The 68,855-nt window shown below is 41.1% G+C and overlaps 1 protein-coding gene across 1 annotated transcript; it reads left to right on the forward strand.

The window, feature by feature from the left end:
- The first annotated feature begins 31,116 nt into the window (after nucleotides 1-31,116).
- Nucleotides 31,117-57,817, forward strand: LOC142662299 (phospholemman-like). The gene is made up of 8 exons (XM_075840445.1): nucleotides 31,117-31,253; nucleotides 41,794-41,855; nucleotides 48,816-48,857; nucleotides 53,746-53,820; nucleotides 55,333-55,369; nucleotides 55,719-55,768; nucleotides 55,924-55,957; nucleotides 57,047-57,817. The coding sequence occupies exons 2-7, from the start codon at nucleotides 41,801-41,803 to the stop codon at nucleotides 55,944-55,946; spliced, it is 282 nt and encodes a 93-aa protein (XP_075696560.1). The 5' UTR covers nucleotides 31,117-31,253; nucleotides 41,794-41,800; the 3' UTR covers nucleotides 55,947-55,957; nucleotides 57,047-57,817.
- The last annotated feature ends 11,038 nt before the right edge of the window (nucleotides 57,818-68,855 follow it).

Below are 68,855 nucleotides of genomic sequence, written 5' to 3' on the forward strand. Positions count from 1 at the left end.
GATAATCTTGACAAATTCCTGGTAACAGCCGCCTGGACTCGGAGGGGTAACAGGAGGTCCCTGTTCATCGTAGAATTTACACAGAATTTATCACTTTTTAACCCTCATCCGATTATTATAAAAGGATTAGAATTTAAGCCTCTAAAAAATGTGGATACGACACGTTCCAAGGAACCGGATAAAAAGACTCCAGTGTGAGGCGATCAACTGACTCGAGCAAAGGATTAAAAGGCAAAAAAAAAAAAGTTATTATAAGAAATAACCAAATAGTTGATAAAGCTGCAGATTCTAATAGAGAGGGGGAGCCTGGCCCTTTAAATTCAGAATCACACTGGATAATGAATGGACATTATAGGTTTGGGACTGCAGTACAAATATCTGATAATACTTATAAATGCACCCCTACTAATCCATTGGGTAGTCATTTCAGCTACACCTGTTCATTAGGCGCTTCATGGACCATGGTGTCTGTAGATAAGCTTCAGACTGCACAATGCCAAGTGTTGGCTAGATTGGTGTAAAGCCGATGGAAATATGTTCTCGCTCTGGAGTCAAAACTTTTGCTTATCACAATCTCCTAGTCTGATGTAGGAATCCAGACGCTTCCTCTCAGAGTCGCCTGTAAAATGGAGAAAAAATAAAGGCAGGAGGTTATTCTTTACGGCTTGGACCCATCCACTTCTAGTAAAGAGATATCTTAATGGTCCAACATAAAATTACATTACAAACAATAAGGCAAAAGTTTAGGCAAGGCATATTGAAGTTTCCAAATTGTTCCCCTTTCTTTGATAACTTTATAAATATATTAGGCGTTCTAGTAGTCTAGAGTATTTTAGGGGTTAATGCCCAAAACATCTGAAGGTTTCGAGGAGCAATAATAGGGGTGGTCTACCGTAGATATTGGTCACTTGTTAAGAGCCGCATTTCTAAAGTCGTAAAGGAGTCAATGACATTATCTATGGATGTCTAGGACGGTGAAGGGGGAGTAATTATAATGCCATCGTAGTCATGAAAGGGTTAATGTTTATACCCCTGGTGGTCTAGAGTGGTAAAGGGGGTTTCTGGATACATCTCTGGTGGTCTATTAATATCAGCATTGGGTTAGTGATATGACCCTCATAGTCTGGTGTGATGAAGAGTTTATTGGTCATGTCCCTGGTGAGATCGGGGGGTGAAGGGTTTATTGGTCATGTCCCTGGTGAGATCGGGGGGTGAAGGGTTTAATGGTCATGTCCCTGGTGAGATCGGGGGGTGAAGGGTTTATTGGTCATGTCCCCGGTGAGATCGGGGGGGGTGAAAGGTTTATTGTCATGTCCCCGGTGAGATCAGGGGGTGAAGGCTTTATTCGTCATGTTCCCGTTGAGATCGGGGGGTGAAGGGTTTAATGGTCATGTTACTGGTAAGATCTGGTGGTGAATAGTTTAATGGTCATGACCCTGGTGAGATGGGGGGGTGACGGGTTTATTGGTCATGTCGCCAGTGAGATCGGGGGGTGAAGGGATTAATGGTCATGTCGCTGATGAGATCAGGAGGTGAAGGATTTTATTTGTCATGTCCCTGGTGAGATCGGGGGGTGAAGGGTTTAATGGTCATGTCCCTGGTGAGATCAGGAGGTGAAGGGTTTAATGGTCATATCCCCTGTGAGATCAGGAGGTGAAGGATTTTTTTTGTCATGTCCCTGGTGAGATCGGGGGGTGAAGGGTTTAATGGTCATGTCCCTGGTGAGATCAGGAGGTGAAGGGTTTAATGGTCATGTCCCCGATGAGATCGGGGGATAAAGGGTTTAATGGGCACAACCCTAATGGTCTATGGTAATAATGAGATTACTGATAGAACCTCTGAATGTCTAGGGTGGGGAAGGGACTGCCAGACACATCCCTGGTGGTCTAGGGTAGTAAGGTGGTCAATTAATGGTAACCAGTGAAGACCGCAATCCCTTCCAATATTTTTGGGTTGGTTGAAACCCCAACTATGAGCTAGACATCACCCAATATCCGTACCTGACCTCACCAATGCTCTTGTATCTGAATGGGTACCAATCCTCACCGCCATATTCCGAAATCTAGAGCTGAACTTTCCCAGAAGAACGGAGGAATTTAGCAGCATGTAATATATTACAGGCATTTCCATGTCACCTTCCATAGAACCTGCTTATAAAAGGGAATGAAAAAAAATCTCAGAAACTCCTAAAAAAAAATATTTCACTGCAAAGAGAAAATCTATGGGGTTTCTAATGTCAAAACCCACTCCCAAGAATCTTCCTATTGTCAAGTTGCCATAGAAACACAGAAAAGATGGAGTGAAGATTGTGTTACAGTTTAATGCACATTTTATTTTCACTCAGCAAAACATTATAAACTGAAGTTCAAAATGAGGTAAAAAAAAAGTATATTTACTAGGGCCAGAAAACTGTAGAATTAAGATGTAATGTAGACTGAACCAAATCATACAATTCATGTAATAATCAGGGAAAATAATATTTGGATCACAAGAAGCTGAACCTGGTAACAAGCAACTCCGGACCACAGACATGACAGAGAAGTAACATAACCGAACATAAAGAACATTCATAGTCACGTCTTATTTAGCCAATAGACATATCTAGTACAATTACTATACTGCCCCCTATGTACAAGAATATAACTACTATAATACTGCCCCTATATACAAGAATATAACTACTATAATACTGCTCCCTATATACAAGAATATAACTACTATAATACTGCCCCCTATATTCAAGAATATAACTACTATAATACTGCTCCCTATATACAAGAATATAACTACTATAATACTGCCCCCTATATACAAGAATATAACTACTATAATACTGCTCCTATATACAAGAAAATAACTACTATAATACTGCCCCTATATACAAGAATATAACTACTATAATACTGCCCCCTATATACAAGAATATAACTACTATAATACTGCTCCTATATACAAGAATATAACTACTATAATACTGCTCCTATATACAAGAATATAACTACTATAATACTGCCCCCTATGTACAAGAATATAACTACTATAATACTGCCCCTATATACAAGAATATAACTACTATAATACTGCTCCTATATACAAGAATATAACTACTATAATACGGCCCCTATATACAAGAATATAACTACTATAATACTGCCCCCATATACAAGAATATAACTACTATAATACTGCCCCTATATACAAGAATATAACTACTATAATACTGCTCCTATATACAAGAATATAACTACTATAATACGGCCCCTATATACAAGAATATAACTACTATAATACTGCCCCTATATACAAGAATATAACTACTATAATACTGCCCCTATATACAAGAATATAACTACTATAATACTGCCCCCTATATACAAGAATATAACTACTATAATACTGCCTCCTATATACAAGAATATAACTACTATAATACTGCCTCCTATATACAATAACATAACTACTATAATACTGCCCCTATATACAAGAATATAACTACTATAATACTGCCCCCAATATACAAGAATATAACTACTATAATACTGCCCCCTGTATACAAGAATATAACTACTATAATACTGCTCCCTATATACAAGAATATAACTACTATAATACTGCTCCTATATACAAGAATATAACTACTATAATACTGCCCCTATATACAAGAATATAACTACTATAATACTGCCTCGCATATACAAGAAAATAACTACTATAATACTGCTCCTATATACAAGAATATAACTACTATAATACTGCCCCCTATATACAAGAATATAACTACTATAATACTGCTCCTATATACAAGAATATAACTACTATAATACTGCCCCTATATACAAGAATATAACTACTATAATACTGCCCCCTATATACAAGAATATAACTACTATAATACTGCCCCCTATATACAAGAATATAACTACTATAATACTGCCTCGTATATACAAGAAAATAACTACTATAATACTGCCCCCTATATACAAGAATATAACTACTATAATACTGCCTGGTATATACAAGAAAATAACTACTATAATACTGCCCCTATATACAAGAATATAACTACTATAATACTGCCCCCTATATACAAGAATATAACTACTATAATACTGCCCCCTATATACAAGAATATAACTACTATAATGCTGCTCCTATATACAAGAATATAACTACTATAATACTGCCCCTATATACAAGAATATAACTACTATAATACTGCCCCTATATACAAGAATATAACTACTATAACACTGCTCCTATATACAAGAATATAACTACTATAATACTGCCCCTATATACAAGAATATAACTACTATAATACTGCTCCTATATACAGGAATATAACTACTATAATACTGCCCCCTTTATACAAGAATATAACTACTATAATACTGCCCCCTATATACAAGAATATAACTACTATAATACTGCTCCTATATACAAGAATATAACTACTATAATACTGCCCCCTATATACAAGAATATAACTACTACAATACTGCCCCCTATATACAAGAATATTACTACTATAATACTGCCACCTATATATAAGAATATAAATACTATAATACTGCTCCTATATACAAGAATATAACTACTATAATACTGCTCCTATATACAAGAATATAACTACTATAATACTGCTCCCTATATACAAGAATATAACTACTATAATACTGCCCCTATATACAAGAATATAACTACTATAATACTACCCCTATATACAAGAATATAACTACTATAATACTGCTCCTATATACAAGAATATAACTACTATAATACTGCTCCATATACAAGAATATAACTACTATAATACTGCCCCCTATATACAAGAATATAACTACTATAATACTGCCCCCTATACACAAGAATATAACATACACGGAGGGGGGGGGGGTTAAAGTCTACTGACTGCTGGATAGTAGGGACAGGGTTAATAAGCAGTATATGCAAAAACCATTAAACACAAGCACTCAGCTTTCCCGTATAAAGCTCCCAGAGACCAGAATGAAGATGCATTTTATTTGTCTCTTGCTGTAGATAGGAGACAAAGACCTTCTTGCTCCAGGTCCTCTATACAGAGAGTGTTCTCTGTCCCTAAGGCCTCATTTACACGAGCGTGTGTGTTTTGCGCGCGCAAAAAACGCAGCGTTTTGCGTGCGCAAAAGGCACTTGACAGCTTCGTGTGTCATCAGTGTATGATGCGCGGCTGCGTGATTTTCGCGCAGCCGCCATCATAGAGATGCGGCTAGTCGACGTCAGTCACTGTCCATGGTGCTGAAAGAGTTAACTGATCGGCAGTAACTCTTTCAGCACCCTCAACAGTGCATTCCGATCACCATATCGAGTAACCTGTTTAAAAAAAAAAGAGGTTCGTACTTACCGAGAACTTCCCGGCCGTTGCCTTGGTGACGCGTCCTTGGTGACGCGTCCTTGGTGACGCGCCTCTCTTGACATCTGGCCCCACCTCCCTGGATGACGCGGCAGTCCATGTGACCGCTGCAGCCTGTGCTTGGCTTGTGATTGGCTGCAGCTGTCACTTGGACTGAATTGTCATCCCGGGAGGTCAGACTGGAGGAAGAAGCCGGGAGTTATCGGTAAGTCAGAACTTTTTTTTTTTTACACGTTCACGTATATTGGAATCGGAAGTCACTGTCCAGGGTGCTGAACCAGTTTAACTCTTTCAGCACCCTGCACAGTGACTGTCTCCTGCCGGGTTCGGTCAAAACGAGTTCGGCCGAACCCGGTAAAGTTCGGTTCGCTCATGTCTAAGACACTCCGTTCGGATGTTTGTAAACAGAAAAGCACGTGGTGCTTTTCTGTTTACATTCAGTTTGACAGCTCTTGCGCGAATCACGCAGTTTGCGTGATGCGCGAAAAACGCAGAATTATAGAACATGTCGTGAGTTTTTTTCAGCGCAATCACGCTGAGCAAAACTCACGGACCGTCTGCACTGCCCCCATAGACTTGTATAGGTCCGTGCGACCCGTGTGAAAAGCACGCGAGTCTCACGGACGTATATCACGTTCGTGTAAATGAGGCCTAAGGCCTAGGATATGGGGTTGAATGTACCATACTCCCCTGATGCTATATACAGGTGATAGCTGTCCCTCAGCGCCGGACCTCAGCCATCCTGAACTCCAGTACACCGTGTTCCAAATTATTATGCACATTGGATTTGTGTCATAAACATTTAATTATTAGTTTTCCAGTTAAACTGATGGATGGTCTTGTGTCTAAGGGTATGTGCACACGTAGTGACCAAAAATGTCTGAAAATACGGAGCAGCCCCTGATTTTCAGACGTTTTTTGAGCAACTCGCGTTTTTCGCAGCGTTTTTGCGGCGTTTTTTACGTCCGTTTTTGGAGCTGTTTTCATTGGAGTCTATGAGAAAACGGCTCCAAAAACGTCCAAAGAAGTGTCCTGCACTTCCTTTGACGAGGCTGTATTTTTACGTGTCATAGTTTGACAGCTGTCAAACAACGACGCGCAAATGACAGGTTGTCTGCACAGTACGTCGGCAAACCCATTCAAATGAATGGGCAGATGTTTGCCGACGTATTGTAGCCCTATTTTCAGACGTAAAACGAGGCATAATACGCCTCGTTTACGTCTGAAAATAGGTTGTGTGAACCCAGCCTTAGGGCTCTTTGGATCATTGTAATCAATCTCAGACACCTGTGATAATTAGTTTACCAGGTGTGCCCAATCAAAGGAAAACTACTTAAGAAGGACGTTCCACATTATTAAGCAGGCCACAGGTTTCAGGCAATATGGGAAAGAAAAAGGATCTCTCTGCTGCCAAAAAGCGTGAAATAGTGCAATACCTTGGACAAGGTATGAAAACATTGGATATTTCAAGAAAACTTAAGCGTGATCATCGTACTGTGAAAAGATTTGTGGCTGATTCAGAGAACAGACGGGTTCGTTCAGATAAAGGCATAATGAGGAAGGTTTCTGCCAGACAAATTAATAGGATTAGGAGAGCAGCTGCTAAAATGCCATTGCAAAGCAGCAAACAGGTATTTGAAGCCGCTGGTGCCTCTGGAGTCCCACGAACCTTAAGGTGTAGGATCCTGCAGAGGTTTGCAAGTGTGCATGAAGCTATTATTCGGCCACCCCTAAACAATGCTCACAAGCAGAAACGGTTGCAGTGGGCTCAGAAATACATCAAGACTCATTTTCAAACTGTGTTGTTTACTGATGCGTGCCGTGCAACCCTGGATGGTCCAGATGGATGGAGTAGTGTTAGGTTGGTGAATGGCCACCATGTCCCAACAAGGCTGCGAAGTCAGCAAGGAGGTGGCGGAGTCATGTTTTGGGCTGGAATCATGGGGAGGGAGCTGGTAGGCCCCTTTAGGGTCCCTGACGGTGTGAAAATGACCTCTGCAAAGTACGTAGAGTTTATGACTGACCACTTTCTTCCGTGGTACAAAAAGAAGAACCGTGCCTTCCGTAGCAAAATTATCTTCATGCATGACAATGCACCATCTCATGCTGCAAAGAATACCTTTGCGTCATTGGCTGCTATGGGCATAAAAGGAGAGAAACTCATGGTGTGGCCCCCATGTTCCCCTGACCTCAATCCTAATGAGAACCTTTGGAGCATCCTCAAGCAAAATATTTATGAGGGTGGGAGGCCGTTCACATCAAAACAGAAGCTCTGGGAGGCGATTCTGACATCCTGCAAAGATATTCAAGCAGAAACTGTCCAAATACTCACAATGGATGCAAGAATTGTGCAGGTGATATCAGAGAAGGGGTCCTATGTTAACATGTAACTTGGCCTGTTAAGTTTTTTTTTATTGAAAGAGCTTTTGATTTCTGTAAATATGACCTCCTGATGCTGCAAATTCAACAAATTACCATTTTAGTTCTCTTTACAACCTGTAAAATGTTTTGATCTCTGTTGTGCATAATAATGTGAAGCATTTTGAATTTTTTACTTCTAAAAAAAAATCTGTTATCATTAGGAGATTTGTTCAATATTTTTGAATATTTGCATCGACTATTTAGGAAAATCAGCGAAAAATAACATTTGCATAATAATTTGGAATGCGGTGTATATGGCTCCTGGACGCCTTTGAGATGTAGGTATCACAATTATCTACCCTCTGATACCTGGGGACCCAAGTTACCTGCGCCTCTTGTCTGACATCAGGTGCACCAATCTGGCCGCCGCTCAAGTTTCCTGGTAAGGTATTTCAGTTTGGCCAATGCAATGGCGCCGGTAGTTTGGCGTATGTGCCTCCCTTTTCAAAAATGTCTAGTGCGCTGTTTATGGCACATGCGCCCGGATCCAGCGCCGGTGCAGTTGTTTCTCAGTGCGCGGCGTCATGTGCGCATGACTGGGATCTCGTTTCTCGCGAGATCTCTGCAGATGTGTTCCCGTGCAGTTCCTGGGCAGCGGGATCCCCTTCAGTTTTCTCCTGCCTCCTCCTCTGTGCAATGCCCTGCTTTATTAAATATGTGCCTGCTTTTTGACAGATCTCGAAATGTTTAGAGATCTTTACATTCATGTTATTTTTTTGTTGGAAAACTCAAATAAAAATCTATTGAAATTAAATATGTGCCTCCTTATCTTTCAGATGGACTCCCCCTCTTATAGCAGGAAGAAGTGCAGGAAGTCCAACATATGCTGCAATGTCAGCAGCCTATTCCTGATGACGGGGACCATGGTGTTTGCTCTTTGTGTGTATCTGATGCTCCCAGCTGCTGAAGGGTTCGTTACTGTGTTTGAAAACCAGCTGTGTGAAACCTTCCAGGGTATGAGGTCTGTATTAGCTCCAGGATAAGAGCAAGAGCAAGAGCGCCCCCCTCCTATCCCAACTGATATATATATATATATATATAATGATGATGATGCCAGATCTGAGAGTCAATTATTGTCTTCAGATTCTGATAAGTCAGAGGATGACTCCCCTGATATCATGCACTTAGTAAAAAAGGAGAAAATTCCTAACTTTATTAAGGCTGTAAAAAAAAAAGAATAATTTCTGCTCGCATCTTTTTTACCCATCATCCCTCTTGGGTATTTTACTGGACGGCATGCTGAAATATTAAATGAAGACAAAGACGTGTTTTTCTCTTCTTCCCCTAGGGAAAGATCATGGCACAATGTCCAACAACAGATAGAAGCCTTCCAGATACAACAGAGATAAAAACTTCAAGACCAAGAAGTCCTCTGACTAGAAAAGCCATGGCCAACAAGGCAGGCTACTGGATCCACCTGTAGGGGGCAGGCTCCAGATCTTTGCAGCTCAGTTTTCCATAACCTTAATCAGAAGCCTGGGTCTCCTCGACTATCCAGCGGGGGGGGGGGGGGGGGGGGGTACGCACTGGAGTTAAAAACTCATCCACCGGATCGGTTCCTGTTTAACAAAGACTCCATGGTCCTTCAACTACTACAGGAATTTATACAGAAAACAGTTTTTTTTTGGAAGTAGTTCCACCATTAGAAAGAGGCCAGAGAGTGTACTCTCCTATATTCACTGTTCCCAAAGCAGGAGGAAGATGGTGGTTGGTCATAGGTTTGACATATTTGAGCAAGTTATTTGTCAAACAGAAATTCAGGATGGTGAACATCCAATCGGTGATCAGCATCCTTCATCCCAACAATATGATGGCTACTATCGACCTCATGGATACGTTCCTATGTATTCCAGTCATCGAGGCTCACAGGAAGTTCCTTCACATTACAGTTCTTATAAAGGGTTAAATTCTTAATATCCAATTTTCCTGCCTACCCTTTGGGATTGCCTCTGCCCCCAGGGTATTAACCAAGGTGGCTGAGATATTGTTAGCAGCCCTCAGAACGAAAGGTATTTAGGTGAACCAATACCGAGAGGAATGGCTCATCAGTACCTCTTCTCAGTAAGTTCTTCAGGGCCAACTTCATATCACGCAGCAGATGCTGTATAGGTTCTTGATCAATTACAAAAAATTCCACCTTCTTCCATCATCTCAGGTGAAATATTCTTCCAAAGATGACATGTTCTTATTCCTGCTGGAAGTGACGTCTACATTTTGTCTCATGGGGACAATAAGAAAGTTTGGAAATCAGCCTGAGCTGGTGGGCTGGAGCTTAAGCAGTGTCTAAATGGTGGGAGTCTTCGGTGCAGACCTTGGTTCAAATCCTGTTGTGTGGACTTGTCCATAAGGATACTATGCTGGGTGGTGTTTATAGTGGTGTGGAGGCAACGCAGCAAGTATTTTGCCTCAATGTGATCTGAAGTTTCTCTTGTTGAAAGTCCGACTACCCTTTTTTTTTTTTAAGAGGTAACAAAATGTGCCCTGGTGGAGCTGTGGTGGAGTTGGCTCACAGCTTGCGTGATCTGAGTTGAGTGTAGGACTCAATTTTGTACAATGTGGGTTCTTGGCCTTCTGGTTGGGCAACTTTCCCTTTTTCCCAAAGTACTACATATAGAGCGACAGATTATGGTACCTGTTTGAGTGATGAGTATATTGCTGAAATCTGCAATAATCTACTGTATAATTACGACTGTATTATAAAAGAAGACAGCTGCATAAGTAACTTTCAAACACATTCTCACTGCGCTGCCTCCACACAGCAAGATGTCCTTCTGGACAAGGTCACACATCAGGATTTGAAACAGGGTCTGCACAGAAGACACTCACTGTTTAGACAATGTGTAAGCTTCATACCACCAGCTCAGGTTGGGTTCTTGGTTTGCTTATTGTTCCCATAAGAAAAAATGTAGACGTCACTTCTAGCATGAAGAAGAACAGGTCATCTTTCGAAGAATTTGTGGCCAGCGCGCAACACCAGAGGTAGCGCACTGGTAAAGTTCTCTGCTGATAAATTAGAGGAGTCAGGAACATGTTGGTTCTATCCCCAGGATCTCCTTCTTGTAAGACTTTAACCAGTGCAGGTTTACAAGGTGAGGGATTGTTTTAAAAGAGAAATGCCTGTCCTGTTGAGCGTCAACCGCTTGACAAAAATGTTGGAAAAACATTGTCACCTTTAATCACAGGCAGCAAGCTTGTATAAGAGAGGAAAATCTAATCTACCAGACAAGCAGCATGCAGCAAACTTCGAACCCAGGCACATGGGATAACTCCATAGCAAACCTGGACTAAATCCCCCAAGCCACCGCAATGTCATGCCCCAATATGAACTGAAGATTCCCTTGTAGAAAGTCTGATTACCCCATTGCTTTAAAGAGGGGATAAACGTTTTGTTATGTAGCTGCGGTGCAGCTGGCTCACAGCTTGCGTGATCTGAGTTGAGCGCAGGGATCACTTCTGTACGATGTGGGTTCTAATCCCCACATTGGCCTCCTGGTGACTTTGGGCAGCTCCCCCCTTTCCCAAATTGCCACCCATGGAGTGATGGATTATGATACCTGTTTGAGTGATGAGTATATTGCTGAAATCTGCAATATAAATACAGCTGTCTCAAGGAGACAGCTGCAAAACTAACTTTCTTATGCAGCAACATACTAATTGCACTGCCTCCACACCACTATAAACATAGCAACCTATCATTTTGGAGATCACACATCAGGATTTGAACCATGGGTAGCACAGAACACACTGGCTCTTATAGACACTGCTTAAGCCCCACACCACCAACATCAGGTTTAACTTAAACCTTTTTTTAATTGTCCTCATAAGACCAAATGTAGATGTCACTTTCAGCAGGAATGAGAACATATCATCATTGGAAGAATTGACACCAGAGGTAGCGCACTGGTAAAGTTTTCTGCTGCTAAATTAGAGGAGTCAGGAATGTGTGGGTTCTATCCCCAGGATCTCCCCCTTGTGTCTTCTTCTCTGTGTCTACTTCCTTGTAAGCTTTTCACCAGTGCAGGTTCACAAGGCGAGGCTTTCTTTTAAAGGAGAAATGCATTCATTCCACCGAGCGCCTCGCGCTTGACAAAATTGTTGGGAATAATATTGTCACCTTTAAGCACAGGCAGCAAGCAGCTATAAGTAAGGAGAATGCCATCTACCATACAAGCGGCATGCAGCAAGCTTCGAACCCAGGCACACAGGAGAACTCCACAGCAAACCTGGACTAAGGATTTAAGCATCAAGCTACCTCACTTCCATGCACCATTGTGATCTAAAGTTTCTTATGTTGAAAGTCCAATTACCCTGTTTTCTTTAAAGGGTTGAAAAACGTGTTAGTGCATAGCTGCATTGCAGCTGGCTCACAGCTTGTGTGATCTGAGTTGAGCACAAGGATCACTTCTGTACAATGTGGGTTCTAATCCCCATGTTGTCCTCCTGGTGACCTTGGGCAGCTCCCCCCTTTCCCAAAGTGCTGCCAATGGAGTGATGGATTATGATACCTGTTTGAGTGATGAGAATATTGCTGATATCTGAAAGAAGCAGCTGCAAAAGTAACTTTCTACATGTAAATCTCTTTCTTATGCAGCAACATACTCATTGCACTGCCTCCACACCACTATAAACCCCACATTGCAAGGTGTCATTTTGGACAAGTCCACACAGCAGGATTTGAACCAGGGTGTGCACAGAAGACACCTACTATTTAGACACTACTTAAGCTCCATACCACCAGCTCAGGTTGATTGCTGGGTTTTCTTATTGTCCCCATAAGACCAAATGTAGACGTAATTTCCACCAGGAATAAGAACATGTCATCAGTGGAAGTATTTGGGGCCCATGGTTAACACCAGAGGTAGTGCACTGGTAAAATTCTCTATGATAAATTAGAGATAGGAATGTGTGGGTTCTATCCCCAGGATCTCGTCCTTGTGAGGCTTTCACTAGTACAAGGTGAGGTTTTCCTTTTAAAGTAGAAATGCATTGATTGAGCGTTAGGTGCGTTATAAAATTGTTGGGAAAAGCATCGTCACCGTTAAGCATGGGCAGCAAACTTGTATACGTAAAGAGAACACCTTCTACCACACACAGCATGCAACAAGATCTGAACTCAGGCACATGGGATAATTTCATAACAAACCTGGACTAAGCACTTATGCCTCAAGCCACCACACTGTCATGCCACAATGTGAGCTAAAGTTTCTCTTGTAGAAAGTCAGATTACCCCATGTCTTTAAAGAGGTGATAAACATGCCCTTGTGTAGCTGTGGTGCAGCTGGCTCACAGCTTGCATGAACTGAGTTGAGCACAGGGATCACTTCTGTATAATGTAGGTTCTAACCCTCCTGATGACCCTGGGCAGCTCCCCCCTTCCCAAAGTGCCACCTATGGAGCGTTGGATTATGAAGCCTGTTTGGGTGATGAATTGCTGTCATCTGCTATATAATTGTGTGGCATTCTCCTCATTTATACAAGTTTGCTGCCTGTGCTTAACAGTGACAATGTTTTCCAACAATTTGGTCAAGCAGCTGACTCTCAACATGACAATCCATTTCTATTTTAAAATAATCCCTCACCTTGTGAACCTGCACTGATGAAATAATTACAAGGAGGAGACACAGGGAGGAGATCCTGAGGCTAGAACCTGCATGTTCCTGACTTCTCTAATTTATCAGCAGAGAACTATACCAGTGCGCTACCTTTGGTGTCAAGTGCCAGCTGCAAATTCTCCCACTGATGACATGTTCTTATTTTGTCTGGATGTGAGATCTACATTTGGTTTTATGGGGACAATTAGAAAACCCAAAGCTCATCCTGAGCTGGTGGTGTGGAGCTTAAGCAGGGACTAAATAGTGTGTGTCTTCTGTGCACGCCCTGGTTCAAATCCAGATGTGTGATATTGTGCTCATAGTGGTGTGGAGGCAGTGCAGTGAGTATGTTGCTGCATAAGAAAGTTACTTTTACAGCTGTCTCTTTTGAGACAGCTGTATTTATATTGCAGATTGCAGATTTCAGCAATATACTCATCACTCAAACAGGTATCATAATCCATCACTCCATGGGTGGCACTTTGGGAAAGGGGGGAGCTGCCCAAAGTCACCAGGAGGACAACATGGGGATTAGAACCCACATTGTACAGAAGTGATCCCTGCACTCAACTCAGATCACACAAGCTGTGAGCCAGCTGCACCGCAGCTACTCAAGGACACATTTATCACCTCTTTAAAGAAATGGGGTAATCAGACTTTCTACAAGAGAAACTTTAGATTGCTTTGAGGCATGACAGTGCGGTGGCTTGGGGGTTTAGTCCAGGTTTGCTATGAAGTTATCCCATGTGCCTGGGTTCGAGGCTTGCTGCATGCTGCTGGGGAGGTAGATAGCGTTCTCCTCATTTATACAAGTTTGTTGCCCATGCTTAATTGTGATGATGATCCAACAATTTTGTTAAGCAGCTGATGCTCAACAGGGCAATCAATGTATTTCTCCTTTAAAAAAAACCCTCACCTTGTGAACCTGCACTAGTGAAAAGATGAAACACGAGAAGATTCTGGGCATAGAACCCGCATGTTCCTGACTCTAATTTATCATAGAGAACTTTACCAATGCGCTACCTCTGATGTTGAGAGCCGTCCGCAAATTCTTCCACTGATGAAGTTCTTATTCCTGGTGGAAATGACGTCTACATTTGGTGTTATGGGAACAATAAGAAAACCTAGAGTTTAACTAGAGCTCATGGTGTGGAGCTAAAGCAGTGCCTAACCAGTGAGTGTCATCTGTGCAGACCCTGGTTCAAATCCTGATGTGTGGTGTGTGGTGTGTGGTGTGTGGTGGTGTGTGGTGGTGTGTGGTGGTGTGTGGTGGTGTGTGGTGGTGTGTGGTGGTGTGTGGTGGTAGTGCAATGTGTATGTTGCTGCATAAGAAAGTTACTTATGGGAAGAAAGTTAGTTTTGCAGCTGTCTCTTTCGAGACAGCTGTATTTATATTGCAGATTTCAGCAATATACTCATCACTCAAACAGGTATCATAATCCAGCACTCCATGGGTGGCACTTTGGGAAAGGGGGAGCTGCCCAAAGTCACCGGGAGGCCAATGTGGGGATTAGAACCCACATTGTACAGAAGTGATCCCTGCGCTCAACTCAGATCACGCAAGCTGTGAGCCAGCTGCACCGCAGCTACTCAAGGACACATTTATCACCCCCTTTAAAGAGATGGAGTAATCTGACTTTGTACAAGAGAAACTTTAGATTGTGTTGGGGAATGATCGTGCTTTGCCTTGGACTAGGTTTGCTATGGAGTTATCCCATGTGCCTGTGTTTGAAGTTTGCGGCATGCTCGTGTGGTAGATGGTGTGGTAGATGGTGTGGTAGATGGTGTTCTCTTATATGACAATATTTTTCCAACAATTTTGTCAAGCGGCTGACGCTCAATAGGGTAATGCATTTCTCGTTTAAAATAATCCCTCACCTTGTGAACCTGCACTGGGGAAAGTTATAAAAGGAGGAGACCCTGGGGATAGAACCTGCATGTTCCTGACTAATACATCCACAGAGAACTTTACCAGTGCGCTACCTCTGGTGTTGAGAACCAGTACCAACTTCTTCCAAAGATGACATGTTATAATTCCTGCCAGAAGTAACGATCACAGAACATTATTGCAGCAATATACTTATCACTTACCCAAGTTTCACATTTTGTCAGTCGACCGATACATTTATTTCCGGAAAAAGCCAAAGGGACACGAAGCAGCTGAGCGCTCACACGAGAGATTAAGCTGCGATTGGTGGGGGTCTCAGTGCTCGGACCCCCACCAACCTAAACTTCTGACATGTCACTATGACATGTCAGAAGTTTGTTGAACGTTTAGCTGCACTTTAAAGTTTTTTATAACAGATAAAAAGACAAACAATCGAGCACAAAGCCAATTGCTGACCACGCGGGGCCGCTTAACACAAGATATCCAAAAACCGGCGTAGGTAAGAAATATTATGCACCAATAACAGTAGATGAATAAAAGCAAAAAGAAAAATACAAAAAAAAACAAAATTGTGGAGACATAAAACAGCAAAAAAAAACAGGACAACAGGTTCCATGATGACCTCCTAGGAGTAATGTCTTCCCCTATGACATCAACGTTACAGTGGCATAACTATAGGGGTCGCAGCGGTCGCAATACTTGTCCAAGAGATAAGTATTTACAATGTTACTTCTTATCAGTAAAAGTTTACTCTTAAAGGGGCGGTCCACTTTAAGTTACTTCTTTCTTGTGTTCATATTCTACAAAGTCAAGTAAGTAGCATGGATTTGCTCTTCTGAGACCTTCAAACATCAGTCATTAGGTCAGGGACTGTATTACAGAGCAATCACAGATATCATGTTTTTGGAGGCTATTCGTTCCGGCTAATAGGGGAACAGGCTTAAAAAAAAAAAAGTCGCCCAAGGTGGACAATCCCTTTAAGGAAAGTCTCCTATTAAAGCATCAAAATACACAGCTCGTGCATCTTCCTAAAATGTGATTCAAGGGACAGTATAAGGCCTGATTTACACGAGCGTGTGTGTTTTGCGCACGCAAAAAAACGCAGCGTTTTGCATGCACAAAAGGCACTTGACAGCTCCGTGTGTCATCAGTGTATGAGATGAGGCTAGTCGACGTCAGTCACTGTCCAGGGTGCTGAAAGAGTTAACTGATCGGCAGTAACTCTTTCAGCACCCTCGACAGTGAATTCCGATCACCATATTGAGTAACCTGTTAAAAAAAAAAAGAGGTTCGTACTTACCGAGAACTTCCCGGCCGTTGCCTTGGTAACGCGTCCTTGGTGACTCGCCTCTCTTGACATCTGGCCCCACCTCCCTGGATGACGCGGCAGTCCATGTGACCGCTGCAGCCTGTGCTTGGCCTGTGATTGGCTGGAGCTGTCACTTGGACTGAATTGTCATCCCGGGAGGTCAGACTGGAGGAAGAAGCCGGGAGTTATCGGTAAGTCAGAACTTTTTTTTTTTTTACACGTTCACGTATATTGGGATCGGAAGTCACTGTCCAGGGTGCTGAACCAGTTTAACTCTTTCAGCACCCTGGACAGTGACTGTCTCCTGACGTCGCGTACCGGAACATTTTTTGCCGGGTTCGGTCAAAACGAGTTCAGCCGAACCCGGCGAAGTTCGGTTCGTTTCGGACGGTTCGCTCATCTCTAAGACACTCCGTTTGGATGTTAGTAAACAGAAAAGCACGTGGTGCTTTTCTGTTTACATTCAGAGTTTGACAGCTCTTGCGCGAATCACGCAGTTCGCACGGAAGTGCTTCCGTGCGACCTGCGTGGTTTTCACGCACCCATTGACTTCAATGGGTGTGTGATGCGCGAAAAACGCAGAATTTTAGAACATGTCGTGAGTTTTTTTCGGCGCACTCACGCGGAGCAAAACTCACGGACTGTCTGCATGCCCCCATAGACTTGTATAGGTCCGTGCGACCCGCGTGAAAAGCACGCGAGTCGCACGGACGTATATCACGTTCGTGTAAATGAGGCCTAATGGGGACACTATGATAAAGTTGCAGTATCTGAAAGGCCCCCCAAAGCCTTCATGTTTGGCAATACTGGTCTAGTGCTGGACTTGCCCATGACCATGTCCTCAGACCCCCCTCATTTTCTCATAGTAATTAGCCCCCTGCTCCTTTTCACAGAGGACCTTACCATTCACAAATTAGGATGTTTTTGGTGGAGAATGGAGCAGCTGTCAAATGACAGTGAGTCTATCACCTACAGGTTACAGGGATATTACCGTCATAAGAATTATTTAATGAACTGGGGTAATAAAACTCTGCACTTGGGCACACAACTAATGAACATTAGGGATTAGGGTACAGCAGAGGTTCTCTTGCACCGGGGACAAAGATTCAGTTTGGCGCGCTCTCCCCCTACTTCTTTTCCGACATCTCCTTACCCCTCCCCATGTTTGTTTTCTCTGCCAATTAATGAGGTGTATTTTTTTTCCCCACATTTTTATATAATGTAACTCGTGCATTAAACAATTTGTACATTTTACAAGCAGTTTAGTTCTATAAGGGAGTTACCATAACTATAAATTAAAAGAAAATAAATTACAGAGGTCAGTGCTGGACTAAAACATATATAATTATATAACTGAGGCTAATGAGACTATATGGTGAAATAATGAACAGCCTCCTCTTGTAGATAGTGCCACACCTCACCCCCCTTTGTAGTGCCACACACCCTCGTTGTAGATAATGCTACACAGACAACCCTGTAGAGAGTGCAACACCCCTTCCCCTGTAGATAGCGCCACACAGCCCCCCTGTAGATATTGCCACACAGCCCCCCTGTAGATAGTGCTAAACACACCCCCTTGCAGATAGCGCCACACAGCCCCCCTGTAGATAGTGCCACACAACCCCCTGTAGATAGTGCCAAATACACCCCCTTGCAGATAGTGCCACACAGCCCCCCTTGTAGATGATGCCACACACAGCCCCCCTGTAGATAGTGCCACGCACCCCATGTAGATAGTGCCACACAGCACCCCCTGTAGATAGTGCCTCACAGCCCCCCTGTAACTAGTGCCTCACAGCCCCCTGTAGATAGTGTAACACAGCCCCCCTTGTAGATACTGCCACACAGCTCCCCTGGAGATAGTACCAAACTGACCCCCTTGTAGATACTGCCACACAGCTCCCCTGGAGATAGTACCAAACTGACCCCCTTGTAGATACTGCCACACAGCTCCCCTCTTGTAGACAGTGCCACACTCACCCCCAGTAAATAGTATAACACACCCCCATTGTAGATAATGCCAGACACCCCTGTAGAAAGTGCCACATTCTCCCACTGGTACATAGTGCCACACTCTCCCGCTACTACATAGTGCCACACTCTCCCCCTAGTACATAGTGCCACACTCTCCCCCTAGTACATAGTGCCACACTCTCTCCCCTAGTACATAGTGCCAGACACCACCTGTAGATAGCGCTTCAGCCCGCTACCTGTAGATAGTGCCATTAGGGCTCCCTCTAGGTCAGTGCCGGACTAACACAGATTATATAACTGAGGCTAATGAGACTATGTGGTGAAATAATGAACAGGCTCCACTTGTAGATAGTGGCACACATCCTCCTTGTAGATAGCACTACCCCCACCCCCCTTAGTAGTGCCACACCCCCCTGTAGATAATGCCCCACAGCCAACACTGTAGAGAGTGCAACACCCCTTCCCCTGTAGCGAGTGCCACACAGTCCCCTGTAGATAGTGCCACACAGCCTCCCTGTAGATAGTGCCATACAACCCCCCTGTAGATAGTGCCACATAGCCCCCCTGTAGCTAGTGGGACCGAGCCCCCCTGTAGATAGTGCCACACAGCCCCCTGTAGATAGTGCAAAACACACCCCTTGCAGATAGTGCCACACAGCCCCCCTTGTAGATGTTGCCACACACAGCCCCCCTTGTAGATAGTGCCTCACAGCCCCCCCGTAGATAGTGCCACACACCCGCTGTAGCTAGTGCCACACAGCCCCCCTTTTAGATACTGCCACACACAGCCCCCCTGTATATAGTGCCTCACAGCCCCCCTGTAACTAGTGCCTCACAGCCCCTGTAACTAGTGCCTCACAGCCCCCTGTAGATAGTGCCAAACACACCCCTTGCAGATTGTGCCACACAGCCCCCCTTGTAGATGCTGCCACACACAGCCCTCCCTTGTAGATAGTGCCTCACAGTGCCTGTAAATAGTGCCACACACCCCCTGTAGATAGTGTCACACAGTCCCCCTTGTAGATACTGCAACACACAGCCCCCCTGTAGATAGTGCCTCACAGCCCCCCTGTAACTAGTGCCTCACAGCCCAATGTAGATAGTGCCACACAGCCCCCCTTGTAGATACTGCCACACACAGCCCCCCTGGAGATAGTACCACACAGACCCCCTTGTAGATACTGCCACATAGCTCCCCTCTTGTAGGCAGTGCCACACTCACCCCCCCCAGTAAATAGTACAACCCACCCCCATTGTAGATATTGCCATTATCCCCCCAGTATATAGTGCCAGACACCCACCTGTAGAAAGTGCCACAACCTCCCGCTAGTACATAGTGCCACACTCTCCCCCTAGTACATAGTGCCACACTCTGCCACTAGTACATAGTGCCACCCCCTGTAGATAGTGCCAGACCCCCCCTTGTAGATACTGCCCCCCTAGTAAATAGTGCTAGACACCCCCTGTAGATAGCGCTACACCCCGCTACCTGTAGATAGCGCCATTAAGGCTCCCTCTAGGAGGGGAATCCCCAGCCAGAGCGTTGTCCTGGAGGAGCCCCTGACGTCAGTGTCCGTATATGGATAGTGATATCAGGGGCTTCTCCAGGAGCGGAATCAACGGCCAGAGCGTTAGCAACGCTTTGGCCGAGGATTCCTTTTCTAGGGGGAGCCTGAGCCAGAGTGTCGGTTCACCCTCATACCTTTTCTCGTAGTTGCTCACGGGGCCCTGCCCGACCCCGGCTAGCTACGGCCCTGGAGTAGAGTACCATTGGGCACACTGTTGAGTTCTGAAGGCGGACCATGAGTTGGGCCCTGTGTGATTAAACCTTGGTAAATCAGCTCCTAATGAGCAAGGTGGCCACATGCACATCTGTACAGGAACTAATTTTGCCTCCGTCCCAAATGTATTATATTAATTTCCTCTGTGACGGTAAAAATGAGGTTACTTTCCCTTTAATGTGTCCGGCCGCAGCTGATATTTCCCTCCTGGATATCTGGTTAAGATCCAAAAATTTAGCCGAGGTCTATATATAGATGATGTGATTGTGTCAGGTGTCTCTTCCTCTCAGTCTCACACAAACAATGACTATTCACCCTCCACAAAGTGTGCTGCTAAGACGTATTAACATCCTATAGATGTGTGAATGTTATAAATTATATCACAGGCTCCGACTTATGTCACTTACAGCAAATAAATCATATTATATATACCACCACCCCAAACTGAAACTCCAACCAAATGTTATATTCTCATCCAAAAGTATAGTAGTATGTTCTTGTATTATATTCTTGTATATAGGGGCAGTATTATAGTAGTTATATTCTTGTATATAGGGGCAGTATTATAGTAGTTATATTCTTATATATAGGGTCAGTATTATAGTAGCTATATTCTTGTATATAGGGGGCAGTATTATAGTAGTTATATTCTTGTATATAGGGGCAGTATTATAGTAGCTATATTCTTGTATATAGGGGGCAGTATTATAGTAGTTATATTCTTGTATATAGGGGGCAGTATTATGGTAGTTATATTCTTGTATATAGGGGCAGTATTATAGTAGTTATATTCTTGTATATAGGGGAAGTATTATATTAGTTATATTCTTGTATATAGGGAGCAGTATTATAGTAGTTATATTCTTGTATATAGGGAACAGTATTATAGTAGTTATATTCTTGTATATAGGGGTCAGTATTATAGTAGTTATATTCTTGTATATAGGGGCAGTATTATAGTAGTTATATTCTTGTATATAGGGAACAGTATTATAGTAGTTATATTCTTGTATATAGGGAACAGTATTATAGTAGTTATATTCTTGTATATAGGGGTCAGTATTATAGTAGTTATATTTTTGTATATAGAGGCAGTATTATAGTAGTTATATTCTTGTATATAGGAGCAGTATTATAGTAGTTATATTCTTGTATATAAGGAACAGTATTATAGTAGTTATATTCTTGTATATAGGGGTCAGTATTATAGTAGTTATATTTTTGTATATAGAGGCAGTATTATAGTAGTTATATTCTTGTATATAGGGGGCAGTATTATAGTAGTTATATTCTTGTATATAGGGGGCAGTATTATAGTAGTTATATTCTTGTATATAGGGGCAGTATTATAGTAGTTATATTCTTGTATATAGGGGGCAGTATTATAGTAGTTATATTCTTGTATATAGGGGGCAGTATTATAGTAGTTATATTCTTGTATATAGGGGCAGTATTATAGTAGTTATATTCTTGTATATAGGGGGCAGTATTATAGTAGTTATATTCTTGTATATAGGGGGCATTATTATAGTAGTTATATTCTTGTATATAGGGGGCAGTATTATAGTAGTTATATTCTTGTATATAGAGGCAGTATTAAAGTAATTATATTCTTGTATATAGGAGTAGTATTATAGTAGTTATATTCTTGTATATAGGGGCAGTATTATAGTAGTTATATTCTTGTATATAGGAGCAGTATTATAGTAGTTATATTCTTGTATATAGGAGCAGTATTATAGTAGTTATATTCTTGTATATAGGGGACAGTATTATAGTGGTTATATTCTTGTATATAGGAGGCAGTATTATAGTAGTTATATTCTTGTATATAGGGGCAATATTATAGTAGTTATATTCTTGTACATAGGGGGCAGTATTATAGTAGTTATATTCTTGTATATAGGGGGCAGTATTATAGTAGTTATATTCTTGTATATAGGGGGCAGTATTATAGTAGTTATATTCTTGTATATAGGGGCAGTATTATAGTAGTTATATTCTTGTATATAGGGAGCAGTATTATAGTGGTTATAGTCTTGTATATAGGAGCCGTATTATAGTAGTTATATTCTTGTATATATGGGGCAGTATAATTGTAGTTATATTCTTGTATATAGGGGCAGTATTATAGTAGTTATATTCTTGTATATAGGGGCAGTATTATAGTAGTTATATTCTTGTATATAGGGGCAGTATTATAGTAGTTATATTTTTGTATATAGAGGCAGTATTATAGTAGTTATATTCTTGTATATAGGGGAAGTATTATAGTAGTTATATTCTTGTATATAGGGGGCAGTATTATAGTAGTTATATTCTTGTATATAGGGGGCAGTATTATAGTAGTTATATTCTTGTATATAGGGGCAGTATTATAGTATTATAGTAGTTATATTCTTGTATATAGGGGGCAGTATTATAGTAGTTATATTCTTGTATATAGGGGCAGTATTATAGTATTATAGTAGTTATATTCTTGTATATAGGAGTAGTATTATAGTAGTTATATTCTTGTATACAGGAGCAGTATTATAGTAGTTATATTCTTGTATATAGGGAGCAGTATTATAGTAGTTATATTCTTGTATATAGGGGGCAGTATTATAGTAGTTATATTCTTGTATATAGGAGGAGTATTATAGTAGTTATATTCTTTTATATAGGGGGCAGTATTATACTAGTTATATTCTTGTATATAGGAGCAGTATTATAGTAGTTATATTCTTGTATATAGGAGCAGTATTATAGTAGTTATATTCTTGTATATAGGGGGCAGTATTATACTAGTTATATTCTTGTATATAGGGGCAGTAGTATAGTAGTTATATTCTTGTATATAGGGGGCAGTATTATAGTAGTTATATTCTTGTATATAGGGGGCAGTATTAAAGTAATTATATTCTTGTATATAGGAGTAGTATTATAGTAGTTATATTCTTGTATATACGGGCAGTATTATAGTAGTTATATTCTTGTATATAGGGAGCAGTATTATAGTAGTTATATTCTTGTATATAGGGGACAGTATTATAGTAGCTATATTCTTGTATATAGGGGGCAGTATTATAGTAGTTATATTCTTGCATATAGGGGCAGTATTATAGTAGTTTTATTCTTGTATATAGGAGCAGTATTATAGTAGTTATATTCTTGTATATAGGGGGCAGTATTATAGTAGTTATATTCTTGTATATAGGAGCAGTATTATAGTAGTTATATTCTTCTATATAGGGACCAGTATTATAGTAGTTATATTCTTATACATAGGGGGCAGTATTATAGTAGATATATTCTTGTATATAGGGGCGGTATTATAGTAGTTATATTCTTGTATATAGGGGCAGTATTATAGTAGTTATATTCCTGTATATAGGAGCAGTATTATAGTAGTTATATTCCTGTATATAGGGGGCAGTATTATAGTAGTTATATTCTTGTATATAGGGGCAGTATTATAGTAGTTATATTATTGTATGTAGGGGGCAGTATTAGAGTAGTTATATTCTTGTATATAGGGGACAGTATTATAGTAGTTATATTCTTGTATATAGGGGCAGTATTATAGTAGATATATTCTTGTATATAGGGGGCAGCATTATAGTAGTTATATTCTTGTATATAGGTGCAGTATTATAGTAGTTATATTATTGTATATAGGGGGCAGTATTATAGTAGTTATATTCTTGTATATAGGGGCAGTATTATAGTAGATATATTCTTGTATATAGGGGCAGTATTATAGTAGTTATATTCTTGTATATATGAAGCCGTATTGGAGTAGTATTACTTCTGCATAGGGGCGGCAGTATTAAGTAATCTTATTCCAAAGTCCATTGCTATTTAAGTCTGTGCTTCATCTTCATGCATGATGGAAGGGACATTCAGAACAATAAGGGTATGTGCACACGAGGGCATTACGTCCGTAATTGATGGACGTATTTCGGCCGCAAGTACCGGACCGAACACAGTGCAGGGAGCCGGGCTCCTAGCATCATACTTATGTATGATGCTAGGAGTCCCTGCCTCTCATGAAAACATGATTACAGTACGGGACAGTTGTCCTGCAGCGAGGCAGGGACTCCTAGCGTCGTACATAAGTATGATGCTAGGAGCCCGGCTCCCTGCACTGTGTTCGGTCCGGTACTTGCGGCCGAAATACGTCCGTCAATTACGGATGTAATGCCCTCGTGTGCACATACCCTAAATAATATATTTAATAGAACATACGTGTTAGTTTTGTTTTCTATAACTGCGTTGTGTTCTTTGCTCCTTTTGATGTTTTTACCTGTTGTGACTGGCGTTGTGCTTTCACTGCGTTTTGTTTTCTTACCCTACACTATGGAAATTTCAGTAGACAGGTCATTAATCTGCATTTAGTCGCAGGCCAGATGTAGGTTGTATGTACAAGGCTTGAGGCCATCTCCAGCACTAAACAGGTTAACAATTGTGCGGGGGAGGGGGGGGCTCCACCATACTCTAGTAGCTTTAGAACAAGTGAAGATGGCTCCATGCCTGCATTCAGCAGCTGAACTAAACCTGTGGGTCAGTAGGAAAGTCCAAGGTCGCCCAGTGCAAATATTGGCTGCACTTGATAGAAGTTGGAGGTGTCACAAAGCCCTGGTCCTGCCGAGCATCACATGCAGAAAAGTCTCAGCCTCCTCTCATCTTGGTAGATCTCGTGGGTCTGGTGTCTTTATTCTGGCTTCAGAACAGAGTGAGGGCCAAAAATACACAGAATAAATCTTTTTATATGGACAGTAAGAACATGTATACAAATTGTAAATCTCAGAATATGATACATTGTATCTAAGAGTAACTATCACCCAGTTGAACTTTCTATTGGAATGTAATGGGGTGGAAACTCTGTCCACTAACAAGCGCCATCTAGTGGCAGCAGCGGCATAGCAGAATTTTAACAATAAAGCTTCATGCATATAGAAGACCTGTACGGTGTCACGTAAATAGTGCCTATGGGTCCGGACAGAGCTGTAGGTACTATGTGTGCTGCCGTAGGGTAACTCCATACAACACCGTTATAACAAAGGCTTTCTCCTCTACACGTAATACCTCTATTGGGGAGCGCCACCGTATTACGACATACGAGGAGCATGGCCACCATTATTTCTCTTTCAGATTCCATATAAATGTAACAGAACAAACCTTCATATACATCAGTATAAAATCAGAGACATATGGGGTACAATAGAGAACTGTAGACTTCTATAGGTGCCCAGCTCAGAACTTGTGATACAGCCGTGAACATGAGGACCTAGATACAGCAGCTCAGCAGACAGTATCACACACTATAGGATTAGATACAGCCGCTTAGCAGAAAGCATTACACATGAAAGAATTAGATACACCAATTCAGCATAACGTATCAGGCATAATGGGATTAGATACACCCATTCCGCAGACAGTATTACACATGAAAGGATTAGATACACCCATTCTGCAGACAGTATTACACATGAAAGGATTAGATACACCCATTCCACAGACAGTATTACACATGAAAGGATTAGATACACCCATCCAGCAGACTGTATTACGCATTTTAGGATTAGATACACCGATTCAGTAGACAGTATTACATATGAAAGGATTAGATACACCCATCCTGCAGACTGTATTACGCTTTTAATGGGTTAGATACACCTATTCAGACAGTATGACACATGAAAGTATTAGATACACCCATTCAGCAGACAGTATTACACATGAAAGGATTAGATACACCAATTCCGCAGACAGTATTACACATGAAAGGATTAGATACACCCATCCTGCAGACTGTATTACGCATGTTAGTATTAGATACACCCATTCTGTAGACACTATTACATTTGAAAGGATTAGATACACCCATCCTGCAGACTGTATTATGCATTTCATGGATTAGATACACCTATTCAGACAGTATGACACATGAAATTATTATATACACCTATTCAGCAGACTATATCACGCATGATAGGATTAGATACACCCATTCAGACAGTATCACACATGAAAGGATTAGATGCACCCATTCGGCAGACAGTACTACACATGAAAGGATTAGATACACCGATCCAGCAGACAGAATCACACATGATTGGATTAGATACATACACCCATACAGCAGACAGTATCACGCACACAATAAGATTAGATACAGCGGTTCAGCAGAAAGTACCATACATGATATGCACAGGTACACCAGCTCAGCAGACAGTATCACACATGATAAGCTTAGATATATGTAGGTCTGTATATATATATTTATTTATATCACATTTTAATGGACAGGTCAGATATGATGTTCCTGTTGCATGTGACCTATGAAGGTGATCGTCTACTTCAGTAACCCCTTCCCTCCCTGCTCCAGGCAGTCACTGAGCTGCTGACAGTAATATTCACTCTTTCTATTGAATCTTCTCAGCATGAAATGTAATTTTGTACCAAACCTACATGAACGCTTCCATCTCACCCCACTACAGGGGGTCGGGCAGCAGGAATTTTCGGGGTGATTACAGAGAGGGAGGGTTGGAATTCTCAAGCGTTCAGAGAACAAATGGGTCATTTAAGAATCGCTGGGAAGCGGCTGCAAAACACATTAAGGCTGCAGAACATTTGCCAGGACTCTATTGTTTTTCTTTTTTTTATTCTATGTTTTGCAGCTGAAGATCATTTAGAGTTGGAGCAATGCTCGGTCTCAGCGCAAGAGAATAAAAAGCATAAGAAATAATTGGGAGAAGAGTAATCCAATTTGTCAGATCCATGACCTGATCCTAAAATACAGTTTGTGCTATATTCAAGAGCTGCGCTCACTATTCTGCTGGTGGAATCACTGTCTACATACATTACATTACTTATCCAGTACTGATCCTGAGTTACATCCTGTATTATACTCCAGAGCTGCACTCACTATTCTGCTGGTGGAGTCACTGTGTACATACATTACATTACTTATCCTGTACTGATCCTGAGTTACATCCTGTATTATACTCCAGAGCTGCACTCACTATTCTGCTGGTGGAGTCACTGTGTACATACATTACATTACTTATCCTGTACTGATCCTGAGTTACATCCTGTATTATACTCCAGAGCTGCACTCACTATTCTGCTGGTGGAGTCACTGTCTACATACATTACATTACTTATCCTGTACTGATCCTGAGTTACATCCTGTATTATACTCCAGAGCTGCACTCACTATTCTGCTGGTGGAGTCACTGTGTACATACATTACATTACTTATCCTGTACTGATCCTGAGTTACATCCTGTATTATACTCCAGAGCTGCACTCACTATTCTGCTGGTGGAGTCACTGTGTACATACATTACATTACTTATCCTGTACTGATCCTGAGTTACATCCTGTATTATACTCCAGAGCTGCACTCACTATTCTGCTGGTGGAGTCACTGTGTACATACATTACATTACTTATCCTGTACTGATCCTGAGTTACATCCTGTATTATACTCCAGAGCTGCACTCACTATTCTGCTGGTGGAGTCACTGTACATACATTACATTACTTATCCTGTACTGATCCTGAGTTATATCCTGTATTATACTCCAGAGCTGCACTCACTATTCTGCAGGTGGAGTCACTGTGTACATACATTACTTATCCTGTACTGATCCTGAGTTACATCCTGTATTATACTCCAGAGCTGCACTCACTATTCTGCTGGTGGAGTCACTGTGTACATACATTACATTACTTATCTTGTACTGATCCTGAGTTATATCCTGTATTATATTCCAGAGCTGCACTCACTATTCTGCTGGTGGAGTCACTGTGTACATACATGACATTACTTATCCTGTACTGATCCTGAGTTACATCCTGTATTATACTCCAGAGCTGCACTCACTATTCTGCTGGTGGAGTCACTGTGTACATACATTACATTACTTATCCTGTACTGATCCTGAGTTACATCCTGTATCATACTCCAGAGCTGTACTCACTATTCTATTGGTGGAGTCACTGTGTACATACATTACATTACTTATCCTGTACTGATCCTGAGTTACATCCTGTATTATACTCCAGAGCTGCACTCACTATTCTGCTGGTGGAGTCACTGTGTACATACATTACATTACTTATCTTGTACTGATCCTGAGTTACATCCTGTATTATACTCCAGAGCTGCACTCACTATTCTGCTGGTGGAGTCACTGTGTACATACATTACATTACTTATCCTGTACTGATCCTGAGTTACACCCTGTATTATACTCCAGAGCTGCACTCACTATTCTGCTGGTGGAGTCACTGTGTACATACATTACATTACTTATCCTGTACTGATCCTGAGTTACATCCTGTATTAGGGCATGACCACACATGGCGGAATTCCTCCGCAACTGTCCGCATCAATGCCGCACCTAATCCGGGTTGCGGATTACGGCTGCGGATCTGCACAAAATGTGCAGAAAATTGATGCGGACTGGCCGCTGCGGACTGCAGGAAAAGTGCTTCCCTTCTCCCTATCAGTGCAGGATAGAGAGAAGGGACAGCACTTTCCCTAGTGAAAGTAAAAGAAATTCATACTTACCGCCCGTTGTCTTGATGACGCGTCCCTCCTTCGGCATCCAGCCCGACCTCCCTGGATGACGCGCCAGTCCATGTGACCGCTGCAGCCTGTGCTTGGCCTGTGATTGGCTGCAGCCGTCACTTACACTGAAACGTCATCCTGGGAGGCCGGACTGGAGACAGAAACAGGGAGTTCTCGGTAAGTATGAACTTATATGTTTTTTTACAGATACATGTATATTGGGATCGGTAGTCACTGTCCCGGGTGCAGAAACAGTTACTGCCGATCGCTTAACTCTTTCAGCACCCTGGACAGTGACTATTTACAGACGTCTCCTAGCAACGCTCCCGTCATTACGGGAGCCCCATTGACTTCCTCAGTCTGGCTGTAGACCTAGAAATACATAGGTCCAGCCAGAATGAAGAAATGTCATGTTAAAAAACCAATACGCTCCGCACCACACATAACATGTGCATGACAGCTGCGGACTTCATTGCGGAACTTAGAATCTCCATTGAAGTCAATGGAGAAATTCCGCCATGAGTCCGCAACCAGTCCGCCACTGCTCCGCAACAGACAGAGCATGCTGCGGACACCACATTCCGCTCCGCAGCCTATGCTCCGCAGCGGAATTGTACGCATCGTGTAAACGAACACTGCGAAATTAAAGTGAAAGTCAATGGAGAAACGGCTCCGCTGCGGATTAACGCTGCGGAGTGTCCGCAGCGGAATTTAAGTGAAAATCCGCCATGTGTGAACCCGCCCTTATACTCCAGAGCTGCACTCACTATTCTGCTGGTGGAGTCACTGTGTATATACATTACATTACTTATCCTGTACTGATCCTGAGTTATATCCTGTATTATACTCCAGAGCTGCACTCACTATTCTGCTGGTGGAGTCACTGTGTACATACATTACATTACTTATCCTGTACTGATCCTGAGTTACATCCTGTATTATACTCCAGAGCTGCACTCACTATTCTGCTGGTGGAGTCACTGTGTACATACATTACATTACTTATCCTGTACTGATCCTGAGTTACATCCTGTATTATACTCCAGAGCTGCACTCACTAACTACTATTCTGCAGCCTTCAGAGCTGAACTTTCTCAACATTTCCTGTTTATTCAGTCTGCTCAGATTTTCCTCTGGTATTTTACATTCTGGGATTTGCTCCTTTTACCCCAGGCTCTGTACCGTTGCGTAATATATTATTGGATCGCAACTAGGCTGTTTGGACTGTCTCTGTCGGTACGCTTGCTTACTGTATCCAGTAACAACCAGAAGGATTGCAAATTTACTATATTATCAGAGCACATGAGAGACTGCAGTGATGTCAACAGACCAGGGGCAGGCAGAGAGATCTTTTCGGTTGTGGGCCCTTTAACACGGCCCCCATGTCTTAAATGATCAGTCCACTTCAATGAAATACAAAGATCTCACTGTAGTAAATTGGGAAAGCCGGATGACAACTTATATGGTTCCACAAATTTTAGAAGGCGCAATCTACTTATGGGAACACTTTAGGCAAATCAGATGCACTGCGATATGTCTAGTGCAGGCGCTGAGGGGGCGGAGCATGACACATGGATTCTCTCTTTAGTGTTCTATGTTTTATCACCAGGCACCAGACATAACACAGTGTATCAGTCCATTAAACTATCAATTAAATATTTCAGATCCGATCTTACATCCTGACTAGGAACATTAGTTCTTCAGGAATCCGGCAAAGTTGGGTTCTCACCCAACTTTCCTTGAAACAGATATAAGTAAGAAAGGTCAGAGCTAAATGTTTAATAACTCAACAGAAGAGGCCGACTCAAGTGCTTATATTTACTGGGGAATTTTGGATAATTTTTTTTTTGGGGGGGGGGGGGCATTTAAATGGACACAGTCTGCCATTGTTCGGATTAGCAGCGCGCAGCATGTGATCCTTGTGTGCTTCTTCTTAGAGGAGAACCTACACGAAAAACATCCAAGGAAAGGAATTCGAGAGAGTGGAATATAGATAGTCAAGAGAGCGAGATAAACAGAGAGCGACACAGGGGCTGTGAGCCGCAGATAACGCCAAATAGGGCAAAACAGAGACAGACAGGCAAGAAAGAGACAGACATCAGCAGCAAGAGGGGGGCCTGAGCCGCACATAAGCAGAGAGGGACAGGGGGAGGATGTGGGGGGCAGAGGAGGAGCCTGCAGGGACAGGGGGTGAATTTAGGAAAGTGTAAACAGAATCACTTGTGTGTGTCTCATAGGGCAGAGCGAGCTCAGGGCACACAGTCACCCACTGACACCCACCCAGAACCTGGAGGCAACTGACAGGAGACCCCCTGGTGTTAGACGGCCTTGGTGAGAAACTTTTTTTGTGCAGAAATCCTATTTACATCTTGGGTTGAAACTTTGTAAACTTTTTTTTGTTTTTAACTTGCAACAATGTAACGACAAACAATCAATACAAAGTCCACAGCTTCTGTCTGCGGCGGTCGGTGCATGCTGGGAGTTGTAGTTCTGCAACCGCCGGACCGCTGCAGATAGTGGAGCACAATACAGTTCTACAATCTGTGGGGGAGGTTGTGCGCTGTTACTATGGAAATGTCAGATCACGTTGCGTTATACGATAAATAGTACAATTGTGGCGTCAGGCACAGATGTAGCAGAGATGAATTTGTTATTCAGCTGTGTCGGAGTCAAGATAAAAATGTTGGTAGAAAATACACGGTGATACTACCCTAACCACAAACTCAGCTCTGCTACATCTGTATGTTATATATACTGTTAGCTAAGTCGTATTTAGAGCGAGTTGAATTCTTGTTTGAATATTAAGCAATTTCCTAATAAGTTCCCAATAGAAGGGAGGGGGGGGGGGGGGGCAGGGGACGATAGTTGTAGAATCACTCTGCCAAGAGCCCAAAGGGGCCCAGGGCCCCTCCACCACAACAGCAGTTACCAATATTATAAATGACACATGGTGGGAGGGGGCCCAGATTTTGCATTGGGGCCCATAAGCTCCATGTTAACCCTCTGGTTATATTCCACTATATTGTATATTATATTGTATTACGCCACATTATAGTAATTATATTATATCTATTGTAATAGGATTATATTAGGGGATTGCTACACAGGCAATTCCCTTATATAAAGCCATAGGTTCACCCAGGGTCAGCGTGTTCTATAGGGGGTGTCCGGTTGGTACAGACCCTGTTAGTGGATTGTGGGGACCCCCAAGGATTAGATGATGGAAAAGGAAACATTACTGCGTCTCTAATGAAATCAATGGGTTCTTTGTGTAATGCATGAACCTGCTGTTGAGAGGGACCCCCCTTTTATGGGGTCAGAAGCCTAATAGGACCCCTGACAATGTTATAGGCGAGTGAGTTATGGTCAGATTTAGTGCTGCAGCCCTAAATCTGTAGTGTTACGCCATTTTGCAACCCCCCCCCTATGGATTTCAAGGGGAAGAACCGCATCTATTGGATGATTGCAGCTTTTACAGTCAGGCCGTCAATAGTCGTAGTTTTGGGAACATTTCCACGACCCGTTTCTTTCGATAAGTCGCCGATAACCGCACGACAACCGCCAAATGTGGGTGAGTCTACAACGCGATGCATCGGAATATTTTGTGTTTTAGCTTCGCACTTATGCGCCATATTATGACTTCACTGGCTCCGACCATGTCCCGGTTTTCTGGGGTGGTCGGCTGCACGTCAGGCGGCTGCTGCGGAATTTTTCCAGTGCCAAGTACTTAACGCTGTAACTTTTCCCACTAATTCTTTCCATATGTGCACAGCAGGGGGAGGAGAAGGTGCGAGTCATTTCAGGGCGTTTATACAGAGGTTTGACATTGCAATTCAATGCCCAGTGTCCTACCAATGTAGCAGAGCTGAGTTTGTCTTATATAACACTAATGATAGCACATACGGAAATGGCAACATTTTGTGCCAAATGACATATTCATCTCTGCTACATCTCCTTTCATATCATGCCCTGGCACCAGTGGAACTCCCCTTGCAGCAAACATGATGTCTAGGTATAAAGCAGTATGAACCCTACATCTGTCACAATGCAACACAGCAGAGCATATATTGTACTTTACAGATACTTATCCAACAGGGGGCAGCAGCGAGATGTGAGGCCCTGGTGCTACTATGTTCATAGCTATTTATACTTCTGCTGGTTTACTGTTAGCGCTCAAGCTGCAAGGCCTCATATCTCTCTGCAGTCCCTGCTGATTCAGTGTCTATTTGTAGTTTTCCCTGCTGCGTTGAATTGTAGGAGGTGTAGTGTTTACCCATTTCATTGGTCACGGGGCATTATAGAAGATCAGTTGAGTTGTTAGTGGAGTGTCTGTCAGCATAGTGAATACAGCTCTGGATGTGACTGGAGTAGAAGACCTGAAGTAACTCTAGTCAGGACAAGGAGCAGCTGTTTTGTATAACTGGTGAACCCTGAATGTACTTGGAGCAGGTACCACCCGGAGGGTTTATGGGGTATTTTAATGAATTGGGCGCTCGCCATAGATGACACTTGCTGGACAATGTGGGTTCCCAGCGTATGATCGGCGGTTTTCTTTGGATTCACCTATGGATTTCTCTTTCTGTAAAGTGGAGAGCAGGAAAGTCGGAGACATCTCGTTCTGGAGGAGAAGGAAGGGCAAACATTCTGTACAAGGAACGAGCTGATATAAATATAAAACCGGAGTCACTGCCAAATTCTATATATATTCATTACTGAGCGGCCTGGAGAACCGGCAGGGGAAACCGAGTGGGGTCCAGTCCTCAACTGTACAGAACAACTACTATGTCTGGTGTATCTAAGACTATCATGTGTCCTACTGTCTGCTAAGCTGTGTATCTAAACTTATCGTGTGATACTATTTGCTGGGATAGTGTATCTAAGCCTCTCATTTGTGATACTATCTGCTAGGCCAGTATATCTAATCCTATCATGCGTGATACTGTCTGCTGAGCCGCTGTATCTAATCCTATCATGTGTGATACTGTCTCCTGAGCTGTGTATCTAATCCTATCATGTGTGATACTGTCTGCTGAGCTATGTATCTAATCCTAGCATGTGTGATACTGTCTGCTGAGCCATATATCTAATCCTATCATGTGTGATACGGTCTGCTGAGCTTCAGTATCTAATCCCATCATGTATGATACTGTCTGCTGAGACTATGTATCTAATACCATCATGTGTGATACTGTCTGCTGAGCTGTGTATCTAATCCTATGTGATACTGTCTGCTGAGCTGTGTATCTAATCCTATCATGTGTGATACTGTCTGCTGAGCTGTGTATCTAATCCTATCATGTGTGATACTGTCTGTTGAGCTGTGTATCTAATCCTAGCATGTGTGATACTGTCTGAGCTGTGTATCTAATCCTATCATGTGTGATACTGTTTGCTGAGCTGTGTATCTAATCCTATCATGTGTGATACTTTCTGCTGAGCTGTTGTATCTAATCCTATAATGTGTGATACTGTCTGCTGAGCCGATGTACCTAATCCTACCATGTATGATACTGTTTGCTGAGTCAATGTATCTAATCCTATCATGTGTGATACTGTCTGCTGAGCCATATATCTAATCCGATCATGTGTGATACTGTCTGCTGAGCCGATGTATCTAATCCTATCATGTGTGATACTGTCTCCTGAGCCAATGTATCTAATCCTATCATGCGTGATACTGTCTGCTGAGCCGATGTATCTAATCCTAGCATGTGTGATACTGTCTGCTGAACCGATGTATCTAAGCCTTTCAGAGAACACTACATTTACTTTAAAAATAAATAAAGGTTATTACTTAATAAATCCTAAGTATTGCTTTATTTTAACTCAAAGGTTCACATATTTTGCTTGCTGTCAGTAGTCGTCCTGACCTAATACTTCGCACAGCTGAGGGTTTGTTACACTTGTATTCAGTCTAGACAATGCACTGTCAGCTAAAAAGACTGATACAATGTAACAAACTATCAGGACAGGAGAGAGAGAGGTACTGGAAACAATTGTAGCAAACCTCCAGCTGTGAGCAAGACTTGGTTAAAGTGGAGATCTTGAAAATGGTACACGGAATGAAGCACAAAGCGGCAGATTTCATAGGACAGTCTCAGTCTAAGGCCCACAGGGGTAAGATGCGACAAATTTATTAAAAGCTGCGAGCTGGCGAAGATTTCCGCTATAATTGAAACCAGTTTTTAGTGGAAATTTTTAAAAATTTGGCGTCCCATGGATGGCGCCGCCCCTTCTGCTAAGCCTGTCCACTAGTTTTGAGAAGCTGTAACTGGTGCAAAACGAAAAAATAATTATTGTACAATGCTTAAGCTTTATAGACATGACAGGACTGCGATTGTGATATTGAGGACGAGTCTGTGAAACTTTGACTTCGGACAAAGACAAATAAAAGGACGCCGGGGTTTTGGCAAATTACAAGAGATATTTCTACAACACGAAGATCAGACATTGTATCTCCGGGGATGATTAGGGCGGGTTCACACATGGCGGAATTTCACTTAAATTCCGCTGCGGACACTCCGCAGCGTTAATCCGCAGCGGAGCCGTTTCTCCATTGACTTTCACTTTAATTTAGCAGTGTTCGTTTACACGATGCGTACAATTCCGCTGCGGAGCATAGGCTGCGGAGCGGAATTTGGTGTCCGCAGCATGCTCTGTCTGTTGCGGAGCAGTGGCGGACTGGTTGCGGACTCATGGCGGAATTTCTCCATTGACTTCAATGGAGAGTCAAAATTCCGCAATGAAGTCCGCAGATCTTATGTGTGCTGCGGAGCGTATTGTTTTTACTACCATGACATTTCTTCATTCTGGCTGGGCCTATGTATTTCTAGGTCTACAGCCAGACTGAGGAAGTCAATGGGGCTCCCGTAATGACGGGAGCGTTGCTAGGAGACGTCAGTAAATAGTCACTGTCCAGGGTGCTGAAAGAGTTACGCGATCGGCAGTAACTGTTTCTGCACCCGGGACAGTGACTACCGATCTCAATATACATGTATCTGTAAAAAAAATATAAGTTCATACTTACCGAGAACTCCCTGCGTCTGTCTACAGTCCGGCCTCCCAGGATGACGTTTCAGTGTAAGTGACGGCTGCAGCCAATCACAGGCCAAGCACAGGCTGCAGCGGTCACATGGACTGGAGCGTCATCCAGGGAGGTCGGGCTGGATGCCGAAAGAGGGACGCGTCACCAAGACAACGGGCGGTAAGTATGAAAATCGTTTACTTTCACTAGGGAAAGTGCTGTCCCTTCTCTCTATCCTGCACTGAATAGGGAGAAGAGAAGCACTTTTCCTGCAGTCCGCAGCGGCCAGTCCGCATCAATTTTCTGCACATTTTGTGCAGATCCGCTGCAGAATCTGCAACGCAGATTCTGTGCGGCATTGATGCGGACAGTTGCGGAGGAATTCCGCCATGTGTGGTCATGCCCTAAGAGCAAAACTACAGGAGACTCGACACGGAACAAATCAGACACTTTACTACTATACCAGTCTTTGTTATTAGCGAAGGACCTGCAGATGTCAAAGCATGCTGGGAGTTGTAGTATCAGAACATGTTCCTATTAGAGGGACTAATATTCATGTCTATAATCATGGAAAAAATAAATAAAACAAAATTGAGATCACCATAAATGGTACTGTAGTCAGTCCTTATAGAGAAAATATGTAATATAAATGAGATTTTAAAATTAGATTATTATTGTTTGATTTATTTTTGAACTCTAAATATCCCTTTCATAACAGCTCAGGATAGATCAACTAATTCAGATTTTATGGGAAACAGCAATCACCTATTCTCTGTGTAGAAAAAAACCCAAAAAACAACTACTACATTACAGCCCCCTATGTATAAGAATATAACTACTATAATACCGCCCCCTATATATAAGAATATAACTACTGTAATACTGCCTCCTATATACAAGAATATAACTACTATAATACTGCTCCTATATACAAGAATATAACTACTATAATACTGCTCCTATATACAAGAATATAACTACTATAATACTGCCGCCTATATACAAGAATATAACTACTATAATACTGCTCCCTATATACAAGACTATAACTACTATAATACTGCCCCCTATATACAGGAATATAACTACTATAATACTGCCCTCTATATACAAGAATATAACTACTATAATACTGCTCCCTATATACAAGAATATAACTACTATAATACTGCCCTCTATATACAAGAATATAACTACTATAATACTGCCCCCTATATACAAGAATATAACTACTATAATACTGCCCCTATATACAAGAATATAACTGCTATAATACTGCTCCTATATACAAGAATATAACAACTATAATACTGCTCCTATATACAAGAATATAACTACTATAATACTACCCCTATATACAAGAATATAACTACTATAAGGGCATGACCACACGTGGCGGATTTCGTCCGCAACTGTCCGCATCAATGCCGCACAGAATCTGCGTTGCAGATTCTGCTGCGGATCTGCACAAAATGTGCAGTAAATTGATGCGGACTAGCTGCTGCGGACTGCGGTAAAAGTACTTCCCTTCTCCCTATTCAGTGCAGGATAGAGAGAAGGGACAGCACTTTCCCTTGTGAAAGTCAAAGAAATTCATACTTACCGCCCGTTGTCTTGGTGACGCGTCCCTCCTTCGGCATCCAGCCCGATCTCCCTGGATGACGCGGCAGTCCATGTGACCGCTGCAGCCTGTTATTAGCCTGTGATTGGCTGCAGCCGTCACTTAGACTGAAACGTCATCCTGGGAGGCCGGACTGGAGACAGAAGCAGGGAGTTCTCGGTAAGTATGAACTTCTATTTTTTTACAGGTTGCTGTATATTGGGATCGGTAGTCACTGTCCAGGGTGCAGAAACAGTTACTGCCGATCGCTTAACTCTTTCAGCACCCTGGACAGTGACTATTTACAGACGTCTCCTAGCAACGCTCCCGTCATTACGGGAGCCCCATTGACTTCCTCAGTCTGGCTGAAGACCTAGAAATACATAGGTCCAGCCAGAATGAAGAAATGTCATGTCAAAAAAGCAAGACACATCCGCAGCACACATGACATGTGCATGACAGCTGCGGACTTCATTGCGGAATTTAGAATCTCCATTGAAGTCAATGGAGAAATTCCGCCATGAGTCCGCCACTGCTCCGCAACAGACAGAGCATGCTGCGGACACCAAATTCCGCTCCGCAGCCTATGCTCCGCAGCGGAATTTTACGCCTCGTCTAAACGAACACTGCTAAATTAAAGTGTAAGTCAATGGACAAACGGCTCCGCTGCGGATTAACGCTGCGGAGTGTCCGCAGCGGAATTTAAGTGAAATTCCGCCACGTGTGAACCCAGCCTAATACTGCCTCCTATATACAAGAATATTACTACTATAATACTGCTCCTATATACAAGAATATAACTACTATAATAATGCCCCTATATACAAGAATAGAACTACTATAATACTGCCCATATATACAAGAATATAACTACTATAATACTGCCCCTATATACAAGAATATAACTACTATAATACTGTCCCCTATATACAAGAATATAACTACTATAATACTGCCCCCTATATACAAGAATATAACTACTATAATACTGCCCCCTATATACAAGAATATAACTACTATAATACTGCCCCTATATACAAGAATATTACTACTATAATACTGCTCCTATATACAAGAATATAACTACTATAGTAGTGCTTCCTATTTACAAGAATATAACTACTATAATACTGCCCCTATATACAACAATATAACTACTATAATACTGCCCCTATATACAACAATATAACTACTATAATACTGCTCCTATATACAAGAATATAACTACTATAGTAGTGCTTCCTATATACAAGAATATAACTACTATAATACTGCCCCTATATACAACAATATAACTACTATAATACTGCCCCTATACACAAGAATATAACTACTATAATACTGCCCCCATATACAAGAATATAACTACTATAATACTGCTCCTATATACAAGAATATAACTACTATAATACTGCCCCCTATATACAAGAATATAACTACTATAATACTGCTCCCTATATACAAGAATATAACTACTATAATACTGCTCCCTATATACAAGAATATAACTACTATAATACTGCTCCTATATACAAGAATATAACTACTATAATACTGCCCCCTATATACAAGAATATAACTACTATAATACTGCTTCTATATACAAGAATATAACTACTATAATACTGCCCCTATATACAAGAATATAACTACTATAATACTGCTCCTATATACAAGAATATAACTACTATAATACTGCCCCTATATATAAGAATATAACTACTATAAGGGTATGTGCACACACACTAATTACGTCCGTAATTGACTGACGTATTTCGGCCGCAAGTAGTGGACCGAACACAGTGCAGGGAGCCGTGCTCCTAGCATCATACTTATGTACGATGCTAGGAGTCCCTGCCTCGCTGCAGGACAACTGTCCCGTACTGTAATCCTGTTTTCAGTACGAGACAGTTGTCCCGCAGCGAGGCAGGGACTCCTAGCGTCGTACATAACTATGATGCTAGGAGCCCGGCTCCCTGCACTGTGTTCGGTCCGGTACTTTCGGCCGAAATACGTCCGTCAATTACGGACGTAATTAGTGTGTGTGCACATACCCTAATACTCCCCCTATATACAAGAATATAACTACTATAATACTGCCCCTCTATATACAAGAATATAACTACTATAATACTGCTCCTATATACAAGAATATAACTACTATAATACTGCCCCCTATATACAAGAATATAACTACTATAATATTGCCCCCTTATATGCAAGAATATAACTACTATAATACTGTCCCTATATACAAGAATATAACTACTATAATACTGCCTGCTATATACAAGAATATAACTACTATAATACTGCCTGCTATATACAAGAATATAACTACTATAATACTGCTCCTATATACAAGAATATAACTACTATAATACTGCCTCTATATACAAGAATATAACTACTATAATACTGTCCCTATATACAAGAATATAACTACTATAATACTGGTCCTATATACAAGAATATAACTACTATAATACTCCTCCTATATACAAGAATATAACTACTATAATACTGCTCCTATATACAAGAATATAACTACTATAATACTGCCCCTATATACAAGAATATAACTACTATAATACTGCCTGCTATATACAAGAATATAACTACTATAATACTGCTCCCTATATACAAGACTATAACTACTATAATACTGTCCCTATATACAAGAATATAACTACTATAATACTGTCCCCTATATACAAGAATATAACTACTATAATACTGCTCCTGTATACAAGAATATAACTACTATAATACTGCTCCCTATATACAAGAATATATCTACTATAATACTGCTTCTATATACAAGAATATAACTACTATAATACTGCTCCTATATACAAAAATATAACTACTATAATACTGCCTCTATATACAAGAATATAACTACTTTAATACTGCCTCTATATACAAGAATATAACTACTATAATACTGCCCCTATATACAAGAATATAACTTCTATAATACTGCCTCCTATATACAAGAATATAACTACTATAATAATGCCCCCTATATACAAGAATATAACTACTATAATACTGCCCCCCTATATACAAGAATATAACTACTGTAATACCGCCCCTATATACAAGAATATAACTACTATAATACTGCCCCTATATACAAGAATATAACTACTATAACACTGCCTCTATATAAAAGAATATAACCACTATAATACTGTTCCTATATACAAGAATATAACTACTATAATACTGCCCCCTATATACAAGAATATAACTACTATAATACTGCTGCTATATACAAGAATATAACTACTACAATACTGCTCCTATATACAAGAATATAACTACTATAATACTGCTCCTATATACAAGAATATAATTACTATAATACTGCCCCCTATATACAAGAATATAACTACTATAATACTGCCCCTATATACAAGAATATAACTACTATAATACTGCTCCCTATATACAAGAATATAACTACTATAATACTGCTCCCTATATACAAGAATATAACTACTATAATACTGCCCCTATATACAAGAATATAACTACTATAATACTGCTCCCTACATACAAGAATATAACTACTATAATACTGCCCCCTATATACAAGAATAATGCTACTATAATACTGCCCCTATATACAAGAATATAACTACTATAATACTGCCCCTATATACAAGAATATAACTACTATAATACTGCCTCCTATATACAAGAATATAACTACTATAATACTGCTCCCTATATACAAGAATATAACTACTATAATACTGTCCCTATATACAAGAATATAACTACTATAATACTGCCCCCTATATACAAGAATATAACTACTATAATACTGCTCCCTTTTTTACAGTCTGTATCAAGGGGAAGCAGATAAAAGGGGAGGAACACATGACTATAGTATTAAATTACACAGGGTTTGTGTCTAGTCTGTAACTTTGGGTAACCATAGGTCTGCATAGGAGCTGTGTACATGAAGTGATAGGAGAATTTTTTTATGAAGATTTTTTGCAAAATTGCTTTACTTTTAGATGCATTTTAGCTATAAAATATGGTTAATAAGTTTACTTACCCTTTGAAGCTAGTGGTGTAGAAAGTATTCCACCTGATCTGGGCAGAAGTCGTGGTCACACCTGCTGCAGCATTCCCTGGTATTTTCCTTTTTGCCCACAATTTTGAGTTAGAGGTAATCTGATCATTTCTGCAGTACTATAGTCGCTGACTACTTTCCTCTTTTTCCACCACAGCCTTAACATGGAGGCTTCCCTCTTCGTCTTCTGCTGCTCAGTTGTGATCACAGCAGCGTTGGGTAAGTGTTTACTATTGTATACAGGTTTTATTATCTTCCCAAAAGCGAATGGTAATAAAATGCGTGACTGATATTATACAGGGTGAATTAACAATATTTCAAAGGGCCAGTCCGATCTGTAAAAAAAAAAATTTTTTGTGTAATGAGAAGTTCTGCAACTGTCTAATAACCTTTGTTTTTCAATTCTTTACTATTTTCAAAATCTCTGCTTGCTGTCAGTGAATGAAAACATTCTTATATTTCATTTAGAGTCTGTAAGCCTGTACAGAGCTAATAATTCTTACAGCTGATGGTTTGTAACAATTGCATCCAAGCCAGAAAATCCTCTGTGAGCTAAACACATCAGCAGAACAAATCTCTCTCCTGTTCTGATCGTTTGTTGCAATGTATCAGTGCAGATAAAATGTTGAATTCTGGAGTCCAACATCTTTACCTCACAGAGGATTGTCTATGCTAGATACATTTCTAACAAACCATCAGCTGTGAGAAGTATTAGATCTGTACAGGTTTATAGCCTTCGGATGTAAACAAGAATGCTCTTCACTAAGGGCATGACCACACGTGGCGGATTTCCTCCGCAACTGTCCGCATCAATGCCGCACAGAATCTGCGTTGCAGATTCTGCTGCGGATCTGCACAAAATGTGCAGTACATTGATGCGGACTAGCTGCTGCGGACTGCGGGAAAAGTGCTTCCCTTCTCCCTATCAGTGCAGGATAGAGAGAAGGGACAGCACTTTCCCTAGTGAAAGTAAACGATTTTCATACTTACCGGCCGTTGTCTTGGTGACGCGTCCCTCTTTCGGCATCCAGCCCGACCTCCCTGGATGACGCGCCAGTCCATGTGACCGCTGCAGCCTGTGCTTGGCCTGTGATTGGCTGCAGCCGTCACTTAGACTGAAACGTCATCCTGGGAGGCCGGACTGGAGACAGACGCAGGGAGTTCTCGGTAAGTATGAACTTATATGTTTTTTTACAGATACATGTATATTGAGATCGGTAGTCACTGTCCCGGGTGCAGAAACAGTTACTGCCGATCGCTTAACTCTTTCAGCACCCTGGACAGTGACTATTTACAGACGTCTCCTAGCAACGCTCCCGTCATTACGGGAGCCCCATTGACTTCTTCAGTCTGGCTGTAGACCTAGAAATACATAGGTCCAGCCAGAATGAAGAAATGTCATGGTAGTAAAACCAATACGCTCCGCAGCACACATAAGATCTGCGGACTTCATTGCGGAATTTTGACTCTCCATTGAAGTCAATGGAGAAATTCCGCCATGAGTCCGCCACTGCTCCGCAACAGACAGAGCATGCTGCGGACACCAAATTCCGCTCCGCAGCCTATGCTCCGCAGCGGAATTTTACGCCTCGTCTAAACGAACACTGCTAAATTAAAGTGTAAGTCAATGGACAAACGGCACCGCTGCGGATTAACGCTGCGGAGTGTCCGCAGCGGAATTTTAGTGAAATTCCGCCACGTGTGAACCCAGCCTAACTGGGAGCAGAGATTATGCAAATGGTGAGGAATTGATACACTGAGGATGTTAGAAAGTTGCAGAACCTTTCATTATATTTTGATGCTTTATTGACATAAGACAAGGAACCTCCTTTCAGTAGCAGATTTACACGTTCTCCACCAAATCACACAAATATGTAATTGTTCCAAAAGGATCTCACTCTGAAAGATATAGCAACTGAGATCAGACACATACATAGTGACCGGGATCAGACACAACTATTGTGACTGGGATCAGAAGCAACCATCGTGACCGGGATCAGACGCAACCATCATGACTGGGATCAAACACATACATCGTGACCAGTATCAGACGCAACCGTCGTGATTGGGAACAGACACATACATCGTGACCGGGATCAGACACAACGATTGTGACCGGGATCAGACACACATTGTGACCGGGATCAGACACACATTGTGACCGGGATCAGACACATACATCATGACCGGGATCTGACACATACATCGTGACCAGGATCAGGCAAAACCGTTGTGACCGTGATCAGACTTATACATCGTGACCGGGATCAGGCACATACATCGTGACCGGGATCAGACACATACATCGTGACCAGGATCAAACACAACAGTCGTGACCGGGATCAGACACATACATCGTGACCAGGATCAGACGCAACCATCGTGACCGGGATCAGACACATACATAGTGACCAGGATCAGAGGCAACCATCGTGACCAGGATCAGACACATCGTGACCAGGATCAGATATATAGTGACCAACATCAAACACATCGTAACTGGGATCAGACACCTAGTGACCAGGATCAGACACATCGTGACCGGGATCAGAAACATATTCACCAGGATCAGACATATAGTGACCGGTGAACAAAATAGAAACTGGGGAGGGAACCTCCAGCTCACCTTTCACACTCCAGTGTGGTGTGGATTGTAGAAACGAGAATATTTTGAATACATCAAATGCATCCAAGCATTTTATTTCCCAACATCATAGATCCACCAAATCTTTCCGCTGTTACGCCATTGAAAAGATTCATCCCTGTAAACGGGGAGGTGACATAAAACACAAAACCCATCTCAGGGAAGCCTACTGGATATACAGACTCAATACAAGGTACCCAAAAGGCTTAAACCTAAGAAAAGAACTAATGTATCTATACTAAATAGTCATTATGTAAAAAAGCATTACTAGTCATACATGAGCACAACATAGAACCGAGTCAAGGCTCATTAATTATTAAAAATTAACTAACCACGCAATGTCATTCAAGGTACACAATCCCACCAAGTGATGCATGCATAACATATGCTTTTTGTCATGTACACTCTTTTATTAACACACCACCCAGTCTTGTCCCCATTACATGTTCCCGAATCCCCGTAGAGATTCAGTTGTGTCCTTCCTGCACTTTCCCCACAAGATCCTCATCTTACATATAGAGCGCGTTGCCACATAGTACCATACCTACAGTTCTCAAATATACCCTATCATTAACACAACAATACCAGTCACAATTCAACTTTAACGGTCATTCCAATATATTCCTGACAAACTATCACGGCCTGTATTTATACGCCCCCCGTTCCCGTCATAATTGACAAGGAAATACAACTATAATATATATACATTCTTTGAAAAAACGAGCAGAATCCATGATCATATATGACTTACCTTCCAATATGTACGTTCATGATGGTTCTTGGGAGACACATCAGGCCCGGGTTCTCAACCAATCCGGCCATCGTGATTGTCAGACACCCATACAGAAATCTGAAACGCCATAATTAAACAAAAATACAACTACTATTAACAATTAGAACTTGTCAGAAATATGGTCAAACATACTATATAAACGAATTAATTCAGGTCAATAAAGTCCCATAACAATATCAGTACTCACCGACAAGATCTGACAGATCACAACACGGAACCTTATGACCATTTCCGGCTTGCGGTCCAACGCAACTCAGACGATGACACGCAATCAACAATCAGCTGACTGAGTATAAAACTGACAGCGCGCTCTATTCAAAAACCACTACAGCCAAGTTTAAGGACGCGGCAGACGTCCGAAACGCGTAGGCCTCGAGGACACTCACCTCCACTTCTCATACACCCAGGACAATATACAACTGGACTTCCTTTTAATTCATTCCATTAAACTTGGAACAGAAAATCCATTTTAATTCCACCCAGCGCTGGATCCTACTTTCTTCCTTCCTTCTATATAGTGACCGGTATCAGACACATTATGACCGGGATCAGACACATACATCGTGAACCAGAATTAGACGCAACCGTTGTGACCGGGATCAGACACATACATAGTGAGCGGGATCAGACACATACATCGTGACCGGGATCAGACACATACATCGTGACCGGGATCAGACACATACATCGTGACCGGGATCAGACACATACATAGTGACCGGGATCAGAGGCAACCATCGTGACCAGGATCAGACACATCGTGACCAGGATCAGATATATAGTGACCAAGATCAGACACATCGTGACTGGGATCAGACACCTAGTGACCAGGATCAGACACCTAGTGACCAGGATCAGACACATCGTGACCGGGATCAGAAACATATTCACCAGGATCAGACATATAGTGACCGGTATCAGACACAGTGACCAGGATCAGACACATTATGACCGGGATCAGACACATACATCGTGAACCAGGATTAGACGCAACCGTCGTGACTGGGATTAGACACATACATAGTGACCGGGATCATATGCAACCATCGTGACCAGGAGCAGACACATCGTGACCAGGATCAGATATATAGAGACCGGGATCGGACACATCGATCAGACACATAGTGACAGGGATCAGACAAATATTGACCAGGATCAAATATATAGTGACCGGGATCGGACACATACATCGTGACCGGGACCAGTCACATACATCGTGACCAGGATCAGACACAAACAATGTGACCGGGATCAGACACATACATCGTGACCGGGATCAGACGCAACCGTCAATACCGTGATCAGACTTATACATCATGACCGGGATCAGACACATACATCGTGAGCAGGATCAGACGCAACCGTCATGACCGGGATCAGACACATAGTGACTAGCATCAGATACATCATGACCGGGATCAGACACATATTGACCGGGATCAGACACATAGTGACCGGGATCAGACACATAGTGACCGGGATCAGACACATAGTGACCGGGATCAGACACATAAATTGTGACCGGGATCGGACACATACTTCGTGACCGGGACCAGTCACATACATCGTGACCAGGATCAGACACAACCAATGTGACCGGGATCAGACACATACATCGTGACCAGGATCAGACGCAACCGTCAATACCGTGATCAGACTTATACATCATGACCGGGATCAGACACATACATCGTGAGCAGGATCAGACGCAACCGTCATGGCCGGGATCAGACACATAGTGACTAGGATCAGATACATCATGACCGGGATCAGACACATATTGACCAGTATCAGATATATAGTGACCGGGATCAAACACATATTGACCAGGATCAGATATATGGTGTTCGGGATCAGACACATAGTGACCAGGATCAGACACATAGTGACCGGGATCAGACACATAGTGACCGGGATCAGACACATAGTGACCGGGATCAGACACATAGTGACCGGGATCAGACACATAGTGACCGGGATCAGACACATAGTGACCAGGATCAGACACATAAATTGTGACCGGGATCGGACACATACATCGTGACCGGGACCAGTCACATACATCGTGACCAGGATCAGACACAACCAATGTGACCGGGATCAGACACATACATCGTGACCAGGATCAGACGCAACCGTCAATACCGTGATCAGACTTATACATCATGACCGGGATCAGACACATACATCGTGAGCAGGATCAGACGCAACCGTCATGACCGGGATCAGACACATACATCGTGACCAGTATCAGGCGCAACCGTCGTGAACCGGGATCAGACACATACATAGTGACAGGGATCAGATGCAACCATCATGACCAGGATCAGACACATCGTGACCAGTATCAGATATATAGAGACCGGGTTCGGACTAGGATCATATGGATCAGACACATAGCGACCGGGATCAGACACATAGTGACCAGGATCAGACACATCGTGACCAGGATCAGACACATCAGGACCGGGATCAGACACATAGTGAACAGGATCAGACACATCGTGACCGGGATCAGACACATATTCACCAGGATCAGATATATAATGACCGGGATCAGACACATATTGACCAGGATCAGAGACATAGTGACCGGGATTAGACACATAGTGACCGGGATCAGATATATAGTGACCAGGATTAGACACATAGTGACCGGGATCAGACATATAGTGACCAGGATCAGAGACATAGTGACTAGGATCAGACACATCATGACCGGGATCAGAAACGTATTGACCATGATCAGACACATATTGACCGGGATAAGACACATATTGACCGGGATCAGACACATATTGACCGGGATCAGACACATATTGACCGGGATCAGACACATATTGACCAGGATCAGACACATAGTGACCGGCATCAGACACATATGATCGGGATCAGACACATAGTGATCGTGATCAGACACATAGTGATCGTGATCAGACACATAGTGATCGGGATCAGACACATAGTGACCGGGATCAGACACATAGTGACCGGGATCAGACACATCGTGACCGGGATCAGACACATCAGGACCGGGATCAGACACATAGTGAACAGGATCAGACACATCGTGACCGGGATCAGACACATATTCACCAGGATCAGATATATAGTGACCGGGATCAGACACATATTGACCAGGATCAGATATATAGTGACCGGGATCAGACACATATTCACCAGGATCAGAGACATAGTGACCGGGATTAGACACATAGTGACCGGGATCAGATATATAGTGACCAGGATTAGACACATAGTGACCGGGATCAGACATATAGTGACCAGGTTCAGAGACATAGTGACTAGGATCAGACACATCATGACCGGGATCAGAAACATATTGACCATGATCAGACACATATTGACCGGGATAAGACACATATTGACCGGGATCAGACACATATTGACCGGGATCAGACACATATTGACCGGGATCAGACACATAGTGACCGGCATCAGACACATATGATCGGGATCAGACACATAGTGATCGTGATCAGACACATCGTGACCGGGATCAGACACATCAGGACCGGGATCAGACACATAGTGAACAGGATCAGACACATCGTGACCGGGATCAGACACATATTCACCAGGATCAGATATATAGTGACCGGGATCAGACACATATTCACCAGGATCAGATATATAGTGAACGGGATCAGACACATATTCACCAGGATCAGAGACATAGAATTTAATTAACATTTCCAAATTTTCCTTTCTATTTTTTCAGAATCTGAGGATACAAATGAAAAACATGACCCGTTCCACTATGGTAAGAAGCTCCATTACTGATCTGTTATATACACATATTTTAGTTTTTTTATTATTTTGCTATATTTTATGCTACATACATTCAAGCCTAATGATACAAGTTGTAATTACAGGCTCCACCAACAGGGGGCAGTGTGAACAAAATTATCTGTGTTTTAACAATGATAATCTGGAGGATGGTATGTGGGACGTGAGGTGGGGGCTATGAAGTCACCTGTGGTCTGATATTGCGGTGTAGCAGCTTCCCCACGGCAGTATACGGCGCTGTAATACAACTGCATGTCACCACAATACCATGTTGGCACAGCAATAGGATCTGCAATATGGAGTAAAAATAATAATGAAAGATCCCAGTAGGTGCAAACAAAATATTTTACTTCAGTGCAAATTTGCCAAATGACAAAAAAAGCCAAATTCCCACTCTACTCGGTAATATACTAAGGTGAATAGTAAAATAAACGCTTCAATTAGACATAGCGAGGTTAAAAACCTGACACGTGAACATATGATGACTCTGGATAGCTGAAATCGTTTTTACTATTGAGTATATATATATTCTGACCCACAAAAACATCTGATGTGTGTGCATTGCGGCCAATAGAGTCCGGTTTGTAGGCCTATCACTGTGGAAATATCGCGTTTACGTAAATCGTACGTCCAGAAGATGAAAAGTGCGCAATACCTTGAACTTAGGTTTAGCGAGCCTACAGAAGAGCAACGCCTAATAGAAAGTATTAGATAGTATTTATAAACAAAAAGTTACATAAGTAACAATAGTAACACTGTGCAGGAAGCAAAAACAAAGGCAAAAAGAAAAATACATAAAAATAATAATCATCATTTAGAGGAACTGCAATCTTTCAAATATACGCCGATGAGGTGAAAACTTAAGGGCCTGTTCACATCAGCATTCGGTTCCGTTCATCGGTTCTGTTCAACCATCCGTCAGAGGAACTGATGAACGGAAAGCTGACGGGAAACTATCGCTTCGATTTGCATTACCATTGATTTCAATGCTTCTCTTTCAGTTTGTTTCCATTCTGTAAAGTTTCAGTTTTTTTCATGAAAACAATAGCTCAGTCAAAAGCACTATTGTTTCCATGAAACAATAGGGGCAGTATTACATTTCATAAAGTACATTGTGAGCACTAAGAAAGAAACACAAGGTCACTATATGACTGGTGAAGTATTCAACCCCTAAGTCCCATAATACCAACATATAACTACTACAATACTGCCCCCTATGTACAAGAATATAACTACTATAATACCGCCCCTATATACAAGAATATAACTACTATAATACTGCTCCTATATACAAGAATATAACTACTATAATACTGCCCCCTATATACAAGAATATAACCACTATAATACTGCTCCTATATACAAGAATATAACTACTATAATACTGCTCCTATATACAAGAATATAACTACTATAATACTGCTCCCTATATATAAGAATATAACTGCTATAATACTGCCACTATATACAAGAATATAACTACTATAATACTGCTCCTATATACAAGAATATAACTACTATAATAATGTCCCTATATACAAGAATATAACTACTATAATACCGCCCCTATATACAAGAATATAACTACTATAATACTGCTCCTATATACAAGAATATAACTACTATAATACTGCCCCCTATATACAAGAATATAACCACTATAATACTGCTCCTATATACAAGAATATAACTACTATAATACTGCTCCTATATACAAGAATATAACTACTATAATACTGCCTCCTATATACAGGAATATAACTACTATAATACTGCCCCCTATATACAAGAATATAACTACTATAATACTGCTCCTATCTACAAGACTATAACTACTATAATACTGCCCCTATATACAAGAATATAACCACTATAATACTGCCCCCTATATACAAGAATATAACTACTATAATATTGCCCCTATATACAAGAATATAACTACTATAATACTGCTCCTATATACAAGAATATAACTACTATAATACTACCCCCTATATACAAGAATATAACTACTATAATACTGCCCCTATATACAAGAATATAACTACTATAATACTGCCCCTATATACAAGAATATAACTACTATAATACTGCCCCCTATACACAAGAATATAACTACTATAATACTGCCCCCTATATACAAGAATATAACTACTATCATACTGCCCCTATATACAAGAATATAACTACTATAATACTGCCCCCTATACACAAGAATATAACTACTATAATACTGCTCCTATATACAAGAATATAACTACTATAATACTGGCCTCTATATACAAGAATATAACTACTATAATACTGCCCCCTATATACAAGAATATAACTACTATAATACTGCCCCTATATACAAGAATATAACTACTATAATACTACTCCCTATATACAAGAATATAACTGCTATAATACTTCCCCTATATACAAGAATATAACTACTATAATACTGCCCCCTATATACAAGAATATAACTACTATAATACTACTCTCTATATACAAGAATATAACTACTATAATACTTGCCTCTATGTACAAGAATATAACTACTATAATACTGCCCCCTATATACAAGAATATAACTACTATAATACTGCCCCTATATACAAGAATATAACTACTATAATACTGCCCCTATATACAAGAATATAACTACTATAATACTGCCCCCTATATACAAGCATATAACTACTATAATACTGCCCCTATATACAATAATATAACTACTATAATACTGCTCCTATATACAAGAATATAACTGCTATAATGCTGCCTCCTATATACAAGAATATAACTACTGTAATACTGTTCCTATATACAAGAATATAACTACTATAATACTGCCCCCATATACAAGACTATAACTACTATAATACTGCTCCTATATACAAGAATATAACTACTATAATACTGCCCCTATATACAAGAATATAACTACTATAATACTGCTCCCTATATACAAGAATATAACTACTATAATACGGCCCCCTATATACAAGAATATAACTACAATAATACTGCCTCTATATACAAGAATATAACTACTATAATACTGCCCCTATATACAACAATATAACTACTATAATACTGCCCCCTATATACAAGAATATAACTACTATAATACTGCTCCTATATACAAGAATATAACTACTATAATACTGCCCCTATATACAAGAATATAACTACTATAATACTGCCCCTATATACAAGAATATAACTACTATAATACTGCTGCTATATACAAGAATATAACTACTATAATACTGCCCGTATATACAAGAATATAACTACTATAATACTGCCCCTATATACAAGAATATAACTAATATAATACTGCTCCTATATACAAGAATATAACTACTGTAATACTGCTCCTATATACAAGAATATAACTACTATAATACTGCTCCTATATACAAGAATATAACTACTATAATACTGCTCCCTATATACAAGAATATAACTACTATAATACTGCTCCCTATATACAAGAATATAACTACTATAATACTGCTCCCTATATACAAGAATATAACTACTATAATACTGCCTCCTATATACAAGAATATAACTACTATAATACTGCTCCTATATACAAGAATATAACTACTATAATACTGCCCCTATATACAAGAATATAACTACTATAATACTGCTCCCTATATACAAGAATATAACTACTATAATACTGCTCCCTATATACAAGACTATAACTACTATAATACTGCCTCCTATATACAAGAATATAACTACTGTAATACTGTTCCTATATACAAGAATATAACTACTATAATACTGCCCCCATATACAAGACTATAACTACTATAATACTGCTCCTATATACAAGAATATAACTACTATAATACTGCCCCTATATACAAGAATATAACTACTATAATACTGCTCCCTATATACAAGAATATAACTACTATAATACGGCCCCCTATATACAAGAATATAACTACAATAATACTGCCTCTATATACAAGAATATAACTACTATAATACTGCCCCTATATACAACAATATAACTACTATAATACTGCCCCCTATATACAAGAATATAACTACTATAATACTGCTCCTATATACAAGAATATAACTACTATAATACTGCCCCTATATACAAGAATATAACTACTATAATACTGCCCCTATATACAAGAATATAACTACTATAATACTGCTGCTATATACAAGAATATAACTACTATAATACTGCCCGTATATACAAGAATATAACTACTATAATACTGCCCCTATATACAAGAATATAACTAATATAATACTGCTCCTATATACAAGAATATAACTACTGTAATACTGCTCCTATATACAAGAATATAACTACTATAATACTGCTCCTATATACAAGAATATAACTACTATAATACTGCTCCCTATATACAAGAATATAACTACTATAATACTGCTCCCTATATACAAGAATATAACTACTATAATACTGCTCCCTATATACAAGAATATAACTACTATAATACTGCCTCCTATATACAAGAATATAACTACTATAATACTGCTCCTATATACAAGAATATAACTACTATAATACTGCCCCTATATACAAGAATATAACTACTATAATACTGCTCCCTATATACAAGAATATAACTACTATAATACTGCTCCCTATATACAAGAATATAACTACTATAATACTGCCCTTATATAGAAGAATCTATACACTATAATAGTTTTAATGCCGTATATTACTAGGTGAGTTATGCTCTTACAATGTAAAAACTTTGTTCTTTACATTTTCTTTTGTGTCTTCTACGTGCTGATACTATATTTTGTGTCTTCGTATTTTATCTTTACTTCATCACACTTTCCTTTTTCTCTAGATTATAAAACCCTGAGGATCGGTGGTCTCGCCGTTGCCGGTGTTCTCTTTGTTCTGGGAATTCTCATCATCCTGAGTGAGTGATGTTTTGACTGATGCCCCAGAGACAGGTCCATGTAAACATCTGAATGTCTGTCAGCTGTGGATAAGCAATGATATATTCTGAACTGTCGTAGATGTGAATATTATTAAGGCCAAGATATGCGCAGATCCAGTATAAAAAGAGCGGCAGGTCCAGAGATTGAAGACTCGTATATTATACATTTATACACTACAGAATAAATCCAATACATGTAATGGGGCTACATTGTGTATAATGCAACTTGTCAAATACCCAGCCCCATCTGAGGGCGCCCTTCACTATTCACATACTTTAACTACAATAAAAACTACATGGGCCATACAGCTCCTCTAAGAGCTTTTACTGTTTAGTCAAGAAAGTAAAGGGAATGTAACATTAGAAAATTGGAGATTATTTAAATCAAGTTCTTATTTTTAAAAAACTTTTATGTTGCTTTTTAAATATTTCCTATGTGACTATACATAAAAAAAAATTTTTACATTCTAAGTTTTACACTGGAAACTAGAGCACACTCAATAGACTGACATTTCCTGTTTTCTGCAGCACATTTGTCAGCTTTGCTGTTTAGATTGGAACAGTGTCAGCAGAGTCATCTAAGTATCAATGTAGGGCAGAGTCAGCAAAGTAATTTCATTATCAGAGTATGGGGTCTGCAGAGTCATCTCATTATCATTATAGGGCAAGGTTAGCAAAGTAATCCTTTATTATTAGAAAGTGTAGTCAAATGAGTCATCTCATTATTATTAGAAGGCTAGGTCAGCAGAGTCATCTCGTTATAATTAGAGGGCGAGGTCAGCAGAGTCATCTCATTGTTAGAAGGCTGGGTCAGCAGAGTCATCTCAATATAATTAGAAGGCTAGGTCAGCACAGTCATCTTGTTAAAATTAAAGGGTGTAGACATCAGAGTCATCTCATTATCATTAGAAGGCTAGGTCAGCAGAGTCACCTCAATATAATTAAAAGGCTAGGTCAGCACAGTTATCTCATTATAATTAAAGGCGTAGTCATCAGAGTCATCTCATGATAATTAGAAGGCTATGTCAGCAGAGTCATCTCATTATCATTACAGAATGGGGGATTTATTGACAGGTGATAGCTCTATTGTATTACTGGAGGCCTATATAAGGCAGGATAATAACACTACATATGATACACCCTGATAAGATTCTGTATACAGCTCCCCCGTCACTCCCTGATCTCTGGGGGAGGGGCTGTACGCGCTTCCTGTAGACTGTATTAATCTATGACATCTTTGCAGCTTGCATAAGGTGCAGACACTCTGTTATACAGTCTGTACAGACAATACAGGAAGGATTTGTGCGCCTCCAATATCACCACCACCGGTAATGTTTTTAAAAAAAATAAAAATATCTCTATCAATTAAAAAAATGTATGAAACTAAAATGCCATACATGACGCTGTCCCTTTAAATGGACTATAATGAAAGAAAAACACATTGACTTTGATTTTTAATTTATGTTTCTTTTCATTCTATTGATTCATTAGGCAGAAAATGCCGTTGTAAATTCAATCAGCATCAAAGGTAAAAACAGACGATGACTGCGGCAGTGGAATTATCGTTACTACTAACCCTACATTTAGAAGGATCATTTTTATATTTGTATACGCTTTATAATATATCATTTTAGATCACCTATACATTATATACTCTTATTGTTCTTGTATCTAGTTCCACCACGCCGCTGGCACGTATTTACACCAGCCTGGTCACCAAATGTTCTTCCACCTGAATTCCGTTAATCTAGATCCCCCACTGTCCTCTACTAGGGGGTTCCCGTCCCTGTTGATGCCCCCAGTCACTATACAGTTTTGTAGGATATGTTGCTCCTATATAAAAAAAAATTACTAAAAAAACACTTTTCTATACGCAGAACGGGAGAGCCTATAGAAGAAGAAGGATCTTTGCGAGCATCTATCAGACGTACGTATGACCCAATATCACGATCAGACTGCTAGTACATGCGCCTACCACTGTGTGTGTGTGTATATATATATATACACACAGTAGCTGTGTTTATATCCCTGCATGCGGTAAATGAAACATTTCTAATTCTATTTTGCTCATTTTTCCTCCAGGTTTATCCAGCAGAAGATTATAGTTTACAGTGAGGTAAGAGGAGCGCAGACTCTTCCCATGTTACACAAATAGATTAGAGAATTGCGTAAATATTAACACCCCAACATTTACAAATCTGAAAAAAGTTCTTCAAATATGACAGCTTTCAAATTGACATATTTTTTTTTACTTTTTGCGATACATTAAACTTGTATTGTTCTCTCTTAGCCGATTCCGTCAGTTCAGCTGATCTGGTGGCTCGGCTGAGATCATGTCCTGCGTGTCTATGACACATAGGATCCATCTAATATCGATCACAGTTATGAACTTAGATGTGATCGACATTAGGTGGGTCCACAGGACCAGCTTTCAGCCGAGTAGTCACTTTAGTTGAGCTGACGGAATCGGCTGAGACAGAACTATACAGGATACATAGAAGCTGTATCGTAAAAAGTTAATTATTTTTTAAATAAAAGTCGATGTGAGAAGTTTTTCTAAAACTCATAAAACATATAGATATATATAAAAATTCCATTCAAAAGCGTACATTGCCTTCAAAGTCCCAATCAGGGGGTCAAAATGACGCACATCCATTATGCTAATAAATCTTCCACCAGTGGTGCCAATGGGGCATATGGGACAATGCTCAATGCCCTTTATGATGGGCCACAAACATTAGATTTAAATACCTCATATTTATGGCTAGCTTTAATTTGTGTGGCTCTTCTTACAAGGGTGTCAAGGGATCCCTCTCGAGACTCCTGACTGGTCAAGAAGACTTTCTAACTATTTAGGGTATGCCTTTCTTTACCCCTTAAAATCAACACTCCGAGCAAAAAGGATACACTGTATTATACCTAGTACAGGGCCTGAGGGGGCGGAGCATGACACGGATTCAAAGAGAAGCAAAGAAAGAATTCCTGTGTCATGCTCCGCCCCCTCTCAGCCCTGCTCTAGGCATAATGACCCTTTAATCAACAATTTGAGGGGCTGTTCAGTGAAGATAATTGCATTCACTCCCTTAGTTTTATTAGGGTTTACCGATTCCTTCATTTAAAGGGATGCTTCTTAATGACACACTCCTTTAAGATGTAACAAGTCGTGTTTAACAATGTAACTTTTTTGTTTATTTCTTTACTATAGGTTTATGGTTTCCACAAAATTCGGCCTTTATACTCCCGTACAAATGTGCGTTCAGTGGCATATGGGGGGCTTCTTAAGGGGGGAGTGCAAGTTTCTCCGAGGCCTGTGTCATGTGACAACATTTCAGAATAGGAATAATATCATGCGTGTTTCTGAAGATGTGGTCATGTGACACAAATATTGGCGACCATAACTCTTGGTCAGTAGTCATAGGGGAGGTTTGTAGCCATTGTTTCCATACGCCACTGCGCATGTTTCAACAGTCCGACTTTCCAAGCGAGATCCAGAAGACCAAGTGCGCCATTTACACCATGTGACCTCCTGAGTGCGCCACAACATCCCAACTATCTGAGTACCGCCATGTTCCACCATAACACAACATTACATACAAGATGGTCCTCATGTTCCCTATGGAATGTCTCACCCGACGCGTTTTTGGCCATTTCTGACCAAACAATAAGCTTTACAAGTCCCCTGCTTATAGAGGCCCCTCCCCCTCTGTTATAATCATATTACAGTTCTGTCTATTATAAGCCAAATTGTTATATATTGTATATAATACGAAGTCATAAGATTTGGATTAATATATAAATATAATATATCCTTAATACGCATCTGTATATATAAAGTATATTACAAATGACATTTTAACCCCCAGTTTTGGATTCTTCAGACCAAACATTTGTAGATCTATTATTACTGAGTGCAGGAAAAGTCGAGCTCTGCTACTAATCCACAAACCTGTAGTAATAAAATACACTTTTTGGAATATTTTTGGTTGTCATTTAAATGTTGTTAAAGGGGAGATCTGGTGGATAGAACTGCTGTCTAAACGCCTTAGCAGAGAAATGGATGTAATAGATTGGGGTCCCCCGTTCACTATGTGGTGTTTTTTTTTTTTGGGCACTACATTACACTTTAAGGTGTTCACTGTGTCAGTCATTCTTATGTAGCCACTGTAATATGTCCAAAGTATAGCAGTATTATGCAGGCACAGTATGGCAGTATTATGTAGACACTGTATGGCAGTATTATGTAGGTACTGTATGGCGGTATTATGTAGGTAGTGTATGGTAGTATTATGTAGACACTGTATGGCAGTATTATGTAGGCAGTGTATGGCAGTATTATATAAGCACTGTATGGCAGTATTATGTAGACACTGTATGGCAGTATTATGTAGACACTGTATGGCAGTATTATATAAGCACTGTATGGCAGTATTATGTAGACACTGTATGGCAGTATTATGTAGGCACTGTATGGCGGTATTATGTAGGCACTGTATGGCGGTATTATGTAGGCACTGTATGGTAGTATTATGTAGACAATGTATGGTAGTATTATGTAGGCACTGTATGGCAGTATTATGTAGACACTGTATGGCTGTATTATGTAGGCACTGTATGGCAGTATTATGTAGACACTGTATGGTAGTATTATGTAGACACTGTATGGCAGTATTATGTAGGCACTGTATGGCAGTATTATGTAGGCACTGTATGGCGGTATTATGTAGACACTGTATGGCGGTATTATGTAGGCACTGTATGGCAGTATTATGTAGACACTGTATGGCAGTATTATGTAGACACTGTATGGTAGTATTATGTAGACACTGTATGGCAGTATTATGTAGGCACTGTATGGCAGTATTATGTAGGCACTGTATGGTGGTATTATGTAGGCACTGTATGGTGGTATTATGTAGACACTGTATGGCGGTATTATGTAGACACTGTACGGCAGTATTATGTAGACACTGTATGGCGGTATTATGTAGACACTGTATGGCGGTATTATGTAGACACTGTATGGCGGTATTATGTAGACACTGTATGGCGGTATTATGTAGACACTGTATGGCGGTATTATGTAGACACTGTATGGCAGTATTATGTAGACACTGTACGGCAGTATTATGTAGACACTGTACGGCAGTATTATGTAGACACTGTACGGCAGTATTATGTAGACACTGTACGGCAGTATTATGTAGGCACTGTATGGCAGTATTATGTAGGCACTGTATGGCGGTATTATGTAGGCACTGTATGGTAGTATTATGTAGACACTGTATGGCAGTATTATGTAGACACTGTACGGCAGTATTATGTAGACACTGTACGGCAGTATTATGTAGACACTGTACGGCAGTATTATGTAGACACTGTATGGCAGTATTATGTAGACACTGTATGGCAGTATTATGTAGGCACTGTATGGCAGTATTATGTAGACACTGTATGGTAGTATTATGTAGACACTGTATGGCAGTATTATGTAGGCACTGTATGGCGGTATTATGTAGACACTGTATGGCGGTATTATGTAGACACTGTATGGCGGTATTATGTAGACACTGTATGGCAGTATTATGTAGACACTGTATGGCAGTATTATGTAGACACTGTACGGCAGTATTATGTAGACACTGTACGGCAGTATTATGTAGACACTGTACGGCAGTATTATGTAGACACTGTATGGCGGTATTATGTAGGCACTGTATGGCGGTATTATGTAGGCACTGTATGGCGGTATTATGTAGGCACTGTATGGTAGTATTATGTAGACAATGTATGGTAGTATTATGTAGGCACTGTATGGCAGTATTATGTAGACACTGTATGGCTGTATTATGTAGGCACTGTATGGCTGTATTATGTAGGCACTGTATGGTAGTATTATGTAGGCACTCTGTATGGCAGTATTATGTAGGCATTGTATGGCTGTATTATGTAGGCACTGTATGGCAGTATTATTTAGGCACTGTATGGCAGTATTATGTAGGCACAGTGTAATATAATGTGGACACTGTATGGCAGTATTATGTAGGCACTCTGTTTAGCCGTATTATGTAGGCAGTGTATGGCAGTATTATGTAGGCACTGTATGGTAGTATTATGTAGACACTGTATGGCAGTATTATGTAGGCAGTGTATGGCAGTATTATGTAGGCACTGTATGGCAGTATTATGTAGACACTGTATGGCAGTATTATGTAGACACTGTACGGCAGTATTATGTAGACACTGTACGGCAGTATTATGTAGACACTGTACGGCAGTATTATGTAGACACTGTACGGCAGTATTATGTAGACACTGTATGGCAGTATTATGTAGACACTGTATGGCAGTATTATGTAGGCACTGTATGGCAGTATTATGTAGACACTGTATGGTAGTATTATGTAGACACTGTATGGCAGTATTATGTAGGCACTGTATGGCAGTATTATGTAGGCACTGTATGGCAGTATTATGTAGGCACTGTATGGCAGTATTATGTAGACACTGTATGGCAGTATTATGTAGGCACTGTATGGCAGTATTATGTAGACACTGTATGGCAGTATTATGTAGACACTGTATGGCAGTATTATGTAGGCACTGTATGGCAGTATTATGTAGACACTGTATGGCAGTATTATGTAGGCATTGTATGGCAGTTTTATGTAGACACTGTATGGCAGTATTATGTAGGCACTGTATGGCAGTATTATGTAGGCACTGTATGGCAGTATTATGTAGGCACTGTATGGCAGTATTATGTAGACACTGTATGGCAGTATTATGTAGACACTGTATGGCAGTATTATGTAGGCACTGTATGGCTGTTTTATGTAGACACTGTATGGCGGTATTATGTAGACACTGTATGGCGGTATTATGTAGGCACTGTATGGCAGTATTATGTAGGCACTGTATGGCAGTATTATGTAGGCACTGTATGGCAGTATTATATAGGCACTGTATGGCAGTATTATGTAGACACTGTATGGCAGTATTATGTAGGCATTGTATGGCTGTATTATGTAGGCACAGTGTAATATAATGTGGACACTGTATGGCAGTATTATGTAGGCACTGTATGGCAGTATTATATAGGCACTGTATGGCAGTATTATGTAGACACTGTATGGCAGTATTATGTAGACACTGTATGGCAGTATTATGTAGGCATTGTATGGCTGTATTATGTAGGCACAGTGTAATATAATGTGGACACTGTATGGCTGTATAATGTAGGCACTGTATGGCAGTATTATGTAGGCATTGTATGGCTGTATTATGTAGGCACAGTGTAATATAATGTGGACACTGTATGGCAGTATTATGTAGGCACTGTATATTTGTATAAGGCAAAACAAATTTGGGTAGTAGTCTCCATATTCCTGCTTAAAAAAATATCTGAGACCTTTACATATCGTTTGACTACAAACCTCCAAACTTGGATGCAGCTACATTTACTGAAGTGGTCAGAGGAAGTATTATCTGCTCTACAACGGACTGCCTCTCCATGCTGCATACGATTATTTAAAGGACCCCCCACACACACAGTCACTCAAGTTGAAATAGTTTTCATAGCATTGAATGAGAAACCATGCGGCTTTAAGAAACAAACAAACAAGACAAGGGGGAAGAAATGTGGGGTCTATGATCTGGGATCTCCGCTGATATATAAAAGTGGGGGGGGGGGAGGGAGCGACAAATCTAAAGATTTAAAGATCACTGTCAATGGTTCTCCCTTATACTTGATTTAGACTTCAAGGGACATGGGTCGGGCACCACAAAATATATTAATTAGCCCTTCAGGTTGACAATCCCGTGATTATTCCCATATAATATGAAACTATCATGTGATGTGATGTGATGGTTACAGTTTCTATAGGTCTCTGCAGAGCTAGAACCAGAGGTTTACTGGAGGCCCGAAGGTCACCCAGAGCTAAACCCATTGCATAACTCAATAAACGGTCCATTGTCATTCAGCTTTCCGTAGACCCTGAATGGCCTTGCATTGGATTGTCACTCCATATTCCTATAGGGTCCCCACAGCTTTCTTCAAAGACTCAGGTCACCCTTCCCCCATCTCTCATGACTGAATCAATCACCTCATTAAGATGTTGTGAGAAGTGAGATAATAAATGTGAAGCGAGGTCCCAGCGAGCCGCACGGCCCGCACCAGCTCCGGTATATAGGTCACTGGGACATATAGAGCTGTACATGTAGCAGCCGGTGTTTTCCATCGTATGTCGTCTCTTATAAATTTCCATAGTGTCATAACTATTTGACTAATTCCGAAATGGGAAATCTGCAAAACGTTGCGCTGCCGGCCAACAAGGAGAACTGGAAATAAAGCACCGCACTGCAGAGTGGATTGTTGGGGGTGTAGGGCACTCAAGGGGTTAATGGCTCAATTTAAAGAAATTAATATTGTTGCAAAAATTGATTGTAAGAATTAATCACACGAGAAACTCCTGAATGATCCGCGTACGATGTGATCCGGAGGTCACAGCGGGAATAAAGATCTGCTCCAGGATCCGTCAACAGAATCTTTATCCTCAGAAATCAACCTGTGGCCTGAAGGAGGAGAAGCGGACGACAAACCCGAAGATATAGGCGATTAATCACCCGTATAGAGACGGCACAGCACAACCTTCACATGCCATATGGTGAGAAGTCAAAAACGTTCTGCATTAGAGAGCAAGTCACAAGTGACCCCCACAACAATGTGCCAACCAAAGATGTCCCCATAACAGTGTATCCTCCACAGATGTCCCCATAACAATGTATCCTCCACAGATGTCCCCATAACAATGTATCCTCCACAGAGGTCTCCATAACAGTGTATCCTCCACAGATCTCCCCATAACAGTGTATCCTCCACAGATGTCCCCATAAAAGTGTATCCTCCACAGATGTCCCCATAACAGTGTATCACCCACAGATGTCCCCATAACAGTGTATCACCCACAGATGTCCTCATAACAGTGTATCCTCCACAGATGTCCCCATAACAGTGTATCCTCCACAGATGTCCCCATAACAGTGCATCACCCACAGATGTCCCCATAACAGTGTATCACCCACAGATGTCCCCATAACAGTGTATCCTCCACAGATGTCCCCATAACAGTGTATCACCCACAGATGTCCTCATAACAGTGTATCCTCCACAGATGTCCCCATAACAGTGTATCACCCACAGATGTCCCCATAACAGTGTATCCTCCACAGATGTCCCCATAACAGTCTATCCTCCACAGATGTCCCCATAACAGTGTATCATCACCAGATGTCCCCATAACAGTGTATCACCCACAGATGTCCCCATAACAGTGTATCATCCACAGATGTCCCCATAACAGTGTATCCTCCACAGATGTCCCCATAACAGTGTATCACCCACAAATGTCCTCATAACAGTGTATCCTCCACAGATGTCCCCATAACAGTGTATCACCCACAGATGTCCTCATAACAGTGTATCCTCCACAGATGTCCCCATAACAGTGTATCACCCACAGATGTCCCCATAACAGTGTATCACCCACAGATGTCCCCATAACAGTGTATCCTCCACAGATGTCCCCATAACAGTGTATCCTCCACAGATGACCCCATAACAGTGTATCACCCACAGATGTCCCCATAACAGTCTATCCTCCACAGATGTCCCCATAACAGTGTATCATCCACAGATGTCCCCATAACAGTGTATCACCCACAGATGTCCCCATAACAGTGTATCACCCACAGATGTCCTCATAACAGTGTATCCTCCACAGATGTCCCCATAACAGTGTATCATCCACAGATGTCCCCATAACAGTGTATCATCCACAGATGTCCCCATAACAGTGTATCACCCACAGATGTCCCCATAACAGTGTATCATCCACAGATGTCCCCATAACAGTGTATCACCCACAGATGTCCTCATAACAGTGTATCATCCACAGATGTCCCCATAACAGTGTATCACCCACAGATGTCCCCATAACAATGTATCACCCACAGATGTCCCCATAACAGTGTATCCTCCACAGATGTCCCCATAACAGTGTATCATCTACAGATGTCCCCATAACAGTGTATCACCCACAGATGTCCCCATAACAGTGTATCACCCACAGATGTCCCCATAACAGTGTATCATCCACAGATGTCCCCCATAACAGTGTATCATCCACAGATGTCTCCATAACAGTGTATCACCCACAGATGTCCCCATAACAGTGTATCACCCACAGATGTCCCCATAACAGTGTATCACCCACAGATGTCCCCATAACAGTGTATCCTCCACAGATGTCCTCATAACAATGTATCCTCCACAGATGTCCCCATAACAGTGTATCATCCACAGATGTCCCCATAACAGTGTATCACCCACAGATGTCCCCATAACAGTGTATCCTCCACAGATGTCCCCATAACAGTATCCTCCACAGGTGTCTCCATAACAGTGTATCCTCCACAGATGTCCCCATAACAGTGTATCCTCCACAGATGTCCCCATAACCGTGTATCACCCACAGATGTCCCCATAACAGTGTATCCTCCACAGATGTCCCCATAACAGTGTATCATCCACAGATGTCCCCCATAACAGTGTATCCTCCACAGATGTCCCCATAACAGTGTATCCTCCACAGATGTCACCATAACAGTGTATCCTCCACAGATGTCTCCATAACAGTGTATCCTCCACAGATCTCCCCATAACAGTGTATCACCCACAGATGTCCCCATAACAGTGTATCCTCCACAGATGTCCCCATAACAGTGTATCCTCCACAGATGTCCCCATAACAATGTATCACCCACAGATGTCCCCATAACAGTGTATCCTCCACAGATGTCCCCATAACAGTGTATCACCCACAGATGTCACCATAACAGTGTATCCTCCACAGATGTCTCCATAACAGTGTATCCTCCACAGATCTCCCCATAACAGTGTATCACCCACAGATGTCCCCATAACAGTGTATCCTCCACAGATGTCCCCATAACAGTGTATCCTCCACAGATGTCCCCATAACAATGTATCACCCACAGATGTCCCCATAACAGTGTATCCTCCACAGATGTCCCCATAACAGTGTATCACCCACAGATGTCTCCATAACAATGTATCACCCACAGATGTCCCCATAACAGTGTATCCTCCACAGATGTCCCCATAACAGTGTATCCTCCACAGATGTCCCCATAACAGTGTATCATCCACAGATGTCCCCATAACAGTGTATCCTCCACAGATGTCCCCATAACAGTGTATCCTCCACAGATGTCCCCATAACAGTGTATCACCCACAGATGTCCCCATAACAGTGTATCCTCCACAGATGTCCCCATAACAGTGTATCCTCCACAGATGTCCCCATAACAGTGTGGCAGGCATCTATCAGCACAATGTCCAGGACTCAGGATCCATGAAGTGGGGGCTGCAGTAATTCTTTGGGTGGGGGCAATTAGATCCCATTTCGGACCCCTCCCTCTCGTCTCCACTTCAGGTTTCACCACATTTTATGGAATCTTCTTTCTAGTAATTTCCTGCTCTTCTATTTTGTATTTCTGTAGCTGCCGGAACTTCTATCATGTCGATCCCAGAGGAAGAATATATTTTTGTTTGTAGGAGGACGATATTTATATTTATCTGCCCTTAGGTTTCAATTTCTTGTAAAAATGTTGCATTATGTTTTGTGGGTTTTGTAATTAATTATGAATATGCTGCAACATGGGACAGTTGTGCCAGTGACCAGGAGGTGGCAGTAGCGAGTCAGTAGAAGTGATAGATCTCTTCTGCATAGGAGGGGACTGGATGGTCCCTGATTCTGCAGTCTCCTCATTGATGCTGGAAATTAAAATAATAAACTGTTCGGCCCATTGGTCTAGAACGACTGTCCAGTTAGGAGAACTCATTTCTAATACTGTATTAGTTAATACTGGGGGGCTCCCGCCTTTAGGTCCCTATTACTAAGAGCATCTCTAGAGCTGGTCCTGCTTCTGCCCACTGATTTTAGTAGGGATCATGTAATTCCTCATTTCCCCTGTGGTGGCGCTGTAGGAAAATTGAAAACTTGCTGCCAGATTCCCCACAGATCACAGCTAATCACTTGGATTTCCGGCAGCATACCCTGCGATCAGCTTATTTTCAGGAAAACCCTTCTAAAAAATGGAATAGTGCAAAGTGGGCTACCCCTTTATTGAGGTTTTCCCACTTAAAGGGGTTGTCAGATTAGAAAAACATAGCGGTTTTCTTCTACAAAAACTGCCACAATTGTCTACAGGTTGTGTTTAGTATTGCAGCTCCGCTCTATTGAAGTGAATGCTGCTGAGCCGCAATACCACCCTTATCCTGTGGACAGGAGTGGCGCTGCTTTGGTAAGAAAGCTGCCACGTTTTACAAATTTTGGACAATCCTTTTAACCCTTAGGCCAAATGCACACGAACGTGTTTTTGCGTCCGTAATTTATCCGCAAAAATGCGGATGAATTGCGGACCTATTCATTTCTATGGGCCCATGCACACGACCGTGGTTTCCATGATCCGTGCATTGGCCGGGAGCCCGGACCGCAAAAAAAAGGACATCTCATTATATGGGCCGCATTTGCGGTCGGGGCTCACCGAAATCAATCAAATCCGTGATTTGCGGACGGCCCGCGGATGACACTCCACGGCCGTCCCTGCCGTAATCACGGGTTGTGTGCATGAGGTCTTAGGCCGGATTCCCACGGGTCGGACACGCTGCGGAAAAATCACTCAGCGTATCTGACCGGGAACCCGCAGCATTTTCCATCCGAAAAATCCCACGCCATTGTGGTGCGGTTTTTCGGACAGAATTTCTGCTGCGTAAAAAAGCGCCTGTGATTGGCTGCAGCGGTCACATGGGATGAAACCCTCATCCCAGGAAGCCGTACTGCAGGAAGAAGAAGGTGGCGTTCTGGGTAAGTATGATTTTTTTTTTCCGGAGTTGCGAATTTTGTGGTGTAATTGCTGCAATTTGATCCCTAGTTACCCCAGCTTAGCTGATACCAGCATGCATTGTTTTATGGTGGAGTCAGCAAAGATAGCGGAGCTCCTATATTACATGAAAGTGGGTCCATTTTTCTACCTCAGATGACTGTACAGAACACAATTCAAACGAGCAAGCAGTGTGCAGGCAGCAGGGAATGCTGGGAGATTCCAGCTCTGAAGCCAGCAGAATTGTGAATACTGCTCTGAAGTATAATATAATGTATTTTAAAGAGGCTCAGCAGTTTATGTAGGTTATAATGGAGCGCAGAGCTTGACATCGGCATTCATGGGAGCGTTTATAGAAACCCGTCCGGATTCTGTCCAATTGACAGGTGCGTGCAGGGCTTGTCACAGGAGAGGGCTCTGATACACTGCAACAAACCCTGCACCTGTGTTAGTCGGTCAAAATTAGGAAAAAGATTTTAGCACCTGGATGTAATAAGAAAGTTCATTGAAAGCAAGCAGAGATCTTAAAAAAGTTGAAGATAATATTATTATACAATGATTAAGCTTTTTTGTTTTAGCTAAAAGTAGAAGACCCCTATTATCTATCAGGTGAGAATGATGGGGATATCCCTGGTGATCTGTAATGTTTTTTACGGTCGTGTGCATGGGGCCTCAGTCTGAGGAATTCTCCAGTGACCGCCTGTATCTGCAAATCAGTTCAATAATAGTGCAATATGGCTAGGACAGAAGACGGGAGGTACATATCAGGTGGTCCACTGTATAAGCTTAAAAGGCATTGTAATGGGGGTACCCAGGGCTGATTTTATAAAAAAAAGTGGGGCACAAAGGTCGGGCCGGATCACATCCACCCTGATATTATGCTGCAGCGGAATATTCAGCCAATATTACATCTCCTGTATATACAATTATAAATATTCCAAAGTCTGGCAGCTCTGCAGGCGGTATATATTATGTATAGTGAACAATTATCTGTCTATCTATCTATCTATCTATCTATCTAATATCTATCTATCTATCTATCTCATATCTATCTATCTCATATCTATCTATCTATCTATCTATCTCATATCTATCTATCTATCTATCTATCTATCTATCTATCTATCTATCTATCTATCTATCTATCTATCTATCTATCTATCTATCTATCATCTATCTATCTATCTATCTATCTATCTATCTCATATCTATCTATCTATCTCATATCTATCTATCTATCTCATATCTATCTATCTATCTAATCTGTCTGTCTGTCTGTCTGTCTGTCTATCTATCTATCTATCTATCTATCTATCTATCTATCTATCTATCTATCTATCTATCTATCTATCTATCTATCTATCTATCTGTCTATCTATCTATCTATCTATCTATCTATCTATCTATCTATCTATCTATCTATCTATCTATCTATCTATCTATCTATCTATCTATCTATCTATCTATCTATCTATCTATCTATCTATCTCATATCTATCTATCTATCTATCTATCTATCTATCTATCTATCTATCTATCTCATATCTGTCTATCTATCTATCTATCTCATATCTATCTATCTATCTATCTATCTATCTATCTATCTATCTATCTCATATCTATCTATCTATCTATCTATCTATCTCATATCTATCTATCTCATATCTATCTATCTATCTATCTATCTATCTATCTATCTATCTATCTATCTCATATCTATCTATCTATCTATCTATCTATCTATCTATCTATCTATCTATCTATCTATCTATCTATCTATCTATCTATCTATCTATCTATCTATCTATCGTAGCTATAGGGGGTGCAGAGGTAGCAGTCGCATCCGGGTCAGAGACCCCTCTGCCACGTAAGAAGACCCCAGTATTATAAATGGCATATGGTAGTTGGGGCCCCTGGTTCAGACTTTGCATTGGGGCCCTCGGCCGCAAATATGAATAGGGTAAATCCGTAAACTGAATCCGATAGGAATATCCCTGGAAATCCCAGAAGCGACTACACGGCCCGGCGATCGGGTTTCCAGGATTTTATGA

Source organism: Rhinoderma darwinii, chromosome 10, assembly GCF_050947455.1.
Source record: "Rhinoderma darwinii isolate aRhiDar2 chromosome 10, aRhiDar2.hap1, whole genome shotgun sequence".
NCBI lineage: Eukaryota > Metazoa > Chordata > Amphibia > Anura > Rhinodermatidae > Rhinoderma > Rhinoderma darwinii.

What these genes read in the sequence shown, in the direction of transcription:
- LOC142662299 (XM_075840445.1), top strand. Translation starts at nt 41,801, where the DNA reads ATGGAGGCTTCCCTCTTCGTCTTCTGCTGCTCAGTTGTGATCACAGCA. An exon ending in TGTGATCACAGCAGCGTTGG is followed by an intron (nt 41,856 to 48,815) that starts GTAAGTGTTTAC and finishes CTATTTTTTCAG; the next exon opens with AATCTGAGGATACAAATGAA. An exon ending in AAATTCAATCAGCATCAAAG is followed by an intron (nt 55,370 to 55,718) that starts GTAAAAACAGAC and finishes TTCTATACGCAG; the next exon opens with AACGGGAGAGCCTATAGAAG.